The sequence below is a fragment of the Aphidius gifuensis genome, linkage group LG2 (genome assembly GCF_014905175.1).
Source record: "Aphidius gifuensis isolate YNYX2018 linkage group LG2, ASM1490517v1, whole genome shotgun sequence".
Classification (NCBI taxonomy): domain Eukaryota; kingdom Metazoa; phylum Arthropoda; class Insecta; order Hymenoptera; family Braconidae; genus Aphidius; species Aphidius gifuensis.
In genome coordinates this window covers 14343783-14409374 of record NC_057789.1, presented here as the reverse complement: position 1 = coordinate 14409374, position 65592 = coordinate 14343783, and the positions used below count along the sequence as shown (strand labels likewise).

At 30.4% G+C, this 65592-nt stretch overlaps 2 protein-coding genes across 2 annotated transcripts; both read left to right on the top strand.

Annotated features, from left to right (window-relative positions):
* Positions 1 to 17080: 17080 nt before the first annotated feature.
* Positions 17081 to 19111, top strand: LOC122849150 (MAPK regulated corepressor interacting protein 2-like). The gene is made up of 4 exons (XM_044147766.1): positions 17081 to 17257; positions 18009 to 18145; positions 18246 to 18371; positions 18469 to 19111. The coding sequence occupies exons 1-4, from the start codon at positions 17253 to 17255 to the stop codon at positions 18543 to 18545; spliced, it is 345 nt and encodes a 114-aa protein (XP_044003701.1). The 5' UTR covers positions 17081 to 17252; the 3' UTR covers positions 18546 to 19111.
* A 34629-nt stretch (positions 19112 to 53740) lies between these two features.
* Positions 53741 to 55285, top strand: LOC122849100 (uncharacterized protein ZK546.14-like). The gene has a single exon (XM_044147689.1). The coding sequence runs from the start codon at positions 53741 to 53743 to the stop codon at positions 55283 to 55285; it is 1545 nt and encodes a 514-aa protein (XP_044003624.1).
* The last annotated feature ends 10307 nt before the right edge of the window (positions 55286 to 65592 follow it).

Genomic DNA, 65592 nt, shown 5'->3' with positions numbered 1-65592 from the left:
AAAGTTGAAGCTGGTATACAAGGACCAGGGGGGACACAGAAACCATCGACCAGCCGTTTCTACCGAGCGTCTTAGAAAAAGATTGCCCTGGACTATCCCGTGAAGGAGAAAACAACATGGCCAAGCATTGGGCCAAGCCTGACAAAATGTTGCCAAGTCTTGGCAACACTACCACTACCACTCTTGGTCAGTGCTTGCACCAGGCTTGGGGATTGACACCAATTTAAGCTTGGCTACCAATACTCGGCCAAGCATTGGCTGCCAATACTCGGCCAAGACTCCCAAAAATTTAATAATTTTATAAAAAAAAAAATTTTTTTAATTGTTTAAACAATTTAATTTTTTTAATTACATAATTAATAATTTATTTGACTGAAAAAACTACACTATAAATACTTGACTTCACCAGGACTTGAACATGGGACCTCCTAGTTGAAACTCCAGAGCCTTACTCACTTAACCATAGCAGCAACAATTAGAGATGAGGAAAATTTGTTCTACTTGAATTTACATTATAATCATGGCAATCCAAGAATCAACCGACACTCAGTTTTAATAATTTATAAAAAAAAAATTTTTTTTCTTGAAATTTTCGATATGTAAGAAAAAAATGAGTATATCTGTTATACACATATATACATATACCTATATAATTGAATAAAAAATTTTTAATATTAAATTCATAACAGTGGCTCTTAATATATATTCACATATGTCGAAAGAATAAAAAATAATCAATTTTGGTGACCCAAAGAACAATCGACACTCGTCCGACAAATGGTAAGTCAAGTTCACCAATCTTTAATGTGCCAACTCTTGGCTTAATTGTATATTCCCAGTCTTGGCCGCCCAATAATTAACCAAGACTTGGCCGATGAACGGTCGATGAATGGCTGGCCAGCCCTTAATGAGCCAAGCCTTGGCTTAATCATCTTTTTCGAGTCTTGGCAACCCAATAGTTTACCAAGACTTGGCCAATGAACGGTCGATCAATGGCTGGCCAGCCCTTAACGAGCCAAGCCTTGGCTCAATCATTTGTTTCCAGTCTTGGCCGCCCAATAATAAACCAAGACTTGGCCAATGAACGGTCGATCAATGGCTGGCCAGCCCTTAATGAGCCAAGCCTTGGCTTAATCATCTGTTTCGAGTCTTGGCCACCCAACAATTTACCAAGACTCGGCCGATAAATGGCTTGATAAGAGCTGGCCACCTCTTCTTCAACCAATGGTCGGCCAAGCATTGGAATACAAGCCTTGGTAAGCAAATAACCAGCCATGAGTCAGCCAAGCCTTGGCCCATGGATGGCGCACGATTGGCTGCCAAGCATTGGCTGCCATTATTGGGACAAGACTTGGCCGTGTTGTAAGTCTTGGCAATTCCTACCCGGGTAAGCCTAAAATGCTCAGTGGAGCAGCCCGGCAGAACACGAGAGCAAGGAGAGCGTGTACCTCGGAAGGGGGAACTGTTAAACCTGTTGAAGTTCAAAAAGGGGTGAGGTAATCGGGAAGTACCCCACAATCTGCTCAGCAAGAGCTTAAAAAGAGACGGATAGAAATGGAAAAATTTTCATTCGTGGTTGTCACAACCGATGTGCCCAAACTCGTGATCATTTTTGAGGACCGGATGGACATATTAGAGGAGGTAGCCAACCTGAAAAAAATGGACAAAATAGCGCTTGGCGGCTTTGTCCCGAGGTACAAAGGTTGTTGGAATTTTTCACCTAGAAGGAATTCAGGTAGCATGCGCGTACACCGAGTCTGAAAAATGGCTCAGGGCGATCATAGACAACCTAGAGGAGGAAGGGAATAAATTACTGGTCATTGACCAAAAAGACCTTTCAAAGCTGGCCAGGGTGATGGCACATATACCAGATGAACTGGTTAAGGACGTCAGCGTAATACGTTAATGCTAGTAAAGCGTTAATGTGTTTAAAATTATAAAAATATATAAATTTCGATACTTGTCAAGGAACTGCTGAATTTTGTGGAATTTTGAATATTATTCCAGATATGCTAAATTGTAAAAACCAGTTTTCGAAAAGAGAATTTAATAGACTTTCAACCAATGATAATTATTTTGAATTAAAATCTAAAGCAAATAAATTTATAAATGGTAACCCTATTTTGAAATGAAAAAAAAAAAACTGGGTATTAAGTATTAAAATAGATTTTATTAATATTTTATTAGATAATCTTCGTACACAGTTGAGCAAACACATCATAGATCTATTTTTGAACATTGAATTATTCCGTAAAGCCAAAGATATATCATGAAAAAATAAGTACATTCGATCAAAATTAACCAAGCTCATCCAGTTTTTTTATTTTTGCAACACGATTGCGTTTTTGCTAAAATGTCTTTCGAGTCCAGAGCAATCTTGAAACTTTATAAAACAAAATATTTTATTTAAGATCTTTAGAGTCCAGAGCAATCTTGCAACATTATATAACAAAAAATTATAAGATTATGACATAACCTAGGAAGAAATCCAACTTCATTTCGACGTTGAACGGGGCTATTTTCCGAGCTTGACGCTCGAATCGATGTCAAAGTCAACCCAGGGAAAAATCGTCAGATCACATCAAATCAAATTAGATCTAATCAGATCAAATTTGATCTGATCAGATCTAGGTAAAGATCAAATCTTATCTGACCAAATCTGACTGGATCAAACTAGATCGAACTTGATCTGGACCTAGATCAAATCGCATCTGACCGGATCAAACTTGATCTGACCCCAGATCAAATCTTATCTGACCAGATCAAACTTGATCTGTTTAGATCTAACTAGATCTAGTTTGATAAAACTTGATCTGCACTTAGATCAAATTAGATCACGGGCGAATGAATGTTTAAGAAGACAAATTTTTCTTACGCTTTTTAATCACTGCCGTGGTTAAGTAGGTAAAGCTCTGGAAATTCACACCAGAAGCATTGAGTTCAAGTCCGAGTGATGTCAATTATTTATCGTAAAAATATAGAAATCTTAATTGTATTTTATTCAAACTATAAGAAGAAAAACCAAATTCTTCAATCAAGCATTCACTAATTTGAAATTATTTTTATTGAATTAATAAATTTTTATCCAGATCAAGCCAGATCAAGTCAGATCAAGTCAGATCGAGTCAGATCAAGCCAGATCTGAAATTGTCCAATAATCCTTATCTGGCTTGATCTGGAATATGAAACGAGGTTTAGTGTCGAATTCTGAAACTAATTTCTACCTGGATGTTGATATTTTTTATCAATATTTTCATTAAAAACATACGAATCTATTAATAGAGGAGCCCATTATAATATTTAAACAATTTAAGATAATGAAAAATAAACAAATTAAGTGCCTCTCAATTCGCTGTCGAAAGGCGGTCAAAATGCTGTCGAAACGCGAACAAAACGGTGTCAAGACAGAGTCAATGTGCACGTAGTGATATAAAATTGAAAAAAATTCTTTTTGCTATTGTTTAATCTTTAAATGCTGTGTAAATGTACTGTTTCATTTTGTTTTTTTTTATGCATTTGTTATTAACGATAGGTTTAAAAATTATTAACCAAAAAAATCTTTTTCTGTAATTTTTACAAGTTTTTTGTATTTTCTATTAATATTTTTATTAAAAAAATACAAATCTATTATAAATGAAGCCCATTGTAATGTTTTAACAATTTAAAACAATGAAAAATAAATGAATTAAGCATCTCTCAATTCGGCGTCGAAAGCCTTTCGATTCAGTGACAAAATATCTCGGTAATAATGACCGAGTCAATTAACGATGAATGGTCTGAGGCTCACCAGCTTTCCGACTCCAGTAGATATGTGAATCATGTGAACTTAACCTCTTTACCATGTATAGTTTAAACTCTTATTTAATATTTTAATACATATACAAGTAACAATTTTATTCAGTTTAAGTTGTTTCCAATTTCAACCAATTTCAACTCATTTCGATTATTCGGCACTCGTGAATCACGTTTTTATATGCTATCGAATAACTGTCCAATCTAGGGATATGCAATACTTGGCGATGTATATCGGTAGCCGATATATATCGATATATATCGGCTACTGTTATCCGATATATATCGATATCTTTATCCGATATTTATTCGACCTGATATATCGATATCCGATATTTTTTTCACGGATATCGGCTAAAAAGATCGGCAACTTCAGGCTATTAATTTTGTCTGTTGATGTCTTGATAAAATGAAATTAATAATTAATTTAATTGTCATTTGTTTTGATTAACTACTAAAGAATACAATTGATTCAAATAAATAAAAAAAAAACCATTTTTATGGAGATCGGTGAAACATCAGGTACAGTATATATATTTAACCTTTTTTTTTTTTTAATGTGAAAATATTTAACGTACAACAGCCTTGTCAATACGAATTCTAATAATTTTTTTAGGTTGTGTTGGAGACGTTATTAATATGGATGATAATTCCAGGTAATTTATTTGTTATTCAAAAAAAAAAATTTATTTAATCTGTAATTTGTAGATGCGATATTATTTAATATCGATAATATTATTATTTAATATAATAAAATATTCTAATAATAAAATATAATATGTAATTTAATTTGTAATTTTAAAATGTTAAAATTTTATGCAATAAAAAAAACATAAATAACTATAAACAAATAAAAATAAAAAACAATAAATGAAAGAATAAATGAACCTTTAGAAATAATAATAACAATAAATAAAATTTAGCCGATATTTAAGTATCGACTACTTTTTTTGGCCGATATATCGATACGCCGATATTCAAAACAAGGTAGCCGATATTTTGAATATCGATATTTTTTTGAAATATCGCACATCCCTAGTCCAATCACTGTCGACTGAGTGCTACATTAGATCGTCAAATCCCCATCGAATAGGTGTCGATGCATCTGCTAGGGTGGATAACTGTTACCTGACGGTTACCTGTCTCTAAACGCGTTATATAATGGTTATTCTGAGAATATGTGAACCGAAGACCAATTTTTTGTAACCGTTATTTAACTATTCAATAACTTTGGTTGGATTTCGGTTACTTTGAGGTTTCTCGAACGATATGACCCAAATACTCTCGTAAGTTGGAATCAGGTTAGTTTGAGGTTCGAAGTTCAGTTTCTAGTTTTATTATATTTCAGTAGTTTGAACAAGGTTTAACGACGGTCAACTAACAGTTAGTTCTAATTTGGTTATTTTTAGGATTAAAAATGGTTCGTTTTCGGTTTTTTTTGCGCACATTTCAACCTCAAGACGACCGTTTAATAACGGTTCATAAGGGGTTGGACCGTACCGTTAGAGCATAAACAAACAATTATTTATTTTGGAGCAAATCTAATTATGAACAATAAATAAAGTGTATCAATAATTATTTGACAATCATAATGGTATATATCTATTCACTGATTATATTTATAAAAAATTTCCATATTTATTGTCAACATTAAAAAATATTCATTTATTCTTTTTTATTTAAATGTTATCAATAATTTATCATTCGACTTTCAGGATGTTGAAGCTGTATTGTTGATTGCCCATGTTGTACAGTCTTTTTATCAAGCCGGATTCAATAGTGGTTCTTTGACAAGCAATGAGGATTTTGTCATTTTTGTTGTTCTTAGCATTTTCAGCCCAAACACTTTTCAAATACAACTATTTACACCAATCTTAGAGTCAGCTGTTATTAGCCCACGCTCATTTTTATACGCCAAAAAGACGGCGATGGCGCTTTTGCGTCATCTTTTTGTCGTACTTCTCGATGACACAGTTTTCCTTGGGCAGTATGATATAAGTGCAGCTTTTCATGCGCAGGCTTCTCCCTTTTTCCGTTAAAAACCGAATAACTTCCTAAACCGTTAAATTTCCAACCGCCTGTTATTAACCGGTTAATAAACGGTTAATAACTGCCTTACAGCTCTACCTTACTCTGAGCAAGGATGGGTATTCGACGATTTTTAGGATTCCCCTGGTGAAAATATTTCTCCGAATTTTTACGAATTTCTCCCAAATTGACCCATGCGGAGGAATGAGAAAAAATTTTCTTCTCGTCGTTGATTTCAAAAATGCTACAAAAACTAACAAGGTAAATTAGTTCTAGTTTAGCGTGTAGATTACTCCGGGGTACCTTACCAAATCTCCGCTCGGTTCGGTATATCAAAATGGCGGACTTTAGTACCTATCTCATCTGCTAGGTAAAATCGCCGCCATCTTGATATACCGAACCAAATGAAGGTTTGGGAGCGAATCCCTGCTGCAGAGCCTGGAACACGTTTAGTTGTGGTAGTAGCGCACGTGTGATAATATATGAAACGGTATCTTGTGGTGATGTAGTATTCCGGTAACGTGCGTGGATTGTATCGCTTTTGTTTTACATCGCGCATAATACTCTGGCAAACACTGAATAGAGCGTTATACAGCTCTCAAGGTTTTCATAAAAATTACTATTTCATAAATTCAATTAATTTATTTGCCATAATAAATCGGAAAACTATTGACTTTGTTATGGAAAATATTTAACGCAGATTACTCATTAATTCTTTTTGATTCGTCTTTTCTTGAGATATGTATTCGCCATTAATAAACTGAGAAGATATCAGCGAACGTATCTAAAAAAAAATGTAGTCAAATGAATAAATTTGTAATCTGAATTGAATTTACAGCATTATTTTCTATACTAAAATAGAATTATTGTGTCAATAGGCTGAGGATTTGATCTAGACTACGAATTAATTAATTTGGCTACATCCTTTCCTTAGATACATTAGTCAATAGCTATCTAATAAATTAATAATGACAAAAATAGCTACGGAGAGGATGTTGCCAAATGAATTAATTCGTAGTCTAGATTAATTTCTCAGTAGTATTTTCTATATGAAATCAAAATTATTGAGCAAAATGGCTGAGGAATTAATCTAGACTATTGATTAATTCATTTAGTTACACCCTTTCCTTAGCTATTTTTGCGATAATTAATTTATAAAAAAGCTATTGGCAAATTTTACTAAGAAAAGGATGGAACCGAATAAATTAACAGTCTAGAATAATTTCTCCGTGATATTTTGTTTAATAAAAAAAAATATTTGTGGCAAATAATTGACGAATTAATTTAGACTACGAAATAATCTATTTGTTCACATCCTTTCCTTAGCAAAATTTGCCAATAGCTTTTTAATTTATTAATTATGGCAAACATCGCTAAGGGAAGGACGTAGCCAAAAAAAATAAATAGTAATCTCCATTCATTTCTTCGCTTAATTTCTTTAAATGAATTGGTAATTTTTATGAAAATCTTGAAAGCTGTATAATGCTCTATTCAGTGTTTGCCAGAGTAAGTTTGTATTATGCGCATTGTGAAACAAAAGCGATACAAGTCACGCACGTTACCGGATTACTGTAGTGCCACTCGATTATGCGGCGATCATATAGCGATACGGTTTTTTGAGGCAAGTTCCAGCAAGTTCATGGGTGCATTCCTTTAATAAAAAATTTTGTTTCGTTTTGCAATTTCGCCCTGTAATACCGACTAAAAACTAGAAACAGAAACAACGACAAAAGTGATAAAATTCTCTATGCAATATTCCAGACTTTACAGTTTACGATAATGTGTGGTACGACCTATGTGACAATAACAAACAATCACAACAAGTCAATTTTCTATTTATTTCAGTTTGATATAAACATTGAACATATTCATCTAATAATTGGAAGCCAAAAAAAATAATGTCATGTGCCAGTACTGCCACTACAAGAAACAGTTCTTTCCTATAAAATTTTCCTATATTTATTAAAAGATTATAATTTTATTATTAAACAAAAATTTTTGCAAATCGCAAATTCTCACAGACGATTCCAATCATTTTTTTTGTCAAAATTTATCTAAAAAAAAAAAAAATCTAATATGCCTAAAATCATTACAATATTATAACTTCAATATTGAACAAAAATTTTTATTAATAAAATGCTTTTTTTTATATTAAATACAAAATAGAAATATACTGTCGTACGTCTGTCGTATTTGTGTCGGAATTGTGTCGGATTTACAATTCTCACAGTCGTGTGTTGGAATTGTGTCGGAATTGTGTGAGAATTGTAAAATCTCACAGCCGTGTACAGATGATTCTGATAGCTAACCTCACTTTTAATACATAAACAGAATCGAGTTTTTTCAATAAAAAAATTATTTGAAAAAAATTCTAATGTGTCTTAAATTATAAGAATATTATTTAGAAATTTTTAAACATAATATTTTATTTTTTAAATGCTTCTTACTATTTATTTTTGTGACTTAGAAATTTTTATAGTCGTGGGTCAGTTTTGTGTCGTTTTTGTATGAGATCAGTGCACAAACCGACTATCGGCATTTTCGCTAGGGTATGTATGATATTGTACGATACAGTGTATGATACACCGGTATCATACCTACCCAACACTGACTCTGAGTCTTTGTCATGGAGGTGAATAAGGAGTGTAAGTAGTGATGTGCAAATACCGGTATTTTATTTTTGATACCAAATACGGTAGAAAATACGGTATTGATACGGTAATTTACCATGCAATACCGTATCAATAATCTGTATGTAAAAATACGGTATCAGTGAAATTTTCAATACCAATACCGTATTTACAACTATAGAGATGTTACTCATGGTATTGAAAAACAAAAAATATATAAACATAACTTGATTTTATTGTATAAATAAAAATAAATACATACGAAGTTATAGATACCAAATACCGTATCAGTCGACATCACTAAGTGTAAGCTTTGCTTTTTTACTGAAGACTACTCTTTACTTGAAAACAATTAAAACAAAATAGCTAAGGAAAGGATCCGACCAAATAAATTGATTCATAATCTAAATTAACTTCACAGCCGTTTGACACAATAATTTTTATTTACGGGGCTGAAGTTAGCCGGACAGATAGCCGGGAAACGATCTGAGAGCAGGGACGAATAGGAGTCGGGGCCCCATAGTTATTTCATTGGAAGAATTTTTTTATTTTATGTTCTGATAGTAAAGGGAGGTTATAAGATAATATAGAATTGATTTTAAGTTTTTTAACCGTGGCGATAAGGGTGGCCGAGGGGTTGGAACCAGGATTTTTCAATGTTTTTAGCTATATTTATTTATAAATTTAAAAAAAAAAAAAAAACGACGTGTTTTTACATTGATAAAATTGTAAAGGAAGGTGTGTAGATTATGTGGGAATAATTTCAGATTTTTTGAGGGTGTCGAAAGGGGCGGTCGGGAGGGCTGGAACCGCGAATATTCTATTTTTTTATCTTTAAAATTATCTAAATTAAAAAAAAAAAAAAACGACATATTTTTATATTGATAGAATTGTTAGCGACGGCGTACAGATTATGTGGGAAAAATTTTAGATTTTTTGAGGGTGTCGAAAGGGGTGGTCGGGAGGGCTGGAACCGCGAATTTTCCATTTTTTAGCTTTAAAATTGTCTAAATTAAAAAAAAAAAAAAACGACATATGTTTATATTGATAGAATTGTTAGGGAAGGTGTATAGATTATGTGGGATGAATTTCAGATTTTGTAAGGGTGTCGAAAGGGGTGGTCGGGAGGTTAGAACCGCGAATTTTCCTTTTTTCAGCTTTAAAATTGTCTAACAGAAAAAAAAAAAAAGGACATGTTTATATATTAATAAAATTGTAGGTTAAGGTGTGTAGATTATGTGGGAAAAATTGTCGTTTTTTTTTTTTTCCATTCTAAACTGTTTTAAAGTTTAAAAAATGAAAAATTCGCGGTTTAACCTCCCGACCACCCCTTTCGACACCCTTACAAAATCTGAAATTAATCCCACATAATCTATACACCTTCCCTAACAATTCTATCAATATAAACATACGTCGTTTTTTTTTTTTTTTAATTTAGACAATTTTAAAGATAAAAAAATAGAAAATGCGCGGATCCAGCCCTTCCGACCACCCCTTTCGACACCCTCAAAAAATCTAAAATTTTTCCCACATAATCTACCCACCTTATCCTACAATTTTATTAATTTATAAACATGTCTTTTTTTTTTTTTTCTTTTAGACAATTTTAACTCTGAAAAATGGAAAATTCGCGGTTCAACCTCCCGACCACCCCTTTCGACACCCTCAAAAAATCCAAAATTTTTCCCACATAATGTACACACCTTCTCTAACGATTCGATCAATATATAAACATGTCGTTTTTTTTTTTTTTTAATTTAGACAATTTTAAAGATAAAAAAATAGAAAATTCACGGTTCCAGCCCTCCCGACCACCCCTTTCGACACCCTTAAAAAATCTGAAATTAATCCCTCATAATCTACACACCTTATTCTACAATTCTATTAATATATAAACATGTCGTTTTTTTTTTTTTTTCTTTTAGACAATTTTAAAGTTAAAACAATGAAAAATTCGCGGTTTAACCTCCCGACCACCCCTTTCGACACCCTCAAAAAATCCAAAATTTTTCCCACATAATCTATACACCTTCTCTAACAATTCTATCAATATATAAACATGTCGTTTTTTTTTTTTTTTCTTTTAGACAATTTTGAAGATAAAAAAATAGAAAATTTGCGGTTCCAGCCCTCTCGACCACCCCTTTCGACACCCTCAAAAAATCCAAAATTTTTCCCACATAATCTATACACCTTCTCTAACAATTCTATCAATATATAAACATGTCGTTTTTTTTTTTTTTTAATTTAGACAATTTTAAAGATAAAAAAATAGAAAATTCGCGGTTCCAGCCCTCCCGACCACCCCTTTCGACACCCTCAAAAAATCCAAAATTTTTCCCACATAATTTACACACCTTCCCTAACAATTCTATCAATATATAAACATATCGTTTTTTTTTTTTTTTAATTTAAACAATTTTAAAGCTGAAGAACGGAAAATTCGCGGTTTTAACCTCCCGACCACCCCTTTCGACACCCCAAAGAAATCTGAAATTAATCCCACATAATCTATACACCTTCCTTTACAATTCTATCGATATAAAAATATGTCGTTTTCTTTTTTTTTTAATTTAGACAATTTTAAAGATAAAAAAATAGAAAATTCGCGGTTCCAGCCCTCCCGACCACCCCTTTCGACACCCTCAAAAAATCTGAAATTATTCCCACATAATCTACACACCTTCCTTTACAATTTTATCAATGTAAAAACACGTCGTTTTTTTTTTTTTTAAATTTATAAATAAATATAGCTAAAAACATTGAAAAATCCTGGTTCCAACCCCTCGGCCACCCTTATCGCCACGGTTAAAAAACTTAAAATCAATTCTATATTATCTTATAACCTCCCTCTACTATCAGAACATAAAATAAAAAAATTTTTCCAATGAAATAACTATGGGGCCCCGACTCCTATTCGTCCCTGCTCTCAGATCGTTTCCCGGCTATGTGTCCGGCTAACTTCAGCCCCGTTTTTATTTAATATAGAATAAATTGCTGTGAAATTCATCTAGGCTACGGATTAATTTATTTGGTTACATCCTTTCCTTAGCTATTCTTGCTATAATTTATTAATAAAAAAGCTATCAGCTAATGTTCCTAAAGAAAAGATGTAACCAAATAAATTACATCGTAGTCTAAATTAATTTCACAGCAATTTTTTCTATATTAAATAAAAATTATTGTGTCAAACGGCTGTGGAGTTAATTTAGATTATAAATTAATTTATTTGGTTACATCTTTTTCTCAGCAACATTTGCAAAAATTTTTCCAATTAATTAATTATGGCAAACGTATCTAAGGAAAAAATAAAGCCGCAAATAAATTAATCAACAGTCTAGATTAATTTCACATCAATATTTTCTATAATAAATAAAAATTATTGTGGGAAATGGCCGAGAAATTAATTCAGATTACGCATTATGTTATTCGGTTACATTCTTTTCTTAGCAACATTTGCCATAGATAATCAATGAAAAAACTATTGGCAAATATATAGACATTAATACGTATGATACTACATAAAATGTATGATAGTTGAAAGTGCCCTCTTTTCTATGAAATGAACTAACTGATTTATTAAACTCCATCAGTCCAATTCACAGGGCATTACAATTTAGGGCTTTTTTCCTCCACTGGCGGTGCTTGTGGGGCTCTTGTATGTGAAATCTATATAAAAAAAATTTTACAAGCGCCATCACCGGCAAAAAAAAGCCCTAAATTGTAAAAAATTTGCCCTGTGAATTGGACAGCAGTCCAATTCACAGGGCATTACAATTTAGGGCTTTTTTCCTCCACTGGCGGTGCTTGTGGGGCTCTTGTATGTGAAATCTATATAAAAAAAATTTTACAAGCGCCATCACCGGCAAAAAAAAGCCCTAAATTGTAAAAAATTTGCCCTGTGAATTGGACTGCATGATTTAACCCACACCAACACCACTACACACCACCGTACACAAGTGTCAAAATACTGTTTTTTTTTCATTTCTCAACAATAAATAATAAATAAATTCATTGGCATCTCTGAAAAATTATATTGAAATTGAATCATTAAATAAAAAAATGATTTTACAATCACTACACTTTGACTATACTTCGAAAAATTGGGTTACGAGTTCATCTAGAATATGTTAAAGTATGTCAACTAAACCACTATGGTAACTTGACAAATAGGTTTTTAAGATAAATTTAAGGCACTTTTATCACTAGATTTTGGGGGGGGGGGCGTCCTAAATAAAATACTATGCTTTTTACATTATAGATTTTGTCATACCAACCGCAAAAAACCAAAAGTTTAAACTTTTTGTGATTTTTTTTTTTGTGTAAACCATTTATTTTTTTCATTATTTATCAATTTTATGCAATATATTTCAATAAAAATCAAATATATATTAATAATTAATATCTTATAATATTTATTCATTTCAATATTGCACACAAAATTTTTTTTTTTTGTGCATCACTGATTTGTACTGATATTAAGTTTTTTATTTATATCCAATTAATATCAATATTCATTATTAATCGTAATTTCATATAGTTAATAAAATCATTCTTAATAATATTTTTATTAATACTTGCATTTATAATGCTCCATTATTTTGTAATTGAGTTTCTTTTGTTCAACTTTAAATTTTCCCGCTATTCCAATATTCCCCAGTTATCATGGCTCCTCATTAGAAAATCAGTAAAATCCGTATTTTGGATAGTTAATTTTAATTATTGTTCAAAAAGCAGTATAAAAACCCCATGTGAACCGAACATTAAAAAATTCCTTATTATTTTTACTATTTTTGATTAGTTTTTGAAAAACAAGTGATTGTTAAAAATATAATTTAGTTATGTTCAAAGCAATTTCAAACATAGTCTCCCATAGGAGCCATGTATAACCTCACTAAAAGTAGTCAAATTTTGAAAATTATTAAAAAAAAAAAAAGGTTTATAACAAAAAAACTGATTTTACAAAATGCATTAATATTTCAACTTTCTACTGTATAAATTCTAAGGAATTCTGATTGTTGGAACGTAGCTATGATTGTACCTTAATTTGTCACTCATAGAAAACGATAGGAAAAATATATTTTTGCTATTGCTCGATCTTAAATTATCTGTGTGATATTGTAATCTCGTATTTACTGTAATTATATAATTATTGTTATCGCAAGCTTAACAAGCTATCTTTTTTTCTGGCATTTTATGATGTTTCTTGAAACCTGTTAAAACACTCCTTTCCCACAAATCATGTGTTGGTCTACTACTTCATTTTTTCGTTGTTATTTTTTTGGATTATTTAATCCAAATACATACATAATAATTATTTATTTGTTGCGTTCAATAAATATTGATAATTTAGGTAATTGTACATTTATTATGTTCACTTCAAGAAGACAAGAGACCTAAGAAAAGGAATTTTTCTCTAGTCTTCTTGGTTCACTTTTAGGCGCCAAATATACAATGGCGATTAGGCAAAATGGCGTCAGTAAAAGTTTGAAAAGTGAAATGTAGAGGCGCTTTAAATGAACATGGCGTATACTACTGGAGATGTATATCCAAATTGACAGTTTATTTATTTATTCAATTCATACATGCCCTACGTGCAATTTATACAATTGCATATCTGCTTTAATAATCAACATATTTTGATGTTTTTTTTCCAAAGTAAAGAGTAAGTTGTGCTTTAATTTGTACCATTCAATTTAAAATAAAAAAAAAATTATTTAAAAATATTTATTTTTGGAAGCAGTATAGAAACATTTTGGAGTGAATATTTTTTCTTTGTTGTTATTTTTGAGGTACAAGTTTCGGGCTTGGTGGTACAAATTAGTACGAATTCTTTTGTGTTTGTATTAATTTTTTTTTCCCCCTAAGCCATCTGAAAAAAAAGTAGATTTTTAACCCTTTCTCCACTATTTAATTTTGAGATAAAAATGAAAACAATTACAGTACAAAATAGTACCAATTGAGACGCTTCTACTGAGTATCCTAGAAAATTTTTCTAGGACTAGGTTCACGCACTCCTGTCTTTTCTCTTTTTTTTTTTTTCAAACTTAAGGAGGTTATGCACAAATTACTCTTTTTTTGAAAAATATAATGAGAATGTTCTGAAATTTTGTACACAAGTAGAACTTTTCATTCTGAATACAACGGTATAATTATTTTCTTATGTTGATCGGTTAAATTTTTTGTAATTAATTATTGAAAATAATATTTAACATTGGCTCTTATGGAGATTTTAACCATTTTTTTCGGATAGAAAAAATGATGAAAAAGTCTTGAAAAAAATCACACATATACTAGAAACCGAGTTTTATTAATTGCGCGAAAAATTTTCATATGTTGATCGGTCAATTAATGAGTAATTAATTATAAACTTTACAAAAATTAGATGTGGCAACGTATGGCATGTTCAAACACACACACATACCCGCAATCCCATATATTGTATATGGGGCGCAGGCGCTTTTCACTTTATTTTTTTACAGTGTAGTCGGATTTCAGTTTTGTCTGTGACGTCAGAAGCGCCCCGCAACACCCGCAATGAATTTGTGCATAACCTCCTTAAAGAGGCAGAGAGACGCGCCGCAGGCGCGTCATGTTAACTTGTGTAAGATACAAGGGATCTTACCTACTCAACACCAGTGTATTATACAGCAGTGACATACACAGTATGATACATCTCCATTATCATACGCCATGTATCATTAGAGTGGGTATAAGCAGAGTGAAGCCACCACCGAGGTCGTATAAATTAACATGTGACAACATCCTTTCTTTAGCTACCATTTTTCCTATGACCATTTATTTTTTTAAATTAATAAAAAGCAATGGTAAAAATATTAGCTAAGGAAAAGAGGTCGCCTACATGTTAATTTCTTTGGCAAAATTAATTTCGTATAAATATACATGTGACAACATCCTTTCCTTAGCTACCTTTTTCCCTATGACCATTTATTTTTTTAAATTAATAAAAAGCTATGGGAAAAGTATTAGCTAAGGAAAAGAGGATGCCTACATGTTAATTCCTTTGGCAAAATTAATTTTATATTAATTAACATGTGGCTACATCTTTTCCATAGACATTTTTCCAATAGCTTTCTATTTATCATACGATATTAAATAAATAAATAAAAATAAAAAATATTAATCACATTTCAAATTATAATATAAATCAGTCGGTAGCATAGTTCGGGCCGATATTAAAGATATTATTGTCATATTATCCACATTCTCCCCTCCTTTCACCCAAACGCAAAAATCGGTCTCTGCGCATGGGAAAAATCTTCAGTTAGGGAAAAAAATAAGCCCAGAAAAAAATACACGTAGTGCTACCCCCCTGCCGAGGTCCCATTAGTCCGACATTTTGTGCTCGCCGTAGGGAGCGAGTATAAGAAGTTTTCGTCACTTCCGAGGTAAAAATGATAGATGGCTTCACTCTGCTTATACCCACTCTATGTATCATACATTAAGAGCGCCTCTACATTTCACTTTTTATACTATTTTACTGACGCCATTTTGCCTATCCGCCATTATACACATATTTGGCGCCCAAAAACAATATGTCAACATCCAACATAATATGTACTCTTAAAAATTTATTAATAGGTATATATTAATGAATCAACTAACGAAAAATGATTTTGTGTATTTTATTTGAATAATCTCAAAAATTACAATAAAAAAATGAGATAATAGACATGATATGTGGGCAAGAAGGGTTTTGAAAGGTTCTAAGGAACATCATGAAACGCCAGGAAAAAAGATAGTTTCATTAGCTTGCAAAAAAATAATCATACAGTTGCTGAAGCAACTGTGCCTTTCCTGCGGGGGGAATTTCAATTTCTTTTTTAATATATATCAAACTTCGAATTTTTTTGGGGGGGGGGGTCTACTATGGTTGGGGGGGCATAAACGATATGTTCCCTTATTTATCGTATTTTTCTTTATATTCAGTAATTTTTATCTGATATTTTTCTATATTTTCCTTTATATTTACTGATATTTTCCCATATTTATCGTTTTTTTCAATGTAGTCACTGACTTTTCTATATTTTTCTTCATATTTACTCATATTTTCCATATATATCGTATTGGTTAAGATTAAGGGACTTAGAAAATTTTTTATGGGAGGGGGGTGTTTACCAAGCCTGGGGGGGGGGGGGGGGGATTTGTTTTTTCTAGCTTTTTCGTTCTCTTTATTCATCAATAATTGGTAATTTGTTCTTGCGTCTTAGAAAAAATTATTAAATTAACAAAATAAACCCAATGACTGAAAATAACGAATGCGTCGGTAAATTTTAGTTGCTAAAGATTCATTAAATGACCGCACGACTCTAGCGCTTCCTTGCATAACGCTCCGTGCGTACGCTCGGTGTGAAAAGTGAACGAACACACCTAATGTTTTAATTCTAATAAAATTTTTTATACATGTTGATGAATTTATTTATTATTTATCGTGTAATAAAAAAAAACAGTTTGACAGCTGTGTACAGTGGTGTGAGTGAGAGTTTAATAAATCATTTAGTTCATTTTATAAAAAAAGAGGGCACTTTCAACTATCATACACTTTATGTAGTATGATACGTATGATACGTATCATACGTATGATTGTATGATACCCCGAAAATCGTCGAATTACCCATCACTGCTCAACACTGCTGTACATATGTATATGTCATTATGTTATGTCAAATTCAATCGTTTGGCATTGTTGAGCATTAAATCAAGATTTAAAAAGTTCAGCAATTTTGTTGAAATTTTGCAAATCGTTAATTGAAGGAATCCGTTTCGTGTCATCGAAAAAAAATGAGGTAATCGCAATTGATCAACACATTTTATTACTTGACTTTTAACTCATTTTTTTTTTTTTTTTTGCTCGGACTGAAATGTTTATAAATCGTCCTATTACCATTTTCGAAAATTATTCAACATACTATTATAGTCAAGTTTCTCAAGTTATTTTTGTTAACACTTTCGATAGACAATAATTAGGTCATAGCTGAAAACAGCGTTGCGATAAGGGACCTAGGTGAATTCAGTTCCGCGGCACCCCATGGTTACCCTCTGAGCCATTGTTTTCCGACCGTTTATATACATTAGAATGTGTACCTGGTCACATCTGGTGGAACTGAATTCACCGTTTCCCGCGATAAGTTATCACAGAAATCCTTCAAATTTGTATCGTAACATCTTTCAAATTAAGTTGATATCACCTCAATTATTTGTTTAATATTATATCTTAGTGCTAGTATATTTTTTTATTTTTTATATTTTGGTGACAGCTATTATTTTGAAGTGTAAAAACTTTGAAACTGAGAACGATTAGTTATTTCTACGACAATAACATATAACAGTGAAAGCAATATCAGTTAATTTTTTTGCACAGAAAATTAAAGTATATACCTGTCTAAACAAAATCATATATTTTTAAGAAACATGTAAATTTCTTAATTTTTATTAAAGTAACTGATTTTTTAGATTCTTGATTCTGGTTATTTGAACTTTTATCTGTCTTATTTATGGTTTTTTTTTTGAATCAGTTAAGAATTTTGTCTATTTTAGTGGAAGATCACAGATAACAACATTGAACGGTAAAAGATTACCGGGGGGAAATATACCAGTAAGACTCCATTCAGGACCACAACATGATAGCGAATCATCACCCCAACACTTTGATTTAATAAAATACATTTACGATTGTAAGTATCGAATTTGAAACAAAACTATTCAAGTGAATGTACACAATATCTACATTAATTGATTACGGCAAATATTTTATTGAAAACTATTAAATTGCAGCATGGAATTCCGTTTCGAAAGAGCTCGATACGTGTCACAACCATTCACTTGCTGATTCACAAAATTATCGAAACAATGTATCCGTGAGTTATTACCAAGAGAGGGAACCAAATCCAGAAATCAAAGGTTAGAATTAGTTTTTTTGCAATTCATCTTAAGCCATATTCAATTATTCTAAATCGATAAACTTCTGAATTATTAATTCGATAAAAATATGTCCTAGACTTTGAACCGTTTAATCTGGAGGCATGGTGGGGTCAGCGAGTGGTCCAGAGTATAACGCGAAATGCCAACTCCTAGTGTGAGGCCTTATATATTAACTAATATCGCACATACAGGTATCAAAAACATACGAAAAAATTTTAAAAAAGTTTTTTTAATTTATTACCAGCTTATTTCTTCAGATGATTTTAACAATTATATTTCTTCGACTCATCAAATTGAAATTTACTGCTTTGAAAAAAAAAGCAAAACAATGCCTTAGAATCAATGAAAAACCAATAATGTCAATTCCAGTAACCAATTAATAAAACAAATGAAATAAAAAAACAATATGTACTAATTTTCATGTAATTGATATACAGTCAGAAGCTTCAAAATGAGCAATTAGACTTTCCTAGTAAATTAAAATTCTCATAACGAAAAAAGTAAACAAGTTATCGCATCGTTCAAATTTTAAAGTGATGTAATGCCTATAAAAAATAGCTCTGACTTAAGTGTGAATGATGTAAAATTAGCAGTTAATAAAAATGTAGTATTTAGTTAATTGCAAAGAGCCAGATTTAATAATTTCCAAAAATGTTATATGCATGTAAACATGTTGTAGATATTCAAATAATATTAATAAATATTGTTCCGGGTCGAAACTCAGCTGTCTGTCGGTCTTATGTCTGACCAGATTTTGGGACTTTATTCTTTAATTTCTCAAATTAACTACATTAAGTTTATATTTTTAATATATTTCCTTAATTTTCGTGGCGACTTTATGAGGCTATAAAATGTAGAAACAACATGTGACAAAAAACTTGAATTCATATTTTTTCTAAAATACTTCACATTACAATTCTTTAATTTATGTCCTTTTTTAGTAGACTTTTTCAAGCAATATTAAATATTCTCAATTGAGGGTCTGGATGCAATAACAAGTCGAGCGCTCAGAGGCCTATGAAACGTAACGTTGTTCAGGTTAAATTTACGAAAATTTCAAAATGATTTAAATAAAAAAAAAAAATACCTTCATGTACAGAATCAAAAATGACATATTTTTTTCAAACAAATGATTTTCAATTACAATTATTTAATGGATTAAAAAATAAAGTTTGATTATTTTTTTTCGAAAAAAACATTATTTTTCCAGGTATAACTCGTCATAACTTTGTTAATAATTAATGAATCGACTTGAAACTTTGCATATAGTTTTTTTATAGTCTAGCGATAGTGAAAGTAACATCAAAAATATTATTTACTTGTATTAATTTATTTTATTAATTTATTGAATAATGCCGGCCGCAAAATACGTTTTTTGAACTTTGAGATAAAAAAGTGTCGAGAAAATTTTCGAATTTAAAAACTTGTCAGTGGCAACATTGTTCATCTATATATCAAGAAGTTTTTTCCAAATTTTCGATTTTTTTAAATATTAATTGACCAATTTATTAATTAAGTTATTAATTAATAAACAAATTGTGAGCTGCCGCTGCCATTATTTATATGTTTGCATGCGCAAGAGATTAGTATTTATAATGACTGGAGAGTGCGCATACGTTCGCTTCAGTCTCTACGGTCCATGGAGGTGTATAAGGAGGGTAATCTCTCGAATTTCACTGAAGCTCACAGAATGGAGCAAGTCAGTAAGTTTTTCTGCCGGTGATGACACTAGTGGGACGAGTGCCGAAAGTCACATGTTGTTTTTGTTTATATATATTTTTTTTTTTTTGTGTAGCTCAGTTAGAGTATTCCTTCATTATGTAAAAAAATAATACAACTACATAATATATTATTTATTTAACAAATAAAATTAAAGCAATTTATTTTAATAAAATAAACACCAAGGACAAGCAGTGTCTAAGAAAAAGATAAAGCTAAGGAATTAATGTTGCTTACCATATAATTTCTTTATAGTCACATCAATTCTTTAGCTTCATCTTTTTCTTAGCTACTGTTTTCCTTTGGTGTTTTTTTTATGATAATGAATTACTTTAATGTTGAATAAATAATTTTTTATTAGAAAGATCATTCCAAATAAATTCTATTTCAATTACATGTGATGCAAATGTTGACATAACAAATAATAATAGTCCAATTGAAGTATTGAAGAAAAAAACAAAAATGTTATGTAGTTGTATTATTATTTTTTTACATAATGAAGGAATACTCTAACTGAGCTACACAAAAAAAAATATAAACAAAAACAACCTGTGACTTTGGGCACTCGTCCCACTAGCCTCATCACCGGCAAAAAAACGTACTGACTTGCTCCATTCCGTGAGCTTCAACAGCTCCCTATACCAATACACAGTGTGACGTCACAGAATACCCTTATTGTTAAACTCCATGCTACGATCGCAGTGGCAGCACACAGGCGTAAGCCGACTGTACTGCCCAGGTTTTTCATGGTTTCCCTGGGCTGTACACTGAAAAAACGTTCCCGCTGCAGGCACGGTCTATTGTACCGGTAATGGTAGACAGCTACAGTAGCAGGATGTCCATGTAAATCCACAGTAAGTACTCGTATACTCTCGGTAAACTGTACTGCTGTGAGAGCAGTACAAAGCACTGCTGTGGCAACTGAATGCGCACATCTGTATGCGCGGTCATATACGGTTTACGACTTTGACATTACTTATAGGTTAGGATTAAAATTTAGAATTTTTTAAATGTTCAATTAAACATTTCTTTTAATGTTAAATTTGAAAATTTTTTTTCACGTTAAAAATTAAATTTTTTACATTTTTAATTTACCATGTAATATTATTTTTATGCTATCATTATAGTTAATGCAATTTCTTCGTTTATTCAATAAGTTAATTTATTATTATTACACGGTAAATTAAAAATGTAATTTTTTTTTTTTTTAATTCTATATTCAAATAAAATATATTTTTTTCATATTCTTTATTCCTATTTTTTTTATAATATACAAGATTTTAAAATCAATTCATATTCAATAATAATAGTATTATATAATTATATTTATTAATAATTAATATTAATAATATACATATAAACATCATTTAATTTATTGAATGAGTCTTTACGTGTCATACAGCTATTCTTTGTACTGCTAATACGCCTGAACTCATCGACAGTAAAATGTTCGGCTGCAGCAGCAGTGCTGTACTGCTGTGAGAGCAGCACCCGTATTCAGAGGATGTTCTCATTAGGGCGTTTTTTTTCCGATGGTGGCGCTTGTGAAGCTTTTCTATGTAAAATCTATATAAAAAGTTCACAAGCGCCGCCATCAACCTAATAACATCTCTGAATCTACGGAGTACAGCCTACAAAATTCCAAGTTGGATGTACTGCTCTCACAGCAGTACAGCGCTTCGCAGTCTACTTTACTGCTACGGCAGCAGGAACGTACCGTGCCTGCAGCGGGAACGTTTTTTCAGTGTAATAGGAATCGGGTACAGTTTGAACGCATTACAAAAGTTGACATCAATGACAAAAATGAGTTGTAAGCAGTATTGGGTAGGTATGATACTGGTGTATCATACAGCAGTATCATACACTGTATCATACAGTATGATACATCTCCATTATCATACGTCATGTATCATTAGAGTGGGTATAAAAGCTTGTGGCCACTACCCAGATAACCACAACTGGTAGGATTATATGCTACCGGTAATCTACTGGTAGCTTACCAGTAACTACTACTGGCTTATACCCACTCTATGTATCATACATTAAGAGCGCCTCTACATTACACTTTTTAAACTATTTTACTGACGCCATTTTGCCTATCTGTCATTATACCATGGAGGTGAATAAGGAGGGTAATCTCTCGAAATTTACTGAAGCTCACAGAATGGAGCAAGTCAGTACGTTTTTCTGCCGGTGATGACGCTTTTGCTACAACAGTTCTATGGTCACATGTTATTTTTGTTTATATTTTTTCATGATAATGTGACAAGTCAAAAGATAAGTACCAATGCAATGTAATGTTCATGAACAAAATGACTCTGATGTTCATGTACCAGATGAGTACGAATTATATGTACCAATGCAATGTAATGTTCATGTACCAACTAAATCATCATTACATATGATACATGCGTCAACTCAGACTGTAGACCATAATGATTCATTCGAACTAAATAAAAAAAAATTGAATGTAAACACCGGTAATTTTAATTTTTTAATGATCATATACTTTGATGTGTCACATTGTCATGTATTATGAGATTGCCAAAAATGTAAACAAAAATACCATGTGACCATAGAACTGTTGTAGTAAAAGCGCCACCATCGCCAAAAAAAGGTACTGACTTGCTCCATTCCGTGAGCTTCACCAACAGCCTATGCTTTAACATAGGAGATTACCCTCCTTATACACCTCCATGGTCAACATCCAACATAATATGGAATCTCAAGAGTTTATTAATATTCATTGATGGATCAACTAACGAAAAATGATTGTGTGTATTTTATTTGAATAATCTCAAAAATTACAATAAAAAAATGAGATAATAGACATGATATGTGGGCAAGGAGGGTTTTGACAAGTTCTAAGGAACATCATGAAATGCCAAGAAAAAAGATAGTTTCATTAGCTTGCAACAAAAAAATAATAAATACAGTAATTATGAGATTATAATCACACAGATAATTTAACATCACTCAATATCACAAATATATTTTCCCTGTTGTTCTTCATGAGAAACGTATTATATGAATCTGGGAGACCTATTTGCCAAGTTGACCTCTTTCATCATATTAGTATACTTGAATATATTCCAGGCGAACTCATGAGCCAATTTTTCAAAGAAGTCATAATATTAACTGTTAAATTATTTTCTCGTATAATGTTTTAATTCTAATAAAATTTTTTATACACGTTGATGAATTTTATTTATTATTTATCGTGTAATAAAAAAAAAAGTTTGACAGCTTTGTACAGTAGTGTGAGTGAGAGTTTAATAAATCATTTAGTTCATTTTATAAAAAAAGAGGGCACTTTCAACTATCATACACTTTATGTAGTATGATATGTATGATACGTATCATACGTATGATTGTATGATACCCCGAAAATCGTCGAATTACCCATCACTGGTTGTAAGGAGTTGATGGTTGGAAATACAGCAAGACATAAGTAGAAGTGAGATACTGTAAAATACCCGTGCTATAAACTTCTTTATACAAGAAGTGTGTCACGTTAAACAAATCATTTTTTTTTTTTTTGGCAAGACTACGATATCCGTGGCGACAAGATTTTATGACAGAAATTAGAACGCCTTTTCGAGAAAAAAATAATGGCCGCAACAGAATTTCGATATCTCGAATACTTTTCGAGATATCGAGAGCCCAAGATATCGAATTTTTTTTTTTTGTTATTTTTTTTATAAATAAATGGTATATAAAAAAATTAACTTTAAGCTCGATATTAATAGTATTTTTTATGAGGAATAATATGGATTAAACAGCAATATCGTATCTTTAATATTTTTCGAGATATTGAGATTTAAAGGTGAAAAATATCGAAATTTTTTACTAATTTTTTATTATTTTGCTATTTTTCACTATAAATAAATTTAAAAAAAAATAAACTTATTAATGATTTTAGTAGTATTTTTTACGAGGAAAACAATGGTGATGATAGAAATTCAATATCTCTAATAGTTTTTGAAATATAAATTATTGAAAATTCAAAATATCGATATATTTATAAAATAACGAAATGTCACCAGAAAAAACTAGATTTCATAGTTATATTTGGACTTGAATGAAAAGATGTAGCTAAGGAAAAAATGTAGCTAAGTGAAAAAAGATGTAGCTAAGTTAAATATGTAGCTAAGTAAAATATTCAGCTAAGTGAAAAATAAAGCTGGTGACATTATGTAGGTATTGTGTGTTTGGCTAAAATTGAGACTACGTAAAATATTTAGCTAAAGAAAAAATGTAGCTAAGTAAAAGATGTAGCTAAGTTAAATATGTAGCTAAGTAAAATATTTAGCTAAGTAAAAAATTAAGCTGGTGAAATTATGTAGGTATTGTGTGTTGGGCTAAAATTGAGACTACGTAAAATATCTAGCTAAGGAAAATATGTAGCTAAGTAAAATATCTAGCTAAGTAAAAGATGTAGCTAAGTAAAATATTTAACTGAGTAAAAAATTAAGCTGGTGACATTATGTAGGTATTGTGTGTTTGGCTAAAATTGAGACTACGTAAAATATCTAGCTAAGTGAAATATTTAGCTAAGTAAAAGATGTAGCTAAATAAAATTTTCAGCTACGTAAAAAATGTAGCGACTTATCATTTTTCTTTATCCAAGTCCAAGTATAACTATGAAATCTAGTTTTTTCTGGTGACATTTCGTTATTTTATAAATATATCGATATTTTGAATTTTTTAATAAATTATATTAAAAAACTATTAGAGATATTGAATTCCTATCATCACCATTGTTTTGCACGTAAAAAATACTACTAAAATCATTAATAAATTTATTTTTTTTAAAATTTATTTATAGTGAAAAATAGCAAAATCATAAAAAATTAGTAAAAAATTTCGATATTTTTCACCTTCAAAGCTTAATATCTCGAAAAATATTAAAGATACGATATTTCTGTTTAATCCATATTATTCCTCATAAAAAATACTATTGAAATCGAGCTTGAAGTTAATTTTTTTATATACCATTTATTTATAAAAAAAATAACAAAAAAAAAAAATTCGATATCTTGGACCCTTAATATCTCGAAAAGTATTCAAGATATCGAAATTCTGTTGCGGCCATTATTTTTTTCTCGAAAAAACGTTCTAATTTCAGCTGTCACATTTTGTCGCCACGGATATCGTAGAATTGCCTTTTTTTTTTATTAGAGTTTAACCCACATTGTTTGGATTTTTTTAAAGTGTTATTGGTATTATCGAGAGGCACGGTATTGCCTCGTGTCAGGTGTGAGAAAGAAAATAATAATACCGAAAAAAAAAAAAAAATGAGAGCGCAAAAACACTACCGAGCCTAATATACATCAAATAGAGGTAACCTCATCCCTCGGTAACTTTTAAAAATTTATTTAAAATATGATAATGACGATAATAATGAATGATTTTTATAATTTAAAATTCTATTGTATCAAGCTTTGCTATAAAAAAAAAACCAAATTATTTAATCATTTATTTTATTTTTAATAATTAAATGAATTTTCCGACTGTGCGTTTTTACGTTTAAGGACAGAAATTTTTCATCTCTCTCATACTTTCTTATTACTAGCTATATATCTCTCTCTACTTCTTTATATTTTATTAATATCAAGAGATTCTTTTGTTTTTTTGGTAACAACTTTTTGTGAAGTACGTGTCGAACTCAAAACAAATGTGTAAATGTGTCAAAGTTACAAAACAATAATTTTGAGGCTAGATCTATTAAATTTGATATGACATAATCTGACATAATATGACAGAATATGCCATATTCCGACATAATATGACAGAATATGCCATATTCCGACAAAAATTCATTTGCCAGAAAATGGCATATTCTGGCATCCAAAAATCATGTAAGATCATGTCATAATCTGGTATAATCTGACATATTCCGACAAAATTCATTTGCCAGAAAATGGCATATTCTGGCATCCAAAAATCATGTAAGAATATGTCAGAATATGGCATATTCTGACAAACTTCATATGCCAGAAAATCATTTTGATAATAGTTTTTTTAATAAATAATATAGTAAATTTTTCTTCTCGGTCACGTCGTTGTTTTAATTATGTGACTTTGTTATTAAATTACTACGCAAGAAATTTTTTGAGTGATTCCATTTTTTTTACATTTCTTCTTGTACATTGCTTTTTAAAGTTTCTCGCATGTGGTCATCTTACAACTAGTTCTTATATATACGATATGGATCCATCATATTCATATCCAAAAAATATGACGATATAATAATACAAAAAGTTGAATAATCAATGTTTCCCGTAATTGTTTGAAAGAAGTAAAAATGAAAAAAAAGTAAATAATTATGTTTAATAAATATCAGAAATTCGCCAGATGCCATAAAATGCCATAAAAAGTTGCGGCGGATTATGCCATATTATGACATAAAATGCCATAAATTGACGTTAAAAAAAGGCGGATTATGTCATGTCATATGTCATAATGGCATAATCCCCAAAAAATCTTGTCAGAATTCGTCGGAATTTGACGGAAGTCCAAATAACCTTAGAAATACCGGAAATTTCCGACAAATTATAAAAAAAAATAATGACAGAAGATGTCATAATATAAACATGCCATAATTTTCCTGTCATTTTATGGCATATTATGGCATATTATGACATAATCCGCCATATTATTTTCACCATGGTAAAGGTGACTTTAATTGCGTTTTTTTGATTTTTTTTTTTACTTTTGATCTGTTATACGGCATTTCTGAAAAACTAAACAGAAATTAAATATTTCATAAGAGTAAATTTCGTTTTCTTTTTTTTTTACAACCAAAATGATGTAAAAAAAAAATACAATTTTGAAAAAAAAAAAATTTTTTTTTTCAAAATCAAAATTTCAAAAATCGAAAAAAAATACTTCCCATCGAGTGGCCACTCTATTGAAGGGCTTAAAATACTTCTTTTGCGTCCTCGAATCTGTGATAAAAAATTCAGCAAAAAAAAAAAGGGGCTTTTTGAGATATCTTGAAATTTGATGGTGGCGCCCCCAAAAATTGAAGAAAAAAAAAAAAAAAAAAATACGGGTTTTTTTTTTGGCCAAAATCTACAACATATCAAAAAATGAGCGAAATCGTCGAGGGTCAGGCCGCAAACCCCGTGGTTTGGCTAAGAACGCCACATATATATATACTTAAGAAAAGAAAAGGGAAAAAGGGCGTAACCGCCTTCGATAAAGGATAAAGAGCGTATGTCCCAGGATTTGAATTGACCGTGCTTCTACCTTTGACAGCTCTAAATGTTTTCGGTCTTTACCGTATAGTTTTCCTCTCGATCTAAGATTATATCTTTTTTCGGGTTTACTTGTTTTCGATTCTTCATCGTCGACATTAGGAAATTATTATAAATTTATAATTTAATTACAAAACTACCATTAAGTACAGTAAAGAAAATTTCATTGCAAGGTTATTATTGCTTGTCAGAGCACTTAATTTTTATTCCTCCCAAATTTGTAATTATAAAATGAAAATTTTTTTTCTTTTTTTTTTTTTAACAGACAAACTTTTAATTCAATAATTTGATCTAAATAATACTAATATTATATCAAGTGAATGATATAATTAGTTTATTAAAATTTATTGGGATGGAAATAAATTTAAATTATTATACGCATACCTGCGTACAAATCTAAGTGTAAAGAAAAAAAAAATTTCTTGTAAAAAAAATAAAAAATTTCAAAAAAACCAACTTTTAATTTAATAATTTTATACAAATAATACTAATTTTATATCAAGTGAATGATATAATTAGTTCAATAAACTTTATTGTTATGGAAACAATTCAAATTTCTCCATGCAGACCTGTGTTCAAATACAGGTATGAAAAAAAATTTTTTTTTATTTTTTGTAATAATAAAAGAAAAAAAAATGGAAACAAATTTAGATTATTTTACGCATACCAGTGTTCCAATCTAAGTATGGAAAAATTTTGTAATAAATTTCTGAAAAAAGATTAATAACTATTAGTTTTGTGAAGGAGTTATAACTAAAAAAAATATATTTTAGTGAGTTAGAATATTTATTGAATAGCATATAACCCTAGGCTGTTGTTATTCAGTTACGTTTTCAATAGTAATTATTAAAACGTAACAGTTATAAAAACAAAACATAAGTTTACGATTTATGTCCCCAAAAAGCCTCAAATTTTAATTATTTGTTTATTCATCATACCTTTAATAATCAAAAGACGTAAAATATCAAAAAAATTGTCAAAACTTCAAAGTATAAAGTTGAATAATTTGCTGGATAAAAAAAATTTAAAAAAAAATTAGGCGCTGTTTTTATTATTATATTGTTATTACCATGTATCGGAATAGCGCCTAGTTTTTTTATAATTTTTTTTTTATTCAGCAAATTATTCAACTTTATACTTCAAAATTTTGACTTTTTTTTTGGATATTTCACGTCTTTTGATTATTAGAGGTATGATGAATAAAAAGGTAATTAAAAATTAAGACTTTTTGGGGACATAAATCGTAAATTTATGTTTTGTTTTCATTTCACTTATTTTGTTTAAACTAGTAATAAATTATTAGTTTAAGAAGAAGAAATTACACATTTCAGCTCAAAAATTTATTTTTTAGTAAGATTTAATACTTAGCTTTTACTGACTCTTATATCTTTTTATTATTTATTGGAAAAAATTGAGAGTAGGCTCGTTGGAAAGAGAGGCATCGATATACATAATGAAACTATTTTTAATTTTTCTTTTTAACAAACAATTACAACGATATTTGATAAATTAAAAACGACGACGTCACGGACCGCTGACTTAAATTACTTATACCTGGTAATAGTCTCGCTTTTTAAAAATTGAGGCGAGACTCTACCGAGTCCCTTGATAGTATGTTTACTTAATTAATTAGTTAAGAGTAGATTTTAAAATTTGAACCTTTGTTAGACCGTAAAACAAAAACGATATTTTGAAAGTTTTAAACTAATAATTACTAAAGTATTATTTGTTAAAAACTGTTTTTTTTTTTTTTCCTTTTTTAAATTATATATGTGCGGATCTTTGTTAATGAACCTCTTAAGAATGACAAAAATTGTGAGCTGATTATGCCACTCATTATCAATTGTTTTGATAATTTATAATCATAATGCAGATCGCATAATCGTACTACTATTGGTAAGACCAATGATGTGTTAGCGTTACCATCATCTTGCTCATCATTATTGTCTTGTACTGATGTAAAATTACTTGATAATGATTTTTGTAATTGCAATTTCGACTTTGTATTATTTTTTTTAGTCACAGTTGATGGCACGTTTTTTTTCAAAAATGATGATTCAGCTGCTTGTGATGCTGTTGATGTTGTACTATCAGTATCAAGCCATGATTCAACTAAATCATAGATAACTTCATCATTGTCTTGTATTGACGTTAAATTACAGCTGGGTGATGATAATTTTTCGAATTGCAATTTTGACTTTGTATTATTTTTTTTAGTCACAGTTTTAAAAAATGATGATGATCCAGTTGCTTGTGTCATTGTTGATGTTGTAGCGTCAGTATCAAAGCCATGATCCAACCACATCATAAATAATTTTATCCAGATTTTTGTTCCTCCTACGACGATGTTCTCGACCTTCAGCTTCGTTATCACAGTCATTTTCTTTGTACCGGCCTGTGATTAGAACATCTGGAATTGAATTCCTGGGATCTTCAAGATCTCTTATATCAGCAGTAGTTTGGTACTTAGAAGAACCCAGACATAGTTTTCCATGAATTTTTTGAATTGCCTTTTCCGTCAAACATTCACTTAAAAATTGTACCAAAGAAAATCTGTGAAAATATAAAAATTAGAATTATTACATGTTCAAAACAGTGATGTTACAAAAAAATTTAAATATCACTTTTCTACGGCTATTACCTTCCATCTCGTAATTTTGTGCTCGACTCTTTTATTAATATTTTGTCATGTGTATAAAGCACACGATACGCCCTTTTTTTTACGGAGGCTAGGAGCCATAGGCTCAGCCGGAGTATTGTATTTTATAACGAAAAAAAAAAAACGTTCATAACTTACGAACTAATTGAAGGAAAATCATCGTATTAGGCTTAAATGATGCGTCTTCGAAAACTCTATCGCCCGCATAATAGGTTTTTTCATCCATCTTCAATAGTTTTTGAACGGAAAAAAAAAAACTATGAAAAAAAAAAAAAATAATCACATATTTAATTTTATTTCTCAGAAACTATTCAAGGCCTAAAAAAAAGCCAAATATTCCATAATAAAGCTTCATGAGGCCTTTCATTTAAGCTTAGTTTGATGTCTCTATCTTTATTATCCTGAAAGTTATAACGGTTTTAAACAAATTTGAAAAAATTAGAAATCGAATAACATGACCAAAAATAAAAATAAAAACTTCGTATTAGGCTTATTTTTTGCGTCTCAAAAAACTCTATCGCCCGCATTGTCGGTTTTTTCCTCTATCTTCAATAGTTTTTGAACGAAAAAAAAAAAACTATGAAATAAAAAAAAAAATAATCACATATTTAATTTTTTTTCTCAGAAACTATTCAAGGCCGAAAAAAAAACCAAATATCTCATAATGGAGCTTTATGAGGCCTTTCATTTAAGCCTCGTTTGATGTCTCTATCTTCATTATCCTGAAAGTTATAACGGTTTTAAACAAATTTGAAAAAATTAGAAATCGAATAACTTGACCAAATACGAAAATAAAAACTTCGTATTAGGCTTATTTTTTGCGTCTCAAAAAACTCTATCGCCCGCATTGTCGGTTTTTTCCTCTATCTTCAATAGTTTTTGAACAAAAAAAAAAAAACTATGAAATAAAAAAAAAAATAATCACATATTTAATTTTATTTCTCAGAAACTATTCAAGGCCTAAAAAAAACCAAATATGCCATAATAAAGCTTCATAAGGCCTTTCATTTAAGCTTAGTTTGATGTCTCTATCTTCATTATCCTGAAAGTTATAACGGTTTTAAACAAATTTGAAAAAATTAGAAATCGAATAACTTGAATAAAAATAAAAATAAAAACTTCGTATTAGGCTTATTTTTTGCGTCTCAAAAAACTCTATCGCCCGCATTGTCGGTTTTTTCCTCTATCTTCAATAGTTTTTGAACGAAAAAAAAAAACTATGAAATAAAAAAAAAAATAATCACATATTTAATTTTTTTTCTCAGAAACTATTCAAGGCCGAAAAAAAAACCAAATATCTCATAATGGAGCTTTATGAGGCCTTTCATTTAAGCTTCGTTTGATGTCTCTATCTTCATTATCCCGAAAGTTATAACGGTTTTAAACAAATTTAAAAAAATTAGAAATTGAATAACTTGACCAAAAAAGAAAATAAAGACTTCGTATTAGGCTTATTTTTTGCGTCTCAAAAAACTCTATCGCCCGCATAATCGGTTTTTTTTTTGCTATCTCCAATATTTTTTGAGAAAAAAAAACAATAAACATGAAAATTTTCTTTTGAATAATGTTATTATTAATAAACCGTAAAATTTTGTAAAAAACCATAATTTCATTATATCTGAGGAATTAAGACACCCATGGCCCTAGCCGGAGTATTGAAAATTTTCAATTTTCAACGGGTAACGCGGGCCACATGCCCCAACAAACGTTACCAGATCTTTTTTTATCAATCAGATGAACGTATTGGGTGTAGCGAGATAGAATGCCCTTGCGCATATTTGATGTCTCCCACCACATTGACCTGTCATGTGACGTAGTCAATGAGGTGTTTTATCTGTATATATATGTGTGGGTACGAGAAACTTTTTCTTAGCTCTACGCTTCTAGTCCGGCCACCAAGCCAAACGGTGCGTCCGAACTATACGTATAAAGTTGTATTGGTGATGTGGCTATGCCACCTCACAACCATTAATTTATATATATTGTGTTTTGATAAATTATCTTCTTAAATAGTCTAATTATTAAATAAATTGTTTTATTTTACTTTAAATATTAATAATAAAATTTGTATCTTTATTTCGAAATAATATTTTAAAAAGAAATTGTTTAAATTTTAAATGTAAAGTAAGGTGAGGGAAACCACACACTCACAACTGGCTCTCAACTAGCGGCTCAAACCACGCGGTGAAAAAAAAAAGAGCAATATTTTATATAAATTAATAATTATAAAATTTTAGTTGTGACCAAATTTCACAATTGGCTTCCAACTAGCAGCTCGACCACGAGGTGAGAAAAAATAAAAAAAATAATAAAATAAAAAAAATAATAAATATTTGATAAAATAAAGAAATTAATAAAATTGTGAACATTCAGTCGTGAGTACATACAATTGGCTCAAAATTATAATCTCAATCACGGGAGTGAGAAGAGAAGTATTGATATACAAATTGATAAAAGTATAAAATACATCATTAAACTAAGAATAAAAAATTGTCGAGAAAAATCTTCGCATATAAATTTGAAAAAAATCAACAAATCTTGTAAATAAATAATAATAATAACTTGTATACACGTGGCAACGAAGTGTTGAACACGCCATATTTATGAAAATTTCATCAGAAAAATAAAAATAATAAAATCTGGATATACGTGGCAACTAAGCGTTGGGCACGCCTGATTTTATCAGAAAATAATAATAATAAATGTACTGTATGATAAAAATAATACGTGAAAATTAGACAAAATATTTTCATTCAAATTAATATGTGGTATAAAATAATTGATAATATAGCATTTAAAATATTAAAATAATTGTTCGTGTAAAATATAAAAAAAATAAAATAAAATGGAAAAATTAATATCATTGGTAGTGAACATGTGGCCAACATGTAAACCAATAATAATTGAAAAAGCTGTTGTTCAAAATCAAGATGCAACACTGAATCAAATAAATAATATTGAAGAATTATCGGAAATAATAGATAGAACAGTCAATATTGAAAGATTTAATGAAACAATAATTGAATTTATAAAACAGGTAAAATGTATCACAGCGTTTATAAGAGAACTGGCAGTGATTCAAGGAGCATGTTCAGGTGCTATTGTGTGGTTGCATGAATCAAATGTTGATGTATCAAAATTCATGCGATGCAACATGAACAGAGGCTCGTATGATGAAGAGTACCATAAAATTCATGGTGACAGGGAGCTCGAATATATGCTGCATGCAATAATAAAAAACATGCAAGAAAATGGAGAAATAAATTATTATCATCAAATAAATATTGATGAAATAATAGTTAATATATATATATATATGTATGCGTTATATATATGTATATATATGTATGCGTTGAGAGTGTATGTGCGGCAGTGATGCCATTAATCATGAATAAAGTAAATGATCAGCAGGTGGGTTATACCTCAAAAGATGCTAATCATGGTGAAAAAATAATTTGTGATCAACAAAATCAACAACAATCAGGTTGATAAAGCAAATAATTATCACCAAATAACCTTTGATAATAATATGTGTAAAAATAATAATTTGAAAATTCATTTCAAGGTCGTTAATAACAATCATGACAATAATATTGGAAAAATAAATGCTGGGCAACAATACAGAATAGATTGTGCCAAGAATAAACACAAAAATTAAATAAAGTTGAAATTGGTAAATAATAAAATGAGAAATGATGATAAAATTAAATGCAAAATAAAATTAAATTGTTTGCATTTAATAAATAATAATAATGGGCACTTCAATCATTCCAAGCATGATGGTAAATTTGGAGGCAAAAAAAAATATTGTGGTCGCTGGGACATGTGTAATATATATGTCTTGGATTATCAGTTGAAGGATGGCAATGGTGAATCAAGTTGGCTATTGTCTTATGCCTCATGCCAAGGACCAGGTGGCTTGCTAACTGTATTCATGTGTGAGCTTCAATGGCGCATCCAAATATATGCCATGTGGAAACGCTCAAAGCCAAATGATGTTATGATGGAGGCTACTATTGCAATATGCTGGTAATATTCAAGGAGTGGAGCAAATTCATCAAAATTTTATGAAATAAATTATAAAACATGTATTATATCCTTTTTACGAATAATTTAATTGATAATTTATATATTAGTTTTTTCAAATTTTTAAGACTAAGAATCAAATTTTAATCAAGATAACTTTGATTTTAAACTATGATTAATATAAATTTTTAAACTTCGATTTTATTATTATGTTAAATTTTTCAAGGTTAAATTTAAAAAAAAAAAAAAAAAAAAAAATTGATTTTATTTTATGATCATTGAGAAATTTTAATTTGTAAATATTAATATTATCCGTTGCTATTTTAATTGTTTTTGTATGTATTGAATTATGATGTATTTGTAAATTTCGTTTTTTGGAGTCATCAAATATTGAACAATTGTATTATGTCTATTTTTTTCAATTGTATGTCAAAAAATAAACATAATAGGGGGGTACTGTAGCGAGATAGAATGCCCCTGCGCATATTTGATGTCTCCCACCACATTGACCTGTCATGTGACGTAGTCAATGAAGTGTTTTATCTGTATATATATGTGTGGGTACGAGAAACTTTTTCTTGGCTCTACGCTTCTAGTCCGGCCACCAAGCCAAACGGTGCGTCCGAACTATACTTGTAAAGTTATATTGGTGATGTGGTTATGCCACCTCACAACTATTAATTTATATATATTGTGTTTTGATAAATTATCTTCTTAAATAGTCTAATTATAAAATGAATTGTTTTATTTTTACTTTAAATATTAATAATAAAGTTGTACCAAGAAATTTTAAATGTAAATCAAGGTGAGGGAAACCACACACTTACATGGGATATTTTTTCTAAATTATAAAAAAAAATAATTATTATTATTACTATTATTATTATTATTTCTCTTATTTTAAGTAATTTTATCATTTTTTACCTAAAACGAAGTGTGTTTTAATTTCACTTGAAAACTCCAATTCCAATCTGCGTTCATGTGATTCAATCGAGGTATGAATGTCATGGTACGTAGAAAAAGGCAGTACATATTTTATTCTTGACGACCATTTTTCTTTTACTTCATTTATAAATACTTTTGTATTGGGATATTCTAAGTAATCAGGCAAAGATTTTATTGCATCTTCAAGTGTATCTTTTTTATTTTGATGTTCTACTGCAAGTGGTAATGCCCACGAATATCTAAGAAGTTTATTCTTTATTGCAAATTCTCGCTTAAATGGAAGATCTAAAGCCATCCAATGAGTTGTTATGTCCTGTAAAAAAAATTAAAAATTTTTTAAGACATTCTTATGCTAGATCCAAAATAATATTCTCTACTTACAACTGTCAAAACTTACTTTTTGAAATTAAAAAAGGGTGCACCTTAATTTTGCATTTTGAAAACAACGTCTTGAAGCTTTAATGATGTTCTCTGGCTATGTTGTCAATTTATCACGAGGTAATTAATTGATGAATTCAAACTTAAAAACTAATATAAAATTCAGCTAAGCATTGTGGTGATTTTATTTTTTTTTTTTATTTTTTTTTTTTCATATATATTAAATTAATAGCTGATCCACATTGTGACTTAAAATTGATATCACGAAAATAGCATGTGCAATTATACAAGAGTCTAATTAATAAAAAACACGAATCTATCATTGTGATATAGATACAATTCTTATTAATATTGTGATATATATATCAATCATATCAATGTTGTGATACTATTACTCATAATACCTCGGTCAATATTTATACTAATATTGATTGACTGTTTACGACATCAATGATTTCAAAGCTATACTTACCAAAGGAAGAACGACAGTTATTTTATACTGCAATTAATCTCCATCAATACTAAACTAATACTACTTGGAATATGTTGGTGCAAGTCTACAAATATTAAATAAATTACTGTTCTACACTGATATACGAAACAAATATCATTAGGTCAACATTGACACCATTAGTATTCTGATGTTAATACAAATATCGATTGCAATTAAACAAGTGCCAAATCAATGAAAATCATCAACTAATTTTGTGTTACAAATACTAATCTAATTCTGGTCAAAATTTATATTACTATTATCCTGTTGCCCTCGCCTCTGAAAAGTTCGAGACTACAAAAACCAAATTCATCAAAATTATTAACTAGTGTCGTGATACACAGCTGATACTGCTTAATCACGTTGATACACACACTAATACTGTTTATTCTATATAATATTCTGATAACCAATTAACAGTTTCTTGTGAATGTCAACTATTGAAATTACACCCTCATTTCCAACTGGCTTAGATAGATATATTGCCTTCTAAAGGTGATCGTGACGATGATGATGATGACAATAAATTTACAAATAAAGAACCGGAAGTTGTTCAAAATAATATCGTTACAGTTATGGCACAGTTGAATAAAATAAATAAGCGGTTCGATGATCTCGAAATTCAAACACCAACTATTTCCCGGAAACCGCGAAGCATCTCCTCAAGGGGTCCACAAATGAAACCCTTTTGATCGCCACAGGGGGTCTTCGAATTAATTAGGCTAGTGTCGCAGCAGGAAGTCCTTTACTTAATTAATTGGGGCAAATCGCCACAGGGCGTCCTCTCAATGATTAATTAGAGCAATGCCGCCATGGGAGGTCCCGATTTTTCATAAGACGCCATATTGGTTTTTTTCGTAAGACACTGGACATTAGATATTTTTTGATGTCATCTTTGGTTTTCGAAAGACGCTATCTTGTGTTATTATTATTAATGGAAAAAAAAAATATTTCCCCTGACCAGGATTTGAACTCGGACCTTTGGCATGAGAGTTTGGCACGCTATCTTCTGAAACAAACAAGAGATTATGCTATATCCTATCGGTAAAAGAATATTCCTTCATATATTATACCATGAAAAACTGAATCGTCTTCGATAGCTCAGTTGGTCGAAGCAAAGGACTGTTATTGGTTTGATTAAAATATGAGAGATATCCAGAGGTCACTGGTTCGAATCCGGCTCGAAGGAATATTTTTTCTATGGTTCTATATAAAACCATGTTGATGAAATCAAAAAAAAAAATTTGTCTCGATGATGGTTCGAACTGAAGACCAATCATTTTATAGGTTGGAACCTTAGCACTTGCATCATCAAGACAAATCACAGAAAGTAATGCAAATAATTTCATTATTTCATCATCTATTTGATGTTTGTGAAATAACTCGAGATTGAGTATATATTCTCGTGCTCAGTGTTAAAAACCAAAAAGTAAGTTTTATCATATATTTATAAATTTATATTAACTTATTGATATTATCATTGTTATTCAAATATTTAATAACTGGAAAATAACTTTTCCATATACAGATATTAAAAAATGGGTTTTGCAAAAGCAAAAAACTTCAAAAAGCTAACCAACGCAAATCTTTAAAGGATTTGAAAAGAAAAGTAGTATACAAAATAACTAAAGTTGCAAGATTTTCAACATCAAAGTATGGTCTAGTGCTAACAGTTGAAATCAACAATGAAAATTATGCATATCTACCAAAAAGATTTTCTGAACACTTCAATCAAGATGATGAAAAATTTCAAGAGCTAGAAAATGCTGTCAAGAAAGGACGACTAACATTAGATGATAGCATATTTAATTGACATGATTTCGATGATGATAAGGAAATGTGAATAAATAAATTCACTGAAATCAAACTAATTTCAATTGTTTTTTTATTCAATTAAAACCATTTATTACAATTAATTTATGTTACTTTATGTACTATTCCACTTATTGGTCTATATTCAATTATTTTATCATGTAAAATTTAGCAATATGCTGATGTTCCTTGAGGGAAGTTTTCTTTTGATTCAAATTCTAAACGTACATCTACAGCACCAATCTTTAAAAATTCATTTTTTTTACTACAATCTATAACAATTAATTGAGATTTTGTAATAAAAGTATTTTTTGACTTTAACTCTACCTTCGTGCCGTAGTAAGACTCTGCAAAATTAGCATACATATCATATAATAAAGAAAATTGATTTTTTTCAATATCAAGGTTAAAATTTCCATAGAGGAAAATTTGTGAATTAAGATATAGTTTAACATTTGTTATTTTACAATGATCATAATGTGTTACATTTTTTTGCCAATTATTTTTTCTATTTGATTGAAAACGAAGAATAACATAACGTGGCTTTTCCAGCTGAGTGGCAGTTTTCACTGTCCATATATGATGTGTTGTTGTTGGAAGTAATTGATATTCATATAAATCCCAGCTTCAAAATCCAATAGAAATAACAGGATCTTTTTGTATATAATTCATGATATCAATTTTATTTTTATTCCATAACATTACATACGGTACAAGCCATTCAATTTTTGTAATTTTAAAATTAAATTCTGGCATATCACCACCCATTACAGCATCTTGTACAATTGCATTAGTATCCGAACGTGAACGTACCATAATAAGTTCATGTTCAGCATTGACAATTATTTTTTGATAATCTTCAGCAAAGCCAAAAATCATTTTCAATGTAACACATATGTCAAAATATCCATCATTATTTTCTAATATTATAGCATCATTATTTATCCATCCTGCATTTTTATAATTTAATTTGAACTTAATGATGAATGATTTTTCATTGTAGATGTTATACCAACATTCTTTGATTTATCAACTAAAACTCCATTTGATTCATAGCGCATTTCATCAAATAAAAAACACATAGCAATATTGGCAAGCTTCAAAACAGAAAAATCAACAGCAGTAGCATCTGGATTATTTGAATTATTAACATTAGCATGTGTATGAGTAAATTTTTCACTTATATGTATATAACTTTTTGATGGTAGAACAAACAAATCTTGATTTTGTATTGATATTCTTATTTCATCACTATTATCGAAACTGGTTGATCCAAATGATTGATGAGCACGTAGCTCATAGTTGGATATTTCATTGTTGAATTGAACTGGTGCGTTAATATCGAGAATATTTTCCTTACTCATTTTGACGTGTAAAACTATTAAGACAAGTTATGTTTATCTAATTAAAGTTCCAAAATTTTTTCTTATTTTTAGATCTAGACTTTGCAGATAATTTATATTCTAAGGTGTCAACTCCCCCACGGAAATAATATATATATTTTATATATATTCGAAGATATATATTTTATATATAAAAATGGGCGAAATCCCATATATATGTAATATATATATTTTCGATATATATATATATTTGTTGAATGGCTACTTTGGTGACATCTTTTTTTTTGTTCTGAAATCAATGAAGGACATCACAATGAATAGTGTCTTTTCGAAAAAAATTAAATATACTCATTTTTTCTAGAGATACGGGCAATAAAGCATAATGTGTCTACTTTGGTGACACTAGTCAGTAAGTGGTGTGGCTACTTTGGTAACATTTTCTATGTCACCAATTAAGCCAATTCATACATATACATACTGATGTCACGACATACTGATGTCACGAAAGAAGCCACATGTTATATAATAATGAGTTTATACGAATAAATATATTAATTGTCTAGATTCGTGACTTTTTTTATACAAAACATCAAAGTCCACGAAATTATGTTCAGATTTATATAATTAAAGTTTAGGTGAATGAATTTTACTAGTATTGATTTGAAAAACGTTAAAACTAGTGTTTGACGAAAAATACGTATTATCTTCAAATTTTGTCTTGTATTTGTCGTATGTTTTCCGTATTGACGTACGAGTTTCCAAACATCTATTTTCTATAGTTTTTTACTTTTTTTCTCAATTATTGCATGGGTCAGGGTCAGATAATGTTAAAACGAGTGTCTCGGAACGAATCTCAGCAGTTTTGAAGCTTATTCATGTGATTTCAGTTTTTCTACTGTCACCAATCTATCCACTTGACAGGATTTTTAAGTTTCGTCCAGTCGGACTAAAAAACAGAAACCACCTGATTACTAACTGTCCAAGAAACGTAAAGCTTCTAGACAAGTTGTATTCAGATCAGGCGTATGGAATATGACATAAAATATCTAATTCTAGTCAGTGATTGTCTGGTATTCTTTGTTCTCGTCGTATGTTTTCCATAGTAACGTACGAATTTCCGTAACGTCAATTTTCCATAGTTTCTGAATTTTTTTCTCAATTATTGCTCAGGTCGGGGTCAAGAAATGTTAAGACCAGTGACTTGGAAAGAATCTCAGCAGTTTTTAAGCTGATTGACGCGATTCCTGTTTTTTCACTGTCACCAATCCAGCCACTTGACAGGATTTTTAAGTTCCGTCCAGTCGAACTAAAAAACAGAAACCATCTGATTACTAACTGTCCACGTAACGTAAAGCTTCTAGACAAGTTGTATTCAGATCAGGCGTATGGAATTAGACATAAAATAACTAATTCTAGTCAATGAAAGTCTTGTATTCTTTGTTCTCGTCGTATGTTTACCATAGTAACGTACGAATTTCCGTAACGTCAATTTTCCATAGTTTCTAAATTTTTTTTTCAATTATTGGTCAGGTCAGGGTCAAGAAATGTTGAGACCAGTGACTTAGAAAGAATCTCAGCAGTTTTTAAGCTGATTGACGCGATTCCTGTTTTTTCACTGTCACCAATCCAGCCACTTGACAGGATTTTTAAGTTTCGTCCAGTCGAACTAAAAAACAGAAACCACCTGATTACTAACTGTCCACGTAACATAAAGCTTCTAGACAAGTTGTATTCGGATCAGGCGTATGGAATTAGACATAAAATAACTAATTCTAGTCAATGAACGTCTTGTATTCTTTGTTTTCGTCGTATGTTTACCATAGTAACGTACGAATTTCCGAAACGTTAATTTCCCATAGTTTCGCGTTTTTTTTTCTCAATTATTGCTCAGGTCAGGGTCAAGAAATGTCAAGATCAGTGAATTAGAAAAAATCTCAGCAGTTTTTCAGCTGATTGACGCGATTCCTGTTTTTTCATTGTCACCAATCCAGCCACTTGACAGGATTTTTAAGTTTCGTCCAGTCGGACTAAAAAACAGAAACCACCTGATTACTAACTGTCCAAGAAACGTAAAGCTTCTAGACAAGTTGTATTCAGATCAGGCGTATGGAATATGACATAAAATATCTAATTTTAGTCAGTGATTGTCCGGTATTTTTTGTTTTCGTCGTATGTTTTCCATAGTAACGTACGAATTTCCGAAACGTTATTTTTCCATAGTTTCTGATTTTTTTTCTCAATTATTGCGCAGGTCAGGGTCAAGAAATGTTAAGACCTGTGACTTAGAAAAAATCTAAGCAGTTTTCAAGCTGATTGACGTGATTCTTGTTTTTTCACTGTCACCAATCTAGTCACTTGACATGATTTTTAAGTTTCGTCAAGTCAATCTGTAAAACAGAAGCTTCCTAATAACTAACGGTCTCAAAAACTGAATGCTTCCAAGTAAGCTATATACGGATCTGTCGTATGAAATATGGAAGAAAGCATCTAGTTCTAGTCAACGAACGTCCTGTATTTTTTGTTTTCGTCGTATGTTTTCCATAGTAACGTACGAATTTCCGAAACGTTAATTTTCCATAGTTTCTGGTTTTTTTTCTCAATTATTGCTTAGGTCGGGGTCAAGAAATGTTAAGACCAGTGACTTGGAAAGAATCTCAGCAGTTTTTCAGCTGATTGACGCGATTCTTGTTTTTTCACTGTCACCAATCCAGCCACTTGACAGGATTTTTAAGTTCCGTCCAGTCGAACTAAAAAACAGAAACCATCTGATTACTAACTGTCCACGTAACGTAAAGCTTCTAGACAAGTTGTATTCGGATCAGGCGTATGGAATCAGACATAAAATAACTAATTTTAGTCAATGAACGTCTTGTATTCTTTGTTCTCGTCGTATGTTTTCCATAGTAACGTACGAATTTCCGTAACGTCAATTTTCCATAGTTTCTGAATTTTTTTCTCAATTATTGGTCAGGTCAGGGTCAAGAAATGTTGAGAACAGTGACTTAGAAAGAATCTAATATTGTAAAAGCCAAGCGTCATCGTAGCGTCAATGTAGAGTCAGTGACTTGCTTAATTAATCGACTGGATTGCTTCTCAATCCCGTCGCTTGTCTTTCGGCCGTCATAATTTAATTATTAATCGGGTTATTCGCAATTTTAATATTTCTCTGTCTCTGACTCCGTCACGACCGCATGGCTTTAGGTTCTCTCTTTTCGACGCGACGCGCGAGTAAAATTTAATTGGGTTACATATTTTTATAATGGTTTTTGTATCGCATTTTCATGTAATAGCAACAGGGTAATTTACAAATAAATTGTGCTCCGATTTTTACCGAATTTACAAGTGTTATTTAAAATTATTTCTACCGCATTATTGTGTTATATTTTCGCGTATTTTCCAGGTTCCCTTTTACCTCTTCCTACATTACGCATTTCCGTCTCCCTACCATTCTTATGCGCCATTGCTGCGCAGGAAAAACAGGGTTAATTAAATTACATATCTAGTTGGATTATTTTACAGGGCAATACTGATTGTCTAATAAATGATCCGGCTACGATATTTCAATATAATTGACAAAACTAAAAGAGTAAAAAAAAAAAAAAACTATAAGTAAAAAAAAAAGAAGTTATAGTTGATAAATAAAAAAATTAAATTGACGTTTAAAAAGAAAGGTTATGTGATGAACAAATATCGAATCAACTAAAAAAAATTATGTACTGACTAATCTAACATAAGCTGCAAATTCACGACCTGTTTTATTTTATATTCACGCACTTTATAATTTATTAATTGTTATAATTCTTCAATAATTAAATAATCAAATAATGTCTACATATTTTTTTGTGTTTTTGTCAATCAATGACAAGTCTAAACCAATGCAAACCAATCTCTCCAAATTCAGAGTGAGGCATATGTAAGCATAACTTGTAACGGCCAACAGTAATAACTCACACAACTAACACACCCCTCCCAAGCTTGTTTGTGTGTATCATCTGTTACTAGCTGACAAAAATTGTGGTTCTAGAACCACAAAATTTGTGGTGATCTAAGACAAAAATTCTTACGCGGTATACAAGTTTTGTTGGACCTCAAAAATTGTTGTACTGAACAACAAAATTTATAATGCACAAAACAAAAAATATTAAAGTGAAAATTAAAATTATTAAATTAGAAAATAAAATTTGTAATAAAGCGGACTAAGAATTGTGGTTTAATAAAAATTGTGGTTTTGTTTAACAAAAATTATCAATCTACAAAACAAATAATATTCAACATTTAACAAGTTTTATAAGAAAAACAAATAAAAAAAACGAAACTTGCATCTTGGTACTAAATTGTTGTACCAGAACCACAATTTTTGTCGAACATTTCTCTCCGTGCAGTTTTTGTTATAAGTTTTTCATAGTAACGTACGAATATCCGAAACTTCAGATTTTCATAGTTTTTGACTTTTTTTTTAATTATTGCTCGGGTTAGTGTCAAATCTTAAAACCAGTGTCCAAGAACAAATCTTCGCAGTTTCAAAGCCGATTCACGTGATTTCTGTTTTTTTACTGTCACCAATCTATACAACTCATGGGATTTTCGAATTTCGGTTAGACAAACTGAAAAAAAAAACTCACCGATAATAATCAAAAAACAGAAAGCTTCTAGAAAAGTTGTATTCCGATAAAGCTGGTTAAATTTGACAGAAAATCTTGAGTATTAGGCAACAAAAATCGTGTATTCTTCGTTTTTTTGGTGATTACCGGGACTGTCATAATGTTTCTCTCATCACGAAAATCATTGTTACCATTTAATACACACATCAGTAATTAAATGTTACCAAACTAGCCGGACGGTATATACTGGCTAGTTTCGTAACTCGTCACCAATTACAATTGGTCACGAAGTGTACAGTTTCGTGACTTACCTTGTTAACAGTGAATAATTCATAGATATGATGTCTACATAGAATTTTCCGATATACAATACTTCTTGATAATGTTTCCGATCGATTTAAATGACGTTATATTGTTCCAATGTGATTTAAAATCTTTTAATTGAAATTACTAAATCTTTTAGCTTTTTTACCATTATTTTGTCTTTATATTCATTTTTAATATTTTTAACTTCTTTAATTATAATCGTTATCGGTTAAATAAACTATAAAAGTCATCTTGAATGTTTGTAGTTCATTAACTACACAATTATTAAGGTTTCTCACTATTTCTGATAAAGTGGCTCTTTTCGTGACAGTCACCAAAGTAGACAAATCGTACGATGTTAGATTGGTGACGGTCACCAATCTAGCCAAGAGTCACCAAAGTAGCCACTTGACTCCTAAAATCGTCACCAAAGTAGCCACTAGACAGATATATAAATATATATAAATATATATAAAAATATATATAAATATAAGTTTCAAAAAAAAATTCCATTGAAACGAAATAAATTTATATTTTCCATTAGATTACGACAATTTTTTTATTGTTCTTCAATATTTTTAAGTTTTACACTAATTTATTTTTTTAATTGTTAGTATTGTCCTCTTCCATTTTAAGAATAATATTTTTCTGTAAAAAATAAATATATATAAATATTTTGTTTTTTTATTGTTAAAATTTTCGAGTTGCTCATGTATAATCACCTGTAATGCACGATGAGTTGATGACAATGTGGTGCATCTTTGATTTACAGCAGTGCTAAATGAAGATTTAGATAGAGGAGATCCATGATATTTTTTAACCCCATCTATTGAATAATGTAAGTAATTATTAAATTTGATTATTTGTTAAAAATAAAAATTATATGTAAGAATTATTTATATAAATTTATGAAAAGTCATACTGAAAATTGCATCAAGCTTCTTTCTATCCAATGGTTTTTTTTTAGAATCCCATTGAATTTTTGGAGCGTCCTCCAGCATAATTACTGATGAGTAGTACTTCAAGTGGAAATACAGCTTCAATCAATGCCCCAGTCATTGTTGAAATGTTTTTTTTTCTTTTGGCATCTTCCCATTTTTCTTTGGTTACATAAACACCACTTTTTTTGTGAATTTCTTTCTGAAATATAATTAAAAAATCTTGATATTAATACAATTTTTATTAAGTTGATTTTCAATAACAATATTATTTTAACAGAATGAAATTATTGTAAAAAATTTAAAGTATATACCTTGCTCGATTTAGAAGTACTTTGATGTGATTCCAATTTATTTGTTTCTTCATTTTCTGTTGAAAATTTTATCTTTTTTTTCTGAAAGATATTAAAATATTACATACATAACATAGGATTATTATAGTTTCAATTGTACAGTTTAAAAATTACAAAATATTTTTATATAACAATAAATAGAATATAGTAATTTATTATTTGATTAAGAAAAAAAAAACAAATATTTACCAAAACTGGAGAAAGTTTAGAAGATGATGTGCATTTATTTTTTTTTTAACCTGATTTCTCCATCAACAGTCTCTTCGTCTGCATCATGACTTTTTTTTGAGTTATCAGTTTCATTTTTATTATCTCTTGATGATTCTTTTTGCTAAACAAAAAATTAATTATAATGGATCATTTTTTTATACAAATAATTTATTGTTGTAATAGTTTTTCATGGTAAAACTAATAATATGAAAGATTTTACTTTTAAATTATTTAATAAACAACTTAAAAGTTATTTATAAATAATTTTGAAAATTATTTTCATATTTTTTCTTTTTTTTATTAAGAGTTTGAAACTAATAAATTCTTGACAAAAGAAATAAAGATTTTATTTCATTGTTAAATTTTTCTTTTTTGATAATTAATAATAAATTTATATTCACCACATATATTTCAACAGACTCAAGATGTTTATCAGTAATGTTTGTATCATTTTTTAATTCGTCATCTTGTTGATCATTGTCAAATAACTTTGAATCTAGAAGAAAAAAAACAAATATGATTGATAATTAAAATCATTTTACCAAGAAAAATCATTGCAACAAATAAAAAAAAAAATTAAAATACATTTCTTGGTTTTTTTTTTTTTTACCTTGAAAATTTTTTATTGTGTCATTATCATCACTATCAGAATCAAATCTTTATTTCTTTGCTATATTATTTTTGATTAGTTGATCATCAGTCAATTTTTGATCAACTGTTGAAACCAATTCTTTTTGTATCTGTAATAAAAAAACAATTATTAACATATCTATATAATAAAAAAAAAATTCCTTAGAAGCATAAAGAATGAATTCAAGATAAATAATTTAAATCATGATATCAATAAATACTTACATGTGATACTTTTTCAACTACAACAGAAGCAACTTTATTTGTGTTGTCAACATTTATTTCATTAATGACATCCTCTTTTCCATCATCTGTTATTTTTACATTAACGTCTTGTATTTAAAATAAATAAATAAATTCATTATTTTTAAACAAATTACATTTTAAACAATAAATATTGCTTTACAATCATTTATAGTAAAAATAAAATAAGCTCACTTGTGGAATAGGGCGAGAAGATTTCACTTCAGAAATACTTTCCAACTTTTTTTCTAATAATTTTATTGAAGCTACAAATAAAAATTAATGTAAGATGTGTGATATTAATTAATTATTATATTTTTTATTACAAAAATAATTATACTCACTTGATATATAAATAACTTTTGCCATGTAGCAGGTCCATCCACCCAGTGGTGGCTTTTTAGTGTCATGCCATTCCACAGCAAATTCCATATTCGGGTCATATTTTTCATCTTTGAAATATTCAATATTAAAACGTCTAATCCAGTCAGTATTTATTCCAACTGTATAACTGCCCTTGTCTTTACCATGAGTCCATTTTAAAAGCGATAGCATTTTATTTTTTGAACTCATACTTGAACTTGGTTAACAAAAAAAAAAAAATCAATATAAAAATCATTAATTGTCATACATTTTTGGTTATAAAAACTAAAACGTTATAAGAACAAATTTAAAGTTATTGATAATCAATTATACAATAAACGATAATTAATCAATTCATTTATATTATAAATATGATAAACTAAAAAATAAAGTATCCCTCTGTTCTGAAAAAAAAGAAAAAAAAATAGTATAACTGATATGACACTAAAAGAAAGATTTATATTTACAACAATATTTTATAATTTAATAAAGTAAACACTTTATTAAATTTTTTATTTTCAGTTGTAATTTTTTTTTAATTGTTAGAAAACAGAAACTTAACACAAATTATTTGTATATACACAACAATCCAAGTTCAGCAAACTAGTCTGTGCACGTTTAAAAAAACCGTTTTACAATAACCATAACATTATGGCTACTACCACGTCAACATTACTTTTTTTGGCGCGTAACTCACTACGTCAATCATAAATTATAATTTATATAAGTAACTAACGTAATATATATTAATAATTTTTATTATTTTATTTATTTATATCATTTAACAAATAACAATTATTACATTATTTTAGTATAATTCATTGGTACTACTGTATTTAACGAAGTCATGGTAGCCAACACAATCTCGAAATCTAGGAAATATTTTTTTGTATTATACATGACAGCTGGCTGTCTAGTTTTATTCTTAGTTATTTCTGGGTATTTTTAGTTAACGTGCGCTAAATAATAAACATTATACGCTTAACATTAATGCAATCAATGAATGATTAAAATTAAAAATAAATAATACTTAATTAATAATGTCAGTACTATGGATTAAAAAAAACAGTGAACGCATATGAAAGATTAAATACACACAAAAGTACACGGGTATACAAGACGTACGCCGATGAGTAAAATACGTATAAATTAAATGTACTTAATTTTCTTTAAAAAATAATCTTTATTCAACATTTTTTTGATAAATAATGAATCGAACAAAAAAACGAGGTCCGTATAAAAAATATTTAATTATAAAAAAATAATCAACAACAAATTAAGGAAAAACGCAGAAAGTTTAGTGGTGCCTACGCGCATGTTCTGTCGACGAATAAACACAAGGATATCACGTGACACTATTAATTACAAGAGATAACTAGATATCCAGAGAATTTATTCATTGTGCATACAATATAATATTTTAAATCTCACAATAAAATAAGCTCTATCTTTAGGAAAAAAACATCTGAAAACAAAAATTTCACATTAATATTTATGTCAATAGTTTTGGAGAATAATAATGTATGGCTGCAATATATTAAAGATTTGAAAAATCATTTATTTTACTTTTAATAATATAAGTAGGTTATTCGTTATTCTCATGTTAATAATTCAAATCGGTTTAGGTGTGTACATACAATTGTCAGATCTTCATTCTGAAAGTCTACAACGTTGACTTTTTGCTTTATCAAATTCACATGGACTGCAGCAATTGAATGATGTACTTGACATTTTCTTACAACATTCATATGTTGTAACTTCCGTCCTAGAATAAAAGGATTAGGGATTCGTTGGTGGAATTTTCCGACAGCATAACATATTTTTTCATTCACCAGTTCCAATACGACGAAAGTTTTTATTTCAAAAATTTCATTATTAGTTAAAACCACTGTGTAGCTATTACGTTTTTTAACTTTTTTATAATCTTTGCTCAAAATCAATTCATCGTCAGAAATAAGTCGCTTATAAAATTTGATAAGACTGTTCCGTTCCAATAAAACCTGTATGTGTAGACGTGCTTTTGAGGTCCATTTCAGTCATTTATCCAGGACTTCAAGGACATTTCTGCATTTTGAGGACGGTCCCCGTTATTTTTTAGGTGACGACGTTAGTTTAAGGACCGTCCTCAAAAAAAATATTTTATTCTGGAATTATTTCAAGACCCTCAATTTTTTTCAATACTTTTCAGGGACGGTCCTCAAAATGCAGAAATGTCCTTAAAATGAACTATTGATAAAGGCATAGATTTTGAGGACAGTCTCCAAAAAACGTATTTAGTTTAAGAGCGATTTTGGGGACATTATTTGATCAGTCAGGATTTCAAACTTGTCAATTTCCAAAAGCTAGTTCTATTATTATGATTAATCCGGTATTACTTTTCAATTTTGATACAAATAATAGTTTTAAAATTATACTGGATTTTTCTCTGAAGTATTAGTTAAGAATATTATTTTAATATTGAAGGATTGAGTACAGATGATACTCACAAATACCTGTATAAGTATATTAATTATTCGAGTCAATTAATAAGAATAGTAAATAATACTTCTAGCAGTTTTATTTTAAATATTCATACGGATATAAAAGAAACTAAATTTTTTTTTTTTTTTTTAAATTAATTCTTGAACATTGAGGACAAAAAAATGGAATGGATAGAAATGTCAAATAATAATCATAATAACTTTCTGCTTAGATTTTGATCAAAAATCTAATCATTCCATTCTCTCATTCCATTTTTTTGTACTCAATGATCAAGACTTAATTTTTAAATGGTGTTTAACTAGAAAATTGTTTGAAGTCAGTTTTGCCAGAATACATGCTATTTTAGCATTATCAGTTTGTCACTATCTCAAACTGACAAAATTATAGTTGGATATAAGTTCTGTCAAAAATAATAAATATGCAACAAGATAGAGATGTGAAATAGAATTTATAATAACTTGCTGCTTAGATTTTCATTGTAAAAATAATTTTATTACATCAAAATAATTAAAATCGCAAATTAGGACTAAGTGTATATCTAAATATATACAAAATCAGTAATTTGAAGACAGTCCCTGAATTCAATGTTATTCCAATAGACTAGTCCTCAAACTACGATATGCACAAATTCATATATTATACGTATAAGTACATAAATTCGTGCATATCGTAGTTTGAGGACTAGTCCATTAATATAACAGCGAATTTAGAGACTGTCCTTGAACAACTGATTTTGTATATTTTCAGATATACACTTAGTACTAATTCGCAATAAATTAAATTAATTTAATATAATAAAATGACTTTTACAATGGAAATCCGAGCTTATTACAACATTATCTCGTTGCATATTCAGTACTTTTATAGCAGAACTTCTTCAACAATAATTCTGCCACTTTAAGATATTGACAAATTCATGATGTTGAAATAGCATGGATTCTGCAAAAAAGTCTTTAAACAATGCTTGAGTAGAGCTCCACTAAAAAATTAAGTCTTGATGATTAAGTACGAAATAATAATAGAAATATTTAATAATAATTTCTCAAAGATGCATGTAGGTTATATTAAAATGTCATTATTTTCAGGATAGAACTTATCCATAAATAATTCTGCCAATTTGGAATTGCGACTAGTCCATGATGTAGAAATAGCATGGGTCCTGAAACAATGTCTTCAAAGAATGTTTGAGTGAAGGTCCACTAAAAAATTAAGCCTTGATGATTAGGCACAAAATCATAAGAAACAAAATTAATAATGATTTTTCAGAGATGCATGTGAACACGTTCTCACGTCATGAGTTTGTCATTATGTTGGATGCATATTGTTTACAAGAAAAAACTCAATGTTTAACTTGTTTATGGTATACAATACAATCTATAATAACCTGCTGCTTCGATTTTCATTGTAAAAATAATTTTATTATAGTAAAACAATTAAATTGTGAATTCGTACTAAGTGCATATATTAAACATTTTAGAGATCAGTATTTTGAGGACAGTCCCTGAATTCACTATTATATCAATGGACTAGCCCTCAAACTACGATATGCACAATATTATATACTTATACGTATAAGATTAAGTTTAAGGACAAGTTCACTGATAGAGCAATGAATTCGAGGACTGTTCTCAAACTACTGATTTTGTATATATTTAGATATACACTTAGTGCTGATTTCCAATGTAATTAATTCAATATAGTAAAATTATTTTCACAATGAAAATCCAAGCAGTAAGTTATTATATATTGTATTTTATACCATAAACGAGTTGAACATTGAGCTTTTTCTTGTCACAATATGCATCCAACAACAATCTAGTCAGTGTGAAATAATGACAAACTCATGACGTGAAAACGTCATGTGTTTTATTTACATGAAAAATCATTGTTAATTTTTTCTTATATTATTTTGTACTTAATCATCAAGACTTAATTTTTTAGTCGACCTCCACTCAAACATTGTTTGAAGACATTCTTCCAGAATCTATGCCATTTCTACGTAATTTCTATTTCTACAAATTTTGTTTCTATCTGTACAAATAAGACCACGTCTATCTCATTTAAATAGAAAATAATTTTTTGAACAAATTTTTCTTTAGAGGTATCATGTAATTGTTAATTGAACATTTACTATTGCTGAAAGATCGAGTACACTAAAACTTCAATTTATATATATCGAAACGTCCCCAAAATATCTTATCTATAGTTTTTTGTCTGTATATGGGCGTAAAAAAAAATATCTTTATAAAAGCTGTAATATATATTTTCTTTAATAACATATTGTCTACATATGCCTAAATTATTTGTTTATGTACCCTTTTTTTTATATATATATATACATATTTAGAGACGTCCTCGAAATTTAGTTTATATAAGTGAATGTCCTCAAAATCATTTGTTTATACTTAATTGTTAATAAATGCAATTTAAACAAGAATTATCTGTATAAAAACTATCATACATGATTTGTCTGAGTTTTATAGACATATATACCCCCACCCTATCTTCTGAAAAATGTCCTCAAAAGCATGCCAGCACAAACATATATATGTAGGAATGCAAGAAAGAGAGAATGACGATGTGTGAGTGAGACTAATGGAAATGTTTGGCGAAGGTATTAAGAAAGAAAAAAAAAAAATAAGAAAAGAGAAAATCGGAAAGTATGTTTGATGTTTAGGAATGGCCGAGCGTGTCAACGGGGTATAATCTGTATGAATGCTGTGGCCGTGAAAGAATATTAGTTATGCTTAAGAAAAAAACACATGGTATGAAAAAACAATAAAGATTAGAAAAGAGTAGAATTTTCGAGAAGGTTGAATGGTGTGAATGCATGTTGAGGGATGAAAGTTGTATGCTTTTTACAGCCCAGGTAGGAGTAAACGATTGTGCCAGGCCTGGCACAAGCTTGTGCACAAGGCTCACATGCTTGTGTCTAGCTTGTGCTACAAGCTTGTGCCAAGGTTGTTAAGTGATTGGAAATGTGCCTATGTTACAAGCTTGATGACAAGCCTTGTGCCAAGGCTCGTGTCCCAGCCTCGTGTCAAGACTCGTATTCCAGCCTTGTGCCAAGGCTTGTGCCTCGGGCTTGACTCAAGCTTCCAAAAACAATTTTTAAAAAAATATAAATAAATTATTATAGTTAATCTATTATTATTGTTAATTTAATAATTCCGACATTGTTATTTTTTATTTCAGAAAATTCTATTAAACGATAATATATAATTAAACGAAAAACTAGGGACGCGACGCGGGATCGATCTGGGGCCTCTCACGTGGAAGTCCAATGCACTATCATGTCGACCATCGGGGTATTGATGAAAGTGATCGTCAAAATTTTTTATATAAATAAATTCTATTGAAACTGAACACACAGTCCTTGCAAATGCCTCACACAATAGTCAAAGCCTGATAATTTTTATTTGAAATTTATATAAAATTTATATATCTAATTACTATAATTTTTTTTTTTTGAGTCAAATATATGCATAAGTCAAGTCTCGTGTCGGGCTTAGTGAAACAATGGGCACCAGCTTGAAACAAGGCTGTATTACGAGGCTCGTGTGACGGCGAGAAAAATCATGGGGACAGTCTTGTGTCGAGCCTGGATTAACAAGGCTTGTCTAGTGACTGGAAAAACAGGCTTGACACAACCTTGAAATTTTTAATCTTGTGTGAGGCTTGGAAATAACAATCGACACAGGCTTGGTACAAGCCTAGATTAACAAGTCTTGTGTAATGACTGTAAATACAGGCTCGACACAATCTTGGAAATTTCAACCTTGTTTAAGGCTTGGAATTACCGATTGACACAGGCTTGGTACAAGCCTGGACTAGCAAGTCTTGTGCAATGACTGTAAATACAGGCTTGATACGAGCTTGGAATTTTTAACCTTGTGTAAGGCTTGGAATTAACGATTGTCACAGGCTTGGTACAAGCCTGGAATAACAAGTCTTGTGCAATGACTGTAAATACAAGCTTGACACGAGCTTGGAATTTTTAACCATGTATAAGGCTTGGAATTAACGATTGTCACAGGCTTGGTACAAGCCTGGAATAACAAGTCTTGTGCAATGACTGTAAATACAAGCTTGACACGAGCTTGGAATTTTTAACCTTGTGTGAGGCTTGGAAATAACAATCGACACAGGCTTGGTACAAGCCTAGATTAACAAGTCTTGTGCAATGACTGGAAAAATTCTCTGTGCCAAGCTAGGCACATTCTAGTCCACCAAGGCTAGGAAACACAAGCTTGTAACAAGCCTGGCACGGCCGTTCACCCTTGTGGGATCCTACCTGGGAGGCAGTTCGCAACAAGATTTCTAAGACGACGGTTGTGTAAGACGTAAATGTAATTGTATTTGAATAATAAATAAACGCTAATAATATTAATACAATAATTGCCTCACAGTGTCTACCTAAATAATATCCTTTTATTACATCCTACATTTGGGGGCCGAACCGGGATCCGCACAGGATATTTTACCGAGTGCCAAAGACTCAGTGAGTGATTGTGATTAGTTTATTGGTGTCAGTGCAACGACGGAACTTATGATTTTGTGTAAGAAGTAATTGTGATTGTGACCAAATGGAGAGTCCATCAGGAAGCGGCTTGAGCATCGCCGAGATAGATGCACTCTCGCTCGATGAATTACGCTTGAAGCTGGAAGATATTAAAAAATCCACGAAGGGTTCCAGAGCTGTCTTGGTGGAGAGACTCCGCAAGGCCTTGAAGGGGCCAGGTGACAAAGACAAAAACAAAGAGAGCACAAGTTCAACTGATAAAAATTCAAATGACAAAACAGATGAGTCTGATAGTCAAAGTGATGGAGTAGATGATCGCTTTATTGACGAAATGTCGAAGTTGCAGCTCAAGGATGAATTAAAGAAGCGTGGGTTGAGCAGGTGTGGCCGAAGCGCAGAATTACGTGAGAGATTACGCAAGGCCTACTTAACCCAAGTGACGTCATCAGAAGAGGATGAAAGTGACGACGATGATCGCCGACCAAGAAGAATGGCGAGAAACAATAGAGAAGATGAAAAGCCGCTGGTCCGGTTAGACGAAGTAATGGAGTCGCTGGAAAAATTCAGTGGTGAAAAGGGAGAAAATCTTAAGCAGTGGCTTGATAGATTTTTACAGTTAGCAGAAGAGTATAGGTGGTCTGACCTATACAAAAAAATATATGCTGAACGGCTATTACAAGGTGCGGCCTTATTATTCATGAAAAGTGTCCACGCGAAGACTTGGGCGAGGTGGAAAGAACTCCTGATGGAGGAATTTGCTGATTCGATGGATAGCGGAAAGGTGCACCAGCAATTAGCCACAATAGATAAGAAGAAAGACGAGACGTATTTGGCGTATGTGTATCGCGCATCAGAGATTGCGAGTCACGCGCCTGGAATAGAGACCTCGGTGATAATCAGATATATTATCGCAGGGATAAAAGACGACGAGGCGCATAAAGCGGTGCTGTATGGCGCAAAAACTATTAAAGAGTTAAGAGAAAAGATTAAACTGTATGAAGAATTAAAGACAAACAGTCAAAAGAGCAAAGTACAAAAGAAAGTGCTGGAAAACGAAAAGACGAAGAAAACGAATGTGGAAGATGAGAAGAACGAAGATAGAAGAATGAAAAGTTGTTATGGGTGTGGCAATGTAGGGCATCGAGCCATAGATTGCCCAGAAAAAAGCAAAGGGAGAAAGTGCTTTAGGTGTCATGAATTTGGACATATCGGAATAGAGTGTAAAAAAGTTGTCGATAACAAGAGTGACGAGGCTAAGCCCAAGGTCCGCGTGGACAAGCTAGATCAAACCGACAGAAAGACATATAAAGACGTCACAGTGTTGGGACAGTCGGTCAAAGCAATAATTGATTCCGGAAGTGATTTACATATTGCCCGAGCCAGCTTGTATGTTCGCCTTGGCGCACCGCCGCTAGAACAAAAGAAGTTAATTTTTAGTGGCATGGGATCATCTAACATGTGTACGTTAGGTCGATTCAAAACGAATGTGGAAATAGATGGTTTTTGTTTTCCTTTAAATATCGACATTGTCCCTGATGAGTGGATGGGATATGATTTCTTGATCGGTGGAGAGTTGTCTGAATTAGCAGAAATAAGTTGGATGAATTGACAAGCCACGATTAAGCAAATCAAGCCGATGGAAATCGATGTGCAAACTGACGACCCAGGATGGCAATCAATTTTGAGCGTCAATATACAAAGTGACGAAAAAGAGTGTGATATATCGCTCACACACATTAAAGATAAAAAAATCAAAAACGAAGTGCTAAGTTTGGTGAAACAATATGAGCCTAAGAAGACAATAGATACGAATGTGAAGATGCGTATAATCCTCAAAGATGACTTGCCAGTCGCTCAGAACCCGAGAAGACTTCCTGCGGAGCAGAGAAAAATAATAAACGAGATAACAGAAGATTGGGAAAAAAGATGAATTATCAGAAAGAGCAACTCTGAATATTCCAGTCCCATTGTACCAGTACAGAAGAAAAACGGAGAAACGCGACTGTGTGTCGATTATAGAGTGCTCAATAAAAAAATAATAAGAGATCGTAATCCGCTGCCATTGATTGAAGATCAATTAGACAGGTTGCAAGATGCGAGCATTTTTAGTACCTTGGATTTAAAAGATGGTTTTTTCCATGTGCCGATAGAAGAAGACAGTATTAAGTATACTGCTTTTGTGACGCCCGACGGGCAGTATGAGTTTTTGATGGTCCCGTTCGGAATGAGTATTTCGCCGTCAGTTTTTCAGACTTTTATACGTGCAGTTTTTAAAACGTTGATAAGTGAAAATGTGGTGTTGACGTATTTAGACGACTTGATTATTCCAGCCACTTCAGAGAGGGAAGCGGTGGAAAAGTTGAAGAAAGTGTTAGAGATGGCACAAAAGCATGGATTAATTATAAATTGGAGGAAGTGTGAGTTTTTAGTGACAGAGGTAAATTATTTGGGTTATGTAGTTGAGAAGGGACGCATCAGGCCATCTGATGATAAAACGAAAGCGGTGAAAAATTTCCCTGTGCCAAACGCGATCAAGAAGATTCAAAGTTTTTTGGGTTTGACTGGGTATTTTCGAAATCCCTTGTCAGATTTGTTGCGAGATGGTGTTAAATTCAAATTCGGGCAACAACAAGAGGCAGCGTTCAAGCAATCAAAAAATGCGTTGATAAATAAGCCTGTGTTAAAATTATATCGGCAAGAGGCCGAGACACAGCTGCAGACGGATGCCTGTAGAGAAGGTCTCGGAGCAGCGCTCATGCAAAAAGACAGTGAAGATGGAAAGTTTCATCCAGTGTATTTCGCCAGTTGGAAGACGTCACCAACACAAGAAAAATACACAAGTTATGAATTAGAAATATTGGCGGTAATCAAAGCACTCGAGAAGTTCAGAGTATATTTGATAGGAATACCGTTTAAAACAATAACAGACTGTCAAGCGTTTGTATACACGATGAAGAAGAAAGAATTGAATTTCAAGGTCGCCAGATGGGCCTTAGCGCTTGAGCAGTACGACTGCACAATAGAGCATCGAGCAGGGACGGCAATGCGTCATGTGGATGCATTGAGCCGAAATCCGATACAGGTGTTGTGTGTACGAGAAAGTGGTCAAGGAATAGTTGAGAAAATTAAAAGAGCTCAACATAACAATGAAAAAATTAAAAAAATAATTGAAGCAGAAAAGAAGCAATCGAGTGGTAATTTTATATTATCACCTCAAGAGATTTTATACCGCAAGAAAGATGGTAAAGAGTTGTTGGTGATACCAACAAGCATGCAACATGAAGTAATTCGCATGGCACACGAACAAGGGCATTTTGTTAAAGACGGAGCTAGTACTCAGACAGCAATATTGGTTCCCACACATGAAAGAAGAGGTGAAAAAATTTGTTGATAATTGGTTCCAGTGTATATTGGGTGAGAGAAAGCATAGAAGGCATAGTCGAGGTTTTCAAAGAGAACCGTACCAAGATGAGAGAGGAAGCAAAAGAGTCTTTGCTTAAGGTACAAGAAGAAAATAAAAAGTATTTTAACAAGAAAATAATTGATGCGAAGTTGTATAAACAAGGTAACATTGTCGCTATCAAGAGGACTCAATTTGGGCCAGGTTTGAAAGTACACACACCATTCCTGGGTCCATACAAAGTTGTAAAAGAATTGAGAAATAATAGATACGTCGTGGAAAAAATTGGTGAACATGAAGGTGCAGCAAAAACAAGTACTGCAGCAGATTTCATGAAACCATGGGCCCAGTGGGCATCGACTAAAGAAAGAGAAGAAGAAGAAGATGAAGAAGATGCAAGCACAGCCGACGGACCACAGTACGAAGAGGGGAGTGACATCGAGGACGATGTCACGGTGCAGGACGGCCGGTTGTAGGAATGCAAGAAAGAGAGAATGACGATGTGTGAGTGAGACGAATGGAAATGTTTGGCGAAGGTATTAAGAAAGAAAAAAAAAAATAAGAAAAGAGAAAATCGGAAAGTATGTTTGATGTTTAGGAATGGCCGAGCGTGTCAACGGGGTATAATCTGTATGAATGCTGTGGCCGTGAAAGAATATTAGTTATGCTTAAGAAAAAAACACATGGTATGAAAAAACAATAAAGATTAGAAAAGAGTAGAATTTTCGAGAAGGTTGAATGGTGTGAATGCATGTTGAGGGCTGAAAGTTGTATGCTTTTTACAGGCAGTTCGCAACGAGATTTCTAAGACGACGGTTGTGTAAGACGTAAATGTAATTGTATTTGAATAATAAATAAACGCTAATAATATTAATACAATAATTGCCTCACAGTGTCTACCTAAATAATATCCTTTTATTACATCCTACATATATATATATATATATATCGAAAATATATATATTACATATATATGGGATTTCGCCCATTTTTATATATAAAATATATATAATCAAGAGGCACGGTAGTGCCTCGCGTCAAGTATGAGAAAAAAAAAAAAAGTGGGAGAAACGAGATTTAACTACCGTGCCTATATATTATCGACACAAAGCTAACCCTAACCCTCCAATTCCTCGGGAAATTATTTTAAAATATGATTGATCAGATAAATATATTATGTCTTCTGATCATTTTATTAAATCAATATCACACTTTTTTATAAAAAAAAAAACAGATTTTTTAGAAGTATACTTTTCTTTTAAACTTCAAAATCATTTTCAGAAATTGCGCTTTTCTTGAAATTCTTATAAAACCTTACCGCACTCTGACAAACATTATAAAACCAAAATCAGATCAAAGCATTATGGCTGCCAAGTCCAGAGCAATTCACAACCTTATAAAATAAAAATTGAGCAATAATAGTAGAATGGTGTGAAAGAACCTTTATTTATATCAGTACAGTATTCAATATCACATCGATGTTGCTACAGTATTCAATATCGCAGTGATGGTGCGCGCGCCATATGCCGTTGGGATATGGGCGCGATTCCTGCTCATCAGGTGTGCTAATGTACTAATATACAACATACACATGCTTGCTGATAAACGTAACCTTTTGTTTATACATCCTTTTGTCTTTATCGTGCCTTTGTTTCTTGTGCCTTTTGGAATATATTATTTGATTGATGTGAAAATATTCTGTCTTCTGATCATCTTATAAATTAATTGAATCTTTTTAATAAAAATAAAAACAGATTTTTGAGATGTATACCTTTTTTTTAAACTTTAAAATCATTTTTAGAAATTGCGTTTTTCTTAAAGATTATTTATAAAACCTTACTGCACTCTGACAAACATTATAAAACCAAATCAGATCAAAGCAATATGGTTTCCAAGTCCAGAGCAATTTGACAACATTATAAAAATGAAATTGTGCAAGGTAGTAGTAGATGGTGTGGGAAACCTTTATATTTACCACAGTATCCAATATCGCATCGATGGCGCAAATTAAATAATGATACTTTAAGCTATGTTCCCAAGTCACATGTTATTGTTTATTTTTTTTTCCATTAAGTTTAATGAGTTTTTTTTTTTATATCATGTGTGAACAAAAATATAAAATATTTTTATTTACGAAAGGATTTATTTTCGATTATCTAAATCAGCTGCCAGAAGCATCGGTCTATAGAGCAAGAAAGCTAACATATTTAGATGGTGTGAAAAAACCTTTATATATGTCAGTATAGTATTCAATATCGCATCGATGGCGCGAATCAAATAATGATACTTCAACCTATGTTCCCAAGTCTCATGTTGTTATTGTTTATTTTTCTTTCCGTCAAGTTTAATGAGTTTTTTTTTTTACAGGATATGTAAATAGAAATATAAAATATTTTTATTTACGAAATTATTTACGAAAGGATTTATTTTTCAATATCAAAATCAGCTGCTAAAAGCATCTGTCTATAGAGCAAAAAAACTAACATATTTAGATGGTGTAAAAAATCCTTTATATATGTCAGTATAGTATTTAATAGGTGCTTTCTTTTGTGTATTTATTTTTTTTCCTGTTTATTTTTACGCATGCGCAGTTAAATGCGCAGTCAGCAAAAAGTCAGTTTACAACAGCGTAGGGCATGAGGGGCTGGATCAGCCATGTTTTAATTCTTATTTTTTAAAAATTATTTGTTCGACGCCACTGTTCTCTCTTCAAGTTTGCATGACATACGCATGTGCATGATCATGCGCATTAACGTGAAAAAAAATAAATACACAAAAGAAAGCACCTAATATCGCATCGATGGTGCGTGCGCCATATGTTGTTGGGATATAGGCGCGAATCCCAGGACTGTAAAGTTAGCACATACATTTATAGCACAATCAAACCAGACTATAAAAAACAAAAAAAAAACGCACAAAAATTGCGGATTCCGCACAAAAAACGCATATAATTCGCACGTAACTCCTGATATAGTCCGGTTTGATTGTGTTATAATGTATGTGCTAACTTCACATACCTGCAAATCCTGTCATGCTAATTATGCTAATATATACGACATACACATGTTTCCTGATGAACGTAACCTTTTGTTTATATATCTTTTCGTATTTATTGTGCTTTTGGGAATATATATATATTATTATGTTATTATATAAAAAATATTCATAATTATATATTTATTTGATTTGAATTTGGATATTAATTGTCAAGGTAATTAATATTATAATAATACAATAAATAAATAATATCAATATAGATTGATGCATATAGTAATTAAGTAAATTTTATAAATTTGTATTGTGTGCAATTGTGTGATATTTTGGTGACAATTCATTTACATTTACAAATGAAAAACAATAGAAGAAAAGAATAAAATTAAATGTAACGAAGTGCAATAAAATTTTTAGTGGAAAAAGAAGTCTTCATGCTTATACAAGTTGAATTCATAAAATTGAGCTGGTTAAGACAATAACTGAAAACGAAACTTGTGTATACTGTGATGAAGAATATGCAAATAAAACAAACTTGTATAATCACTATTCACATTGTCATCAAGTCTCAGAGTATCAAACTATAAATTGTCCATTCGTAGGTTGTGATGAATCTGTGAATATATATGAGTATACTTATTTAAAACTGCACGGAGAAAAATAATTTGTAAATTTTGCATTTTTTTTGCGATTGAGGAATCCGACACAATTTATTTAAAAATTTACATTTTTTTTGGTAAGATTTACATTTTTTGAAACAAAACTGAATAAACATTTTTTTATTGTAAATTTTACATTTTTATTAGGTGAAATTTAACGATAAAAATGTTAAGAACTGATTTTTTTTTTTTTTACTTAAAATGAATTTGAAATATATCTTTGAAAAATGCGAATATTACAAATAAATGCGGTGAAAAAAACAAAAAAAATAAACATTAACAATTTTAGATATTTTTTTAGTAAAATCTGCAGCTTTTAATTGTAATTCAGAAAAAAAAAAAGACACAAAAATAAAATGCAAATTTTACATCTAAAAACTGTAAAGTATATTGAAAAAATAAGTTTATAGAAATTAACAAATATGAAAGGTAGATTTTACATTTTTTTATTATAAAAAATTGAGGTTGTCTAATTTCTCGGAAGCCTGGTAAAAACATGAGTGCGTCAGAAAGTCATTCATCTTTTTTTTAACTACTGATTTTCCTTGGATATTTTATTTATTCAATAAACAAAATACATATTATTCTATTATTAATGAATAAAAATGTCCAAGGAAAAGCAGTAGCTAAGGAAAAGATGTAGCTGAGGGAAAGATGTAGCTAAGGAATGGAGGTTGCCAATTAGCATATTTTTTGGTGGAATAACTTTAGCTACTGCTTTTCCTCGGACATTTGTATTTTTAAAGAATAAATTTACATGTATTTTATTAATAAAATAAATAAAAAATGTCTAAGGAAAAGCAGTAGCTAAGGAATCGAGGTTGCCAAAGAATTATGTTTCAAGGAAATAATTCCTTAGTCACATTATTATTTAGGCTTTGTTTCAAAATTAAACATGTATTTTATTTATAAAATAAATAAAAAATCTCCAAGAAAAGCAGTAGCTAAGGAAAGATGAAGTAGTGAATTAAAGACTAATGAATTATTTCCATGAAATATTCTTATAATTACTTTCAAGCTACTGCTTTTCCTTGGACATTTTTTATTTATTTTATAAATAAAATACATGTAAATTAATTTTTGAAAAACAAAAATGTCCAAGAAAAAGCAGTAGCTAAGGAAAAGATGTAGCTAAGGAATTGAGGTTGCCAAAGAATTATGTTTCAAGGAAATAATTCCTTAGCTACTGCTTTTCCTTGGACATTTTTTATTTATTTTATAAATAAAATACATGTAAATTTATTTTTTAAAAATACAAATGTCCAAGAAAAAGCAGTAGCTAAGAAAAAGATGTAGCTAAGGAATTGAGTTTGCCAAAGAATTATGTTTCATGGAAATAATTCCTTAGTCACATTAATTCCTTAGCTACATCTTTTCGTTAGCTACTGCTTTTTCTTGGACATTTTTTATTTATTTTATAAATAAAATACATGTAAATTTATTTTTGAAAACAAAAATGTCCAAGGAAAAGCAGTAGCTAAGAAAAAGATGTAGCTAAGGAATTAATGTGACTAAGGAATTATTTTAACAAATTGACTTAACACGACTTTTCAATATTTGTAATGTGCAAATTTTTATTTTTGTGTCAATTCTTCAATGTTACTAATTCATCAATAAAAAGTTTCATTTTTGTCGTTATTGGAGGTCATTCTTAATATGGACAAAAATTTTCCATTTCCACATAAACACGCGATAGCTTAGGGGATAAGGCGCTTGCTTTTAAAAGATAGGATAAATAGGTTTAGGTAGAGTCGTAGGTTCAAATCCCGGTCAGGACACGTATAAAACAAAAAAAAAAAAAAAAAAACAATTACAGTCTCTCCATTTACAAACAAAAAATTTACATTTTGCATTTTTTTTTTACTAAGCATGTCATTTAGTAAAAAAAAATGTTAATTTTACATTTTTTTTATGCAAACTGTATCTCTGCGATGAAAACAATTTTTAATTGTAATTTTAACATTTTTTTTTGCAGAATCCCTTATTTACTAAAAAAAATGTAACTTTTACATTTTTTTTCAATAAGCCTGATGTTTAGTGAAAAAAAATGTAAATTTTACATATTAATAATGTGAATTCCGGCTTTGATCTGATTACATATTTTTTTTGTAGTTTTTACACATTTTATGTTACGGATTCCCCGTTTACAAATTATTTTTCTCCGTGTGAGAAAACACATTTGAAATAAGCATCATTATCCAGTGAAGATGGAAGAATTCGCTTTTCTTAATGATGATAGTGATTACAATGTTATTTGTTCATTTATTCATTTAATTAATAATAATTAGTGTGATATTTTCTAATATAAATTATATTTATTCATTGTAAAATATATTGTTTATACAGATTTCATGGATTGGAAGGGTAGAGTTAAAACTAAAAAGGCTGCACCTTTATAATAAAAGATACGAAAAGCAGAGTTTTGGTAATTCCAACACCAAAAGACAATACATCTGCAACTGCAACTTTAAAAAATTCAAAACCACTGTATGTCCATCTATGATGGATGTTACAGGTGTTAAAGATCCTGACAATAATAATCAAGTGAATGCCTCGAGAAAGCTAAAATTTCCGCTTATAAACATGGCAGCTATAAAAATAACCAAAAAGTAATTAAATTCACTAAATTATCACTGACTTAACTACTATTTACTGAATTGACTGCAAATTCGTGGTGTCTTTCCGTGACTGCAGAACAAGCTTGACACCACCAAGCTTGTTCTAAAATCACGGATTCGCGATAAATTTAGTAAATTTAGTTACTTTTCGGTGATTTTTATAGCCGCCATGTTTACAAGCGGAAATTTTAGCTTGTCATGAGTTCGCACCCTAAAATTGATGTCAAGTATTGGTTATTTGATTGTAGAAAACCTTTACTTTTCGAAAAAAAACTGTTTTTGAAATATTTCCATGTTAAATAAAGTGTATTTTATATTTTGTTATTTTTGGTTATTAATATTATTTTATTATTGTTTTATCAATTATCGATATTTTATATATTTTTCTATTGTTGTCAAGTGTATTCAATTTTAGAGCTGTGTGTTCACACGCAAGTTTTTGCTGCAATGCTTTATGCTTCATGAATGAGTGCCCTCACCGGTAAGTTTTCTCGCTCACTGACGAATCGAGTCTCCGCTCGGTCTCTACGACTTCACAGCTCTATGGTGTTATTCATTTTTCATTAGCAATCTACAATTGTAGCTACGAACAAAAGTATTTAGAAAAATGTGAATCGTGTTCATATGCAAATGTTTCCTTGTCAAACGAATTTATGATAAATCTTTTAATACCAAATAAAAATAACATATCCACTTTACAAGAAACTTATCGATCAATCACTATCATTGTGGCACGAAGGGGTTGGTACATGTGTCGATTGTTTTAGATCAACGAAAATTCTAAGAAAGATTGAAGTCCTCAAAATTAATGATATCATTGTTTTAAGTCTACTCTACATCAATAAATTTAAATGGTCAAGTAAAAATGATAATTGCTTAATCAAAGGAATACCCACTTCTAAAATTCACATTTGTGGTTCTACCAAGAAGACTAGAAAGAAGAAGAGTCAACTCCGTACATTGGAAATGGGACAAAATATGTCCTGTACCTCGAGCTTCTTAAATTTGCCAATTTGGCGCTGATTGGGTTCTACGTATAAAGTTAGTTATTTTGTCAGTTATTTCCGCAAAAATACTAGCTGGATAAAAATTGATAATTTGTTCGTTGCTAGCAAAAACTGGTGAAGTAATGCAAAAAATGCTTACATATTTTTTTTTTTAGAACGAACAAAAATTAATACGGATGGTACCAAGTAATTTTATATACTTCTTAATATTATAGTTTTTTCTATCGAATGATTGAAGGAAAAGATGTGATATCTAAACAAAAAGATTAAAAAAGAGCGTCTATTCGAAACCTTGATTAGTAATTTTATTTATATTGTATTAATTTTAGAAAGAGAAATAAGGAAGGAATTGTCTTTTAACCTTGATAGCTTGACCTTCGCCCGGTTTTTCCCAAATAAAATTTAAAGACTTTCACACTAATGCAGATCTACTGAAATTTAGTAGTCGTTCACTTTCAACATAAATGTATGCGCAGTCACAACCTTGCGACTTTATTATAGTAGTTTTATATAAAAAAGACAAGAATGGAGCGTGACAAGTGTGATTTTTTTGAAAATCTATGAAAAGTATTTGAATTATATTAAATTAATGTCTTAGAGCTCAAACGCACGACAAGCTAGCTTTTGCTTGTAAACATGGCTGACGTAATTCTGAGTGATCTAAGCATGCGCAACACGTAAAATTACTAGAAAAACCACGATGGCTGGGAACATATTACTAGTTTCATGGGAATTAGGACGGCCATGTTTACAAGTTCGACACAACCCAACTTGTTGCGCGTGCTCAGTGCGCTTTACAAGCGAAACTAGGCTTATCGTGAGTTTAAACCCTTAGCTTATGAGCATTGTAACTGAATTCATTTAGATTTTTTGGTGATATCTGGGAAAATTGCATAGTGGACACCACCTTTTACACTGTAAAATATATATTCGGCGCTCGTGTCATATTGTGTCATACGCATTCATTATTGAATTGTTGATTGACGAAATAAGTATATATATATATGTATAGAGATATATATATATATGTATATATATCTTTTTTTAAACACGCCGGCAAGGTAACAAGATTGTACGCTGCCAGTTCTAAGCCTAGATAAAATGTGAAGGGTATATGTATATAATAATGGATAATTGGAAAATACCATTAACTCTGTTGTCGAGACGTGTGTAGGCTTTAAATTTTATTTGGGAAGAACCGGGCGGGGTCAAGTATAAAATTTTGTCAAAGATTAAGACTT

Excerpts from the sequence above, each read along its gene's own strand:
- LOC122849150 (XM_044147766.1), top strand. Across the intron at positions 18,146-18,245 it reads AATAAAATACATTTACGATT|CATGGAATTCCGTTTCGAAA; the intron begins GTAAGTATCGAA and ends ATTAAATTGCAG. Across the intron at positions 18,372-18,468 it reads ACCAAATCCAGAAATCAAAG|ACTTTGAACCGTTTAATCTG; the intron begins GTTAGAATTAGT and ends AATATGTCCTAG.
- LOC122849100 (XM_044147689.1), top strand. The coding sequence starts at position 53,741 with ATGGAGAGTCCATCAGGAAGCGGCTTGAGCATCGCCGAGATAGATGCA.